The sequence below is a fragment of the Hydra vulgaris genome, chromosome 07 (genome assembly GCF_038396675.1).
Source record: "Hydra vulgaris chromosome 07, alternate assembly HydraT2T_AEP".
NCBI classification, from domain to species: Eukaryota; Metazoa; Cnidaria; class Hydrozoa; order Anthoathecata; family Hydridae; genus Hydra; species Hydra vulgaris.
Window position 1 is genome coordinate 13,951,164 of NC_088926.1, and position 72,089 is coordinate 14,023,252.

The 72,089-nt window shown below is 28.4% G+C and overlaps 2 protein-coding genes across 5 annotated transcripts in view; both read right to left on the reverse strand.

Moving 5' to 3' along the window:
* Positions 1 to 8,610: 8,610 nt before the first annotated feature.
* On the reverse strand, positions 8,611 to 43,234 carry LOC100199250 (immunoglobulin superfamily member 10). Of its 4 annotated transcripts, none has more exons than XM_065801128.1 (5): positions 42,854 to 43,234; positions 41,106 to 41,507; positions 29,293 to 29,559; positions 23,538 to 23,771; positions 8,611 to 9,204 (listed from the first exon to the last, which is right to left on the reverse strand). In XM_065801128.1, the coding sequence occupies exons 1-5, from the start codon at positions 42,909 to 42,911 to the stop codon at positions 9,107 to 9,109; spliced, it is 1,059 nt and encodes a 352-aa protein (XP_065657200.1). In that variant the 5' UTR covers positions 42,912 to 43,234; the 3' UTR covers positions 8,611 to 9,106. The 4 variants fall into 4 exon arrangements, with proteins under 4 accessions (XP_065657200.1, XP_065657201.1, XP_065657199.1 ...); XM_065801129.1 differs by having other exon boundaries at positions 23,523 to 23,771; positions 42,957 to 43,233; XM_065801127.1 differs by having other exon boundaries at positions 23,523 to 23,771; positions 42,854 to 43,232.
* A 15,291-nt stretch (positions 43,235 to 58,525) lies between these two features.
* LOC101241271 (uncharacterized) overlaps positions 58,526 to 72,089 on the reverse strand; it is a 43,758-nt gene continuing 30,194 nt past the window's right edge. The window contains exons 17-23 of the mRNA XM_065801131.1: positions 68,471 to 68,608; positions 68,262 to 68,339; positions 67,290 to 67,403; positions 67,033 to 67,137; positions 65,467 to 65,544; positions 58,978 to 59,076; positions 58,526 to 58,688 (exon numbers count right to left, since the gene is read on the reverse strand). Of these exons, the coding sequence (XP_065657203.1) occupies positions 58,527 to 58,688; positions 58,978 to 59,076; positions 65,467 to 65,544; positions 67,033 to 67,137; positions 67,290 to 67,403; positions 68,262 to 68,339; positions 68,471 to 68,608 (774 nt within the window). The 3' untranslated portion in view covers position 58,526. The remainder of the gene's footprint in view (positions 58,689 to 58,977; positions 59,077 to 65,466; positions 65,545 to 67,032; positions 67,138 to 67,289; positions 67,404 to 68,261; positions 68,340 to 68,470; positions 68,609 to 72,089) is intronic.

The following is a 72,089-nucleotide window of genomic DNA, read 5'->3' on the forward strand; positions in this document are numbered from 1 at the left end:
TTTGGAAAAACAATGGAGAATATTGAAAACAGAGTTGATATTAGATTAGTAACAAACAGAAATGAAGCTATTAAATTGGCATCAAAACCTAACTTTGAAAGTAGAACAATATTTGATGAAAACTTAATAGCAATACATATGAAAAGAACAAAATTAACATATGCTAAACCAATTTACTTAGAAATATGTATATTAGATTTGAGCAAAACACTAATGTGTGAATTTCACTATGATTACCTAAAGAAAAAATATTCTGATCAAGCAAAACTATTGTTCACAGATACGGATTCTTTAGCATACGAAATTAAAACAGAAGACTTTTACGCAGATATTTCTAAATATATTGAAAGCAAATTTGATACAATTAATTATAATAAGAATCGTTCTGCAATTAATAGGGTAGGTTTTAAAGTTGGAGCTAATAATAAAGTATTAAGAATGTTTAAAGATGAGTCGGCAGGAGCACAAATTGAAGAATTTGTAGAACTCAGATCAAAGTTGTATTCTTATAAAGTACACAGAAAAGAAAACAAAAAATGTAAGGGAGTAAAGAAAAATGTTGTTAAAAAATATATAACACATAAAGATTACAAAGATTGTTTATTAAGTAAGAGGAATCATATTAGGAAAATGAATGTAGTAAGATCACATTCACATGAAATTTACCCAGAAGAAATCAATAAAGTAGCATTAAGCGCAGAAGATGATAAAAGAGTTATTTTAGAAGATGGTATACACACATTAGCATATGGGCATTACAAACTAAAAGAAAATAATTTATAGGTCAAAGCGCCCAAAAATATAAATATATATAAATAAAAATGAAAAATAACGACTATCATAAACTTATCAATGTTGAAGGAATAATTTTACCAAATGAACCACTAAAAAATTTTCGATTGATCAAAGCAGCAAAAAAATTAAAAATAAAACATTTTAAAGATGTATTTTTAAGAGATCAATTACCTAAAAATACACAAAGAAAAGAATGTGGAATATTAAATACAGGAGATTCAAGTACGCAGGGATTTCACTGGATTTGCTGGTACAAAGACAGAGATAAAAAACTAAGTTTTGACTCTTATGGACTACCACTACCAGTTGAAGTTGTTAATTATTTAAAAAGTCCTGTTTATAATAATAGTGAAAGAGTTCAATTTGGAAATACCTCATTCTGTGGACACTTGTGTTTATGTGTTTTAAAAAAACTAGACGAAGGATGTGATTTTCAGAATATTATGAATAATCTATGGTAATTTTTTTTATAATTTTTATAAAAATGCCTGTTGATAAATTCGGACGTACAACAATTAATTCAACTACAAGTCGAGTAGTTTCAAATGGCTTAACAGCATCTCAAGCTAATAGTTTGTTTATTAGAAGAGATGGGAAAAATAATGCAACTAGTGATATTGATATGAATACATATAAACTAATAAATGTAGTAGAAAATCCAAATCCAAATGATGCTGCTTCAAAGTATTATGTTGGCACAATAATACCTAATCGTAGCAGTTTAGAAATAGTACCAAATTCATGTTTAACATGCACTTGAACTATGCTCAGGATGTCGTGTCAAGAGGCATCTGACGTGGTATCAACAACATCTATTGGCTCAATAAATTGATCTGAAAAAAGCTGGAACTCTAAAGAGGAAGAACTTGCATGGGAAGGAACAGAGTGGTTGTTTGTTTGATGGGCCCAAAACGACATTAAAGAACCTTTTTGTTTCAAGACCATTGAGGTATACTTTTGGATCAAAGTCTTTACTTGAACCTCCAAATCTTGCTTTTCCTTGATCTCATTCCATATTTTATGGACTTTTTTTGACTATCGGCTTATTCCTCAAACGGATAAGCATTATTGTAAGATTTTATAAGCGAATTTAGAAGACAATTTTTATCCATCTATTAATATACAGACAATAATGATCTTTGACCTTTTGCCACACATGGAAAAATTAATTAAAAAAATATACTTTAAGTAATGATTGCTGCATAACCAATTCCCTTTAGACAAGCATTTGTAATATTCACTTTAGACAATCATTATTAATTGCTTCACAAGCAATTCCCTTCGGATAAATATTTGTAAACTCTATTTAAAAATCATAAATGGTATCAACACTAAGTCCTTGGGGACGAATTTCGCAAAAAGAATTAGCACGAAAACCCATAACGATCAACTAATGATATATATGATACGAGAAACTACCAAGGGTTGAGCAATATATAATTAATTGTAATATATTCAATATATTTATATATACAAAAATAAAATTTAAATAAATATCAACACGAATATCTTTATTATATTACGATAAATAAAAGCATAACATTCCCTTACGTTAACTTCATAAAGACACATGTTTACATAAAATAATTTTATAAAGTGACGTCCATTTCTGATGACCCCTTCCCCCGTGTCCTTTTAACCTGAGCCCCCTCCTATTTGCATGACGTCCTTTTTGAATGGCCCCTATAGTAATTGCAAAAGTAGTCGAGTATATATAATAGTTGCTATTGATACATTTATACTACCTTGTTTAATTTAGTTAAAATGTAAACGAATGATTTCTCATTTGTTTATAATTTAACTTTAACTTACGCAAAAATTCTATAGATTTTTTGCGTTAGTGAAGCGTAGCTTTTGCGCAATTTTAATTTTACGCAAACGCTGCGAAATGTTTGTGAATACCAAATAGTTACAAAAAAATAAATTTGCGTACGGTTTCTGCAAGTTACTCAAGAGTTACAAAAGTTTTGTGAATTCGCACCCAGATGTGCTTGTAACCGACAATAAAAAAAAAACAAGTTTCACTAGATATAAAACAACAAAATTCACTGAAATGATTTTTATTAAAACAAAAAAATAATTATTCTAAGGATAGGCTACATAGTTTTAACCATTAGTAATTGTAATTATTCAACGAAAGGTTCATTAAAACTCGGTAATTAAACAGAACCACTTTATTTTAAAAGCATATGTTAGTTTAGGCTTGGTTAGGTTAAGTCATTGCTTTGCAGTATTGTACAAATTGAAATATAGCCTATAGATTAAACTACTTTGATTAAACTGCTAAAGTTTAATAAGAAGTATTTTTTTATTTTTATTCCTACCCATGGCCTACTGTTATTATACGGCCTGATTTGTTGCATTTTCCAAAAAAAATTAAGAGGCCCGTTTTTTTACGGCGAATGTTTATTTTATTAAAATGGTCGAGGAATACCTGAGATTATCATCATGTAATTACATTATGCTATACAATAATTTTCGCTAACTGATTTCCTGTTTCAGTATATTCCAATAACATATGAAATACTGAAATAGGCTTTCAAATAGCTATGTATCAAAATGCTACTAAAACAAACTTACATATTGCAAAGACTACTTACAACTCTTATTAGGAAATAAAAATAAAGGTTTGTAATTTTATATGTGTTAAGGATTTGAGAAAAAAAATTTTATTAGCACTAGCTATCAGTTCTTTATCTTTTTTTAAACTCTTTTACCTAATCTTTTCTTACAGAATCTGTAGTTTCTTTTTGTAAATTATTATAAAAAATATTAATAACGATTCGAGATATTTAATTCCCCATTCTTGGTGATACTCGCATGTGAAATCAACACTGCTCACAGTGTTATAAAATGGGTTCTAACCTTGACTTTCTGACCCGAGAAAACCCTTTTGTGGAATGATAGCCCACACTATGGGGATCACTTGGATATAAATATTAAAATCAGATTACAACGTCCTGGCAAGTTATTGATGTTTAAATTTTCTGAATTTATTGATTACACACACATTCGAAATGACAGCTTGTTTTGCATTTTTACAGTAAGATATAATTTTAAATTCAAGTAAACAAACATACTGTAGCATAAAGAGCATTATGTTTTATGAAAACATAAAAAAAAGTTGAAAAATTAAAAGATATCAAGAAGATAAGCTTCCTTTATTACCAAACAAATATAATATTTTTTTATTCTTCTGTTTTTCTGTTTAACTTTTCATAAAAATTATTTTTAACAGTGAAAATAAGACAGTTTTTGAATTTCGGGAAAATTTCGGGAAAATAAAAACTTCGGGAAAAGGCATGATTTATTTACTTTATTCACGAGAGCAAAACTGCGCACATCTAATTTTACAAAAAAATGCCGAATACAGCAAAAAACCACCAAGACTGCAGGAAAACTGTCTGTTTTCTTTGTTTCAGTAAATGTCAGAGGGAACTGACACCTTTCCTAAAAGAAAAATGCCAAACAATACTCAATGAGAGGATCGATTTTAGTAATGACAAAGTTCCACTTGGAATTTGTGAAAAGTGTCGTTCTTGTTTAAAAAGAAAGGATTCTGGAGAACACGTCAATCTCCCATCACTTTACAATTTTGAGACTATAAAAATTCAAACTCAAACTATAGACACACAATGTGACTGTTTGATTTGTTCTCTTGGAAAACTGAGAAATGATGGTCAACAGAAAACTCAGCTTTTGCAGAGCTCAGCACAAAATACTCCATCTTCAACTGTCCAAAAACGATGCTCTGACTGTTTCTCAATTATTGGAAGAGGATTACCTCATCATTGCACAAAGGGCACTTTGCGAAATAACCTTGTTGCTGTTGCAACCAAGGATCCTGTTGCATCTGAACGAGTTGCTGCTCTTGTTGTTTCAAAAAAGGATTCTTCTCCACATGACACTGTTCGATTGAGTCAACCGCAAGGTGGAAGAATGCTTCCAATAATGCCAGGTAAAAGTTTAACTTTCATGAAAAGATATTTTAGAAATTTCGAAATTAAACAATATCTGCATTTGTTTTAGGTTCCTCATCAGCTAGAAAACTATTTCCTCCAAACCCATCAATTAGTATAAAAGAGTTTGTTCAAGTTCAGGCAAACACAGGGCTTTCAAACAATGGCATCAAGAGACTAGCTGCTACAATTAATCAGTCAACTTCACAACATATTGTTGAGAAAAACTATGCTGTAAAATTTGATGCAGTTAGTAAGCAGCTTTCTCAATATTTCACGAGTTCATTGATTAAAGATCATGCTGGATGTGGAAGGACTGTCATTCATTGCAAGGACTTCAAAGAGCTTAAAAATGAACTCATTTCTATGAGAAGCACATCAAACAATCATATTGTGAAAGTTGGAATTGACGGTGGGGAAGGATTCCTGAAAGTAAGCCTTGGAATTATTGAATTAAATCGTGAACCTAACACTCCCCTAGCAAAACTCAATTGCACAAACAAGTTTTTCAAGGACACTGGAGTTAAGCGGCAACTTATTATTGCTGTCTCTGAGGACCTGCAAGAAAACTACTCAAATGTGTCTCAAATTTTCGAATTGATCAATATGAGAGACCAAGATTTTGTTTTGTCCTGTGACCTAAAACTGGCAAATATAATTTGTGGTCTCCAAGCACACTCAAGTGCACACCCCTGCACCCGGTGTGAGTCAAGTGCAAAGGACCTTTTAAATCAAGGAAAATTAAGAACTTTCCAATCTCTTGATCAGAATGACTCACTTTTCAATGCAGCAGGATCAAACATCAAAAGAGCTCGTGATGACATGAATGTTGTTCATTCTCCTGTATTTGATCTTGCTGGTGGCACATTAGTTTTGGACTTCATACCGCCAATGGAGTTGCATCTCCTTATTGGTGTTTTCAATCATCTCTTTGCTGCCCTACTAAAGGTTTTCCCTCAAGGAACTCTTTGGACTGATTCACTGCACATTAAACAACAGCCTTATCATGGAGGGCATTTTGCAGGAAATGAGTGCAGGAAGCTGCTAAAAAATATTGATCTTCTGCAATCTATTGTCGAGAAACACTCATGCTATGCTGCAATACCATTAGTTGATGTATTTCGAAAACTCAATGCAGTAGTGTCTGCCTGTTTTGGATGCGTTCTTGATCCAAGTTATGTACAAAATATTGAAGCTTTCAGAGTGGCTTATGTGGCACTGCAAAATGTTTCTGTGACACCCAAGGTTCATGCTGTACTTTTTCATGTGAAAGATTTCATTGACAAACACGGCCAAGCTCTCGGACTTTACTCAGAACAAGCAACAGAGGCAATGCATCACAACTTTCAAGTGCATTGGCAAAGGTACAAACGACCTAACCACCATCCTGAATACAGTATAAAGTTGCAATGCTGCCTTGTGGACTTTAATAGTAAACATTGCTTGTGAAAAGAGCCATTTTAGAATGATTTTTTCTTGTATTAGAATATTTATTTTAAAACATAATTTTCATTTTAGATACACGATAAACTCTCAGAACATGTCTTTTTGTTTCCCTAGTTCATAGTACTATATTCTGTCGGTTTTTGACGGAAAACTCGAAAATTATGGTTAATGTCGGTTAAAACTGAAATTTGGCCTCCAAAAAAAAAAAAAAAAAATCTTGTCGGTAAAATTTGTTTTTTTCATATTCACCCACACGTCTTTGTCGTTCGGTACGGCCCTGTCAATAACTTGCCAGGACGTTGTAATCTGATTTTAATACTTATATCCAAGTGATCCCCATAGTGTGGGCTATCATTCCACAAAAGGGTTTTCTCGGGTCAGAAAGTCAAGGTTAGAACCCATTTTATAACACTGTGTGCTATAATAAATCTTAAAAATTTGTTCTGCAAAACTTTTAAGTGATAAAGAATAACTGCAATGTTTGATTAGAATAGGAGAAATAATATCTAGAATACTAAAAAGATGATAAATAAAATCAGACAAGGATTGACTTGGACATATAAGTCCACCTCTGGATAATATTTTCAGATATTCGTTATTAAGAACATCTTGGTCTGTAGAAACCATTTTTTGACCACAAGATAGACATTTAAATCTTTTTTTTCAATTTTTTTAGCAATGTAGCCTGCTATAGTAACAGCAACTTCTATGCTATCTTCAGAAAGCTGACACTCTAATATCTCTGAAGACAACAATGCAATATCTTGCATAATGTTTTCCAAGTTATTTCTAGCATTTTTTATTAAATGGATTATATCATATAATAGATATGTTTTTAAAACTTCATTATAAGCTGGATGATAAATAAATAGTTTTCCATCTCCAGTATAGGATTTATGTAACTCTGAAAATGCATTAACATTGGTAGAATGATTATCTGTAACAATAGCTCTTACTTTAAAACCTGATTGATGCAATGAAGGTAGTGGTAAAGGTAGTTGTTCTAACAATAACTTATAAGACTGTGCTGAAGTGTGACATAAAACTAGTGCATAACGTTAAGGGATGCAGAATATGGAGGTCTGCCTTGAGGAGAATAGTATCTAATTTCATTTAACTCTGTCAAAATTGAATTCATATCATTGGCTTTATTTCTAATATAGACTGGAAAATTTTCTAACATACTACAGTTTAATTTGCAATTATGACCACTACGAAACCATTCAGATAAAGAAATATGAAAATCTTCAAACTCATCTTTTCTTAAATATCTCAAAGTTGGTTCTTTTCGGGGCAACTTTGGAACCTTAGAGTCGATGATGCACTTATTTCATTAGTTTAAATAGTTGGAACTGGAAGAAGATTTCATTTTAAGGTGCATCTTTTTTAGTAGTTAATAAATTTGTCATCATATGATTCACACAAATAACTGAATATTTTGATGGAACCCATTCTTTTCTATTAACAAAGTATAGCCATCCATCTCATCCAAACATATCCATCGTTCTCGCAAATCAAATTCTTCAGGAAAATGAAATGTTGACTTTTTTGGACTGTTAGAGTAACCAGTTTTACAGTTTGTAACAACACATTTATTAACCATTTTATTACTAAAACAAATCAAAAAAATGTAACACAGTTATTTTTAAATATAAAGTTCACTTACATTTATTATTGGAATTATCTCCACTCAAATAACATCTCATAAAAAAGCAGTTCGACAATATACAGTAATAATAATAGACTGTGTGTGTCTTTTTCATTATTCCACTCTCTAATGGAATATAATAAAACAGGCAATCAGTCAGAATACATTCACATATTATTCAGTTCAGAATACATTACATATTAAATGACTATAAAAGCATAAACCAATGCATGCAAGCAAATATTTATATAGTTACAATATTATAATTCAATATTTTATTCAACACCTTTGTATAATATTCACTGGTAAATATATAGTTATTGTTGTTGTTTTTAAAACCTTTCATACATAATTTAAAATTTACAAATAAGCCGTAAAAAAACTGGCCTCTTAATTTTTTCCGGAAAATGCAACAAATCAGGCCGTATAATTACAGTAGGCCATGTCCTACCTAACGTAACTTCTCTTGCTTAAATTAAGCTGAGCATTTTCTTAAGAAGTTTTGTGAATGCCATAATTTGAGAGTTAAACTTACGCAACATAAATCGCAAGTTTTGTGAATACGAAATTAGTAAGTTTAGCGCAAGTTCCAAACTTACTTTTAAAAAAGTTTTGTGAATCCGCACCCTGTTTTAACTTCCATGGTTTACGGCAGTAAACTATGAGAATAAACTGTATTCGGCATATTTAATTAGACAGAATTATTGAATAAATTTTAAAAAATTTGTCCGTTTAAATCACGCATTAACATTTTTTCAAAGCTTTCAAAAATCTTTATTAATGTAATGGAAAATACATTTTTGATTAATTTTTACAATTAGCAAATATATATTTTTTAAATGTACACATAATCATATTGGATAAATAATATACATAATATACACACACATGTATACGTAATACAATCACACGCGCGCACAATTTTCTGGTTATTGGCTCTAATTATCTTGTCACAAAGCACAGCATTGGTCTTTCTATTTATAGCTTTTTTAGCAACATAGGATTGCTTTTTTAGCAACATATGATTTTACACTTCCACAATTTTGAGACTGTAGATGAACATTTGGACGCAAAAGTTTTAAATTTTTTGATTATACCAATTGAAAAAAACAAAACAAAACACAAAGAGCATAGGTATTTATATTCAAACATTGAACAACAAGATTTAAAAACATTAAATATTTAAAAATATAAATAAACTAATTCTGAATTTTCGGAACCGATCCAACCAATCCACGATAAATAACTAGAATTATTTTCACATTAGCTTAAACGCCATATACAGCAAGCATGCAAAAACCATCGAACTTTGATTCAATTTAAAAGCTCCGTTAATAAGAGTTAATGTTATTGCATCTAAATTGTATATATATACATATATATATATATACATACATATATATATATATACATATATATATATATATACATACATATATATATATATACATATATATATATATATATATATATATATATATATATATATATAAATAGTATGATACCGTATCTGTTTTAATGCTTATAATATTATTACACATACTATTAAAGATGTCATTTAAATTATATATATATATATATATTTATATATATATATATATATACATATATATATATATATATATATATATATATATATATATATATATATATATATATATATATATATATATATATATATATATATAACTTTAGTGTTGACGTCTATAACGTGTATATTGACGTGTATAAGAGTATATTTTCTATTACATTAGTCAAATAATACAATACTCTTAATACAATTAATAATTTATTAGAAATTTTCGCTGGATTATGGTTACCAGCATCGTAAAGTCATACAAAAATTAACTGACGTCAGGAGTTAAGTGGCTTCTTTCTTGTTTACGTAAAAATGTAAAAAACGGTCCAAAAATGTATAATATATATATATATATATATATATATATATATATATATATATATATATATATATATATATATATATATATATATACACACACACAAAATAGTGACCAAAAAACTTTATGCCAACCACAAGCAATCTTTTAAACATAAAAAAATACTCAAAAAAGACTATGCTGTCAAAATATATTTGGCAAGTAAAAGAAAAAAATATTAATTTTAAATTAACTGGTCTATTCTAAAAACTGCGTTTCCTATAATAACTTTTCCAAAAAATGTATACTATGTTAACAAATTTGAAATTATTACTCATTTGGATCAAGAAAATTTACTAAACAAAAAATCTGAATTAAATTCTTAATACAGACATGAAAATAAGTACTTTTAAAATTTTATAAAAACAAATGATCAGACTAAAATTACCCTAATTCTAAAGAACTCTTTTCATGATTAATTTTTTAATTATAATGTAGTTGATGCAACTTCCTGGTTGCAAAATAACTACAGTTATTACATAATTATAACAATTCCCAACTTCTTCTGAAATATTTTTTCTATAATTTAAATTTTTTGAAAAAAATCTTGCACATTCATGAAGAAAATCCGTCATGGAACTACAAAAAAGTCTCAAAAGCTACTAGAATTTATCTACTGTTGGAAAAGTTATAAAAGGATATAAGAAGACTTTAATCCACCAAAAAATCAGTTGTAAATAAGATTTGTTGTTCTTTTGAAAGAAATCCAGACTTGTCTAACAGAGAAAGAGCTAAAATCTACAAAGTTTCAGAAAATAGACAGAAAGTGAAGACTATAATTACAAGTCATTTCAAGCAAATAAACACCCAAATTGTTCTGACAAACAAAATTCCACTGCCAAAACACAAGCACGAAAACTTTACACCCAAGTTTTGACAAAATTGAATGGCTGCATTTTGATGGACAATGAGACTTAAAATATTACTTTTGCCAACTTCCTGATGACAAATATTATACTTCAATTGTTCGTGGCAGTTTAAGCAACAAGTATAAGTACAAACATGTGGAAAAATATGGCGAAAAATATTACTCTTATGGCAAGCAATTCGTTTTTTGCTGTATTCCGGATGACCCAAATATTGTTTGTAAGCACCTGGTTCGGATAGTCTGATGAAATCTGAATGAACTGATTCGAACCTCTTTAAAAATTTTTTCGTAAACTTGGACGAAGCCTGTGCTGAGTAATATCATGCTTTTCAGCCTGGTTGTCAATAAACTCAGGTATGCGCTTGATAACATCAGGAACTTTAGGTGTAATTGAAATTCCCAGGGCATTGTATGCTTGATCAATATAAAGTATACAGCGGTGGCCAAAAATTAAAGACCACTCATTTTTTTAATTGGTTTCTTAATCTTTAAATTATAATTAAGAAGATTCTAATTGACATATTAATTTGTTTTTTTAATATCTTGTTAATTAAAACATACGGATTAAAGTGGTATAATTGTTTTAATCTAATTCTAATTAAATAGCGTTTAACTTATTAAAAAACTGATGAGTACTTATAAATCTTCTTTAAATAAATTGGACAAAATTTAACGACCATTTTTAAATCTTTAATTTGCACTTATTAAAAATAATAATCCATTATTTTTTTTAACTGCCTTAATTGCTTATTACGTTGGCTATAAAATAAAATGTCGAAACCTGAGTTTCGATATCAAATAAACATTTATTTTTTGAATTACAATAAGGATACAAAAATATTGCAAAAATGCGTGCAAAGATCGAAGAAAAAGACAGATACGTGGCTCTTGTATTAAAAGAAGAAGGCTATAGCATCAGACAAATAGCAGAAAAGCTCGGAAGGTCTCACTCTTGCATTATTAACATAATTCAACGATACAAAGAGACCCGGTCAATTAATGATCGTCATAGGACTGGACGCAATTAAATTTCAAATGACAGTGATGTTCGCTCTTTAGTGAGATTAATGAAAGAAAACAGACAAGCATCATCTACAGACTTGTCTACGAAATGGACACTGTCAAATGGTCTGAAAGCAAGCCCAAGAACTGTGCAAAGGGTCCCCCACAATTTAAATTATTTATGGCGTGCTGTTGCAAAAAAACCACGCTTAAATAAAAAACAAAAATTTGCCAGGAAAGAGTGGTGCAAACTACATAAAAATTGGTCAACAGATCAGTGGAGCCGTGTGATCTCTAGTGATGAAATGAACGTTGAGGTAGACAACAGAAAAGGTCGCATAATGTTGCGTAGACTTCCAAGCGAACGGTTCGATGAATCATGCATTTTGAAACAAACAAAACAAGGCAGTGGTTCAATAGGCATTTGGGCCTGTATAAGTGCCTGTGGAGTTAGCGTTTTTCATTTATTCGATGGTAGACTCAACAAAGAAAGGTACATCAAAATTTTGGAAAACTCCCTTATTCCCAGCATTGATTTATGGCAGTTGCAAGATGGATTTATTTTCCAGCAAGATAATGCGGCGTGTCATAAAGCGGATGTTATTAGCGATTGGTTCAATTCTAATAAAATTCAAGTGCTTCCATGGCCTGCCAATAGTCCAGACTTGAATCCAATAGAGAATTTATGGTCGTGGCTTGATCACAAGCTTGGTAAAAAACAACTTTACAATTTGGAAGATTTGAAATCTTCTATCTCTCATTATTTGAAAAATGTGCCTGATGAAGTAATCAAAACTTTAATAAATTCAATGCCAGAACGAGTACAAAAGTGCTTGAAAACAAATGGAGGGACAACACGTTTCTAAAATAATTTTTTTATTGCTTTTTGAAATATTCTTGAAACTGGTCTTAAAATTTTTTCCAATTTGTTTTCCTATTTATATTTTTTACTAGTCAGTTTTTTAATTTTTTAACATTATTTTGTAAAAAAATTATAAATTCTTTAATAATAAATATAAAATACAATAAAAATTCTTTCTAAAAATGTTTTTCTTTTTTTGATACCTTTTTCCTAAATAAAATTACACTATGGTTAAAAATAAATTTTGAAAAAAAAATGAGTGGTCTTTAATTTTTGGCCACCGCTGTAGAATCTCTTTAAGAGGAAATTAGGACATTCCCAAAGCATGTCTGTCTGGCTGGATTTTTCTCCTTCATTTCCAATTTAAGCATTTGCAAGCAATTCTTCTTGCACCCTAACACTGAGATGCCTACATTGATTTCCATTGAATTCCATTGCAGGAATATGTGGATGCAGCTGAGCCTAATCCAAGAAAAGCATTTGCAAGTTTTGTGTCCACAGCTGCAGTAAAAACAATACTTTTAAGACAAATCAACTCTAAAATTTGTTTCATGTTTTCATAAGATTCTTTTACAGACTCAAGAATTACCAAGATCATAAGCTACTCCAATTCTGAGTCACAAAATGCTTTAGAAGATGCACCTTTTGAATAGGAAAACTTGCTTTGTTTGTTCTTTTTGAATATCTAATACATTCATACAAACCTTGAGGAACCTGCCACCTCCTTCAATGCCTACTTTGATCTTGTACTCGTCTGGTGGAAGGTCTTGATGGTCAAGTATATGTGAAACCAATCCGAAAATATCATTACAAATAACTGAGCGCTGAGCTTTTCCCCTTTTCATTTTTGTAAACAAAGGATTTGTCATTAGAATAACTTTGTAAAAATCAAAAAGGACCAGGTAGATCATAATTTTTTCTTTCCTCTTTTCCAATCTTTAGAAGAATCACTCCACATACAGCACAGATAGGTAAACACCCTTCATTGGGACCATAGCCCTCAATGAAGTATTTCTGAATTCTTGGAAATACCAAGCCCCTCCTCGCCGGCACCATATTGACCCTTCTTGAAAGCAAACCAGACATACTCCAGAGCAATTTTCAGCGTGTGATAAAGTCTTGTTAGGCATTGTGACAATGGATTTTTTTTTTAATAACTTACCTCCCGAAGGACAAGAAGGCCACTACAGATGAGGAGGCTACTTGTGGTTATAACCCTCTCTCAACTCTATAACTCCGAAGCACGAACCTTGACGAACAAGACCACTGCGCAGAGAAACAAGTTGAGCGCGGTACTACCAGGGACGTGGTGGGAATCGAACACGGAACATCTCGCTTATGAAGCGAGCGCTCTACCACTACACCACTATCGCATTATTTTAAACACATTTGAATAACAAATATTCATGTGCTACTACATCTGGATTTTCCAAGTTTCTACAAGTTTTAAGTTTTTAATAGTGTCGCTTATCTCTTGATTGGAAGTCTAAAAATTTTTTTACTTTAACTTAAAATTTATAAAACCAATATAATTTATTAATAATTACAAGACAACAATAAGCATACAAATAATGAAAGACAATAATTCTCAGCAAAAATGTAAAACTGAAAACTTTTGTTTTCAAACAAAAGTTTACTTTTTTTAACTAAATTTTGAACTTTTGTTTTAAAATACCGAAAATATGAAATATCAGTTACATTGATATTATGAAATAAAAATAAGTTATATTGAAAATATGAAATAAATATCAGTTACATTGAAACTTGCAAATGCTTTTCTTGGAATGGGCTCAGTTGCATCCACATATCCCTGCCCTTGGTTTGAAACTTCAAAGAAAGAAATTTTGGAAGCCAAGAAATAGCAAGCAGATTAATGACACTAGGGATGATTAGGATTTCTCTTTAATTTTTTGGATTTTGATGGAAAAATTAGGATATAACTTTTTCCGATGTTGCAAACTATTTTTAAAAATAACAGTTGTGCTAAAATTAATAGGCACCATCACCGATAATGTACGATTATCTTTTAGAAATTTTGGAAACATTTTTTAATAAACTAAAAATATTTTTATACTCTTTAATTTCTTAACTTTAAATAAAAATTTAAAAAATATGTAAAAAGTAGTTATTTTAAATATTATTGATTTTCATTTTTTTTGATCTCATGCTTTAGTATAAGAAGTTAGAAACTATTGTAATTAATTTTGCAACTACGATAATTAGACATTCTTTCTAATTAAACAGATAAAACTGGCAATAGAAGTTAGATTAGTGTTTTTTACTAATTTATTTACTACTTTAGGAACTAAAAGAATTACAATACTGCTCAAAAATTTAGCACACATTAGATTTACGTTTCATTTTTCTTCTTTTAATTGAATTTTTAGGTGGTAAACTTTGTATGCCTTTGCTATTTTTTTTTATCTACAGTTAACAAACCTTATAAAAAAAATTGAAAAAAAATTACGTTATTTTAACCATCTATTTTTAACTTGAACAGAGACCGCTAATTAAAGCGGTGTAAAAAAGCCACTCATTAGTTTAGCACACTTGCACTCTTTTTGTCTTTTAACTGCCGCTTTTTACTTTTTGGCGTCAAATTTTTACTAAAAGGTTTAACTATCCTTTTTTACATAATAACTTAACAAAAGTTTCTAAGATATACAAAGTATGTATTACCTCATTCGAAATAAACTTGGTATTTTTTGCTTAAATTTTGTCCATAATTTGATCAATAAGATGGAAAAAAAATCAATTAGTATCACCGATGAAAATAGTATCTATAGAATTGCAAAAAAAAACCCTAAATACTCTGCCAAAGAGATTACACAAGAAGTGAACTTAGCTCTAAAAAATCATATCTCAAGACAAACTGTAAATAGAAGATTGATTGATAGAAAACTTTGTTCCTACATTGCTGCCAGAAAACCACTGCTTAAACCAACTGATCGGTTAAAAAGCTATTTTGAAAATGACTAATTATGAACTAAGAAGAATAATATTTAGTGACGAATCCAACTTTACAGTTATTAACTGAAAGAACAGAGTGATTATCTGAAGACACTATAATAAGATGTTTCATAGTCGCTTCTTTGTGCCATGATTACAAGGTGGTGGAGGTTTGGTAGGCATATGGGGTTGCATCAATTATGACAGCCCAGATCTCTGCTACTTATACGATGGTCGTATGGATCAACATAAATATATTGAAATGTTTAAAAATGATTTAATCCTGACTAGAGACAACTTTTTTAGCAATGAGTCGGAGTGGCAGTTTCAACAAGACATTGCTCCTTGTCACAAGGCAAAAATGATGACTATTTGGTTTCAAGAAAACAACATTAAGGTACTTCAATGGCCAGCTAGATTGCCTGATCTTAATCCAATTGAAAATGTATGGACTGTACTGGACTGCAAACTCACTAAGGCTCCCATAACATCAGCTGAACATCTTAGGGAAAGTTTGAAAGAGTCGTACAACAGCTTATCAACTGATCATTGCCGAAAACTTTTTGATTCGATTAAAAGAAGATGTGAACTGTGCATTAAGAACAAAGGTGGACATATCCATGATTGATCTTGCTATTAAAGCAAACTTAAATCCAGGTGTGCTAAACATATGAGCAGCTTTTTTTAAACTTTTTTTTTATATACTAAATTTGATTAAAGATATTTAGTGATAGACACTTGTTTTTTTGTTTTTTTTTCTCTTAATGTAATTAAAAAAGTCAAATAAATTTGTTTCGTCTTTTAAATTTCTTTTTTGAATTTCTTGTTTTTTACTTTTATTTCATTTTTAAAGAAAAAAAAACGCAACTAAAATCTAATGTGTACTAACTTTTTGAGCAGTATTGTATTTCATTAGTGTTCTTTAGGAACATTAACCACCATTAACCATTCGTGAATAACTAAAACTCAATTTACATATATGTATACATGCATGCATGCATGTATGTATTATGTATGTATGTATGTATGTATGTATGTATGTATGTATGTATGCATGTATGTTTGTACGCATGTATGTATGTGTTCATGTATCTTCCATCAATAGACTTTAATACAGCCTTTAGTCAGGTTTTTTTTATATATGCTAAGCATATTATGCTAAAACATATAAAGCATATAAAGCATATTATGCTTTATAAGAAGAATCAAGATCACCAATAGTTGTAAGGTTTCCTATCAAGTGTACATTTACTTGTACACACAGAAAGCTTTTTTTTTAACCTGCATGTAATCAAAGCCTGTATAATCTATAAGCACATTTAAGATTAAAATAATAGTTTAAATCTTCAAGATTTTCAAGTTTTTACTTTTTACACGCACTTTCATATTTTTCAGGGATATCTTTGACAATGGCTATATTAAAAACTTTATGACCTTTAGTATTTTTTTAATCTATTTTTAGGTATTTTTCCCTTTTTCAAAAACATTCAAAAACAATTTTCAGCCTACTCAGCTTTTAGTATTTACACATGAAATTATTTCTATATATCTTTCTTTAATAATATGCAGGATCAAATCAGTAAGTTTTTTAACACATACTATTGCTTATAATCATATATATATATATATATATATATATATATATATATATATATATATATATATATATATATATATATATATATATATATATATGTATATATATATATATATATATATATATATATATATATATGTATGTATATATATATATATATATATATATATATGTATATATATATATATATATATATATATATATATATATATATATATATATATGTATATATATATATATATATATATATATATATATATATATATATATATATATATATATATATATATATATATATATATGTATATATATATATATATATATATATATATATATATATATATATATATATATATATATATATATATATAAAATTGTTGCATTCGGGAGTAAAAATGATTCCTATGCCAACAAAGTTGCCATAAGAATGATTTTAATTTGAGTTTTGTCCAACATTTCCGTGTTGTCAGAAAGTTAAAACCATTAATTTAATTACAAATTAATTGTTTTGTAAAAATAAACCGCAATAACGCAAATTTAATTGACCAGAATGTTTTTAATAATATAAACAATGTTTTTATTTTTATTTTTATTTTACTGTAAATCATGCAGAGTGTTGCTACATCGACTATCTTATAGCCTGACTTGCAACAAAGTGCTGCTACATTGACTGACAAATAGCCTGACTCACAACGGAGTGCTGCTACATCAATTGACAAATAGCCTGACTCGCAACAGAGTGTTGCTACATCAACTATCTTATAGCCTGACTCGCAAGGGAATGCTGCTACATCGACTGAGGGTTTGGTTGGGGCAGGTAGTCTATCAAGTAATAAAAAAAATATTCCGGTCTTGCATCTTAATTTTTACTTTTTGTCAACAATTTTGTCAAAGAATGTTTTTAAAAACATTCTGGTCAATAAAATTTGCGTTTTTGCAGTTTCTAAAAAAAACAATTAATCTGTAATTAAATTAATGGTTTTTACTTTCTGACAAAACGCAAATGTTGGACAAAAAGTCAAAAGTAATTAAAAGTGACGTATTTGTTGGCATAAGAATCATTTTTTTCCTTCCGTACTTCCAAATCAACAAACTATAGAACTATATATATATATATTAGGGCTGTTCATGTGAACACAGGAAAAAAAAAACTTTCTCAGATTTGAATGCATAGTTGTTTATTTTGTGCCATTTGACATAGTAATTGACTGTGCAAAAAATCTTTCCAATCAGATAATGTTTAGGGGGTGCTCAATGACCATAAAGTTTTACGAAAAACGTCAAAAACGTGTAAAAAGTTCCAAAGTTCCAAAAATTTCTAGAACCTGGTTAGTTAGATTTTTTCCACTGAAATATTGTCTGATTGCGTGCTATATAGATTAATTAAAGTGCAGCAGATTAACTGTCATCAGGGCACCAGACTAAAAAATGTCTGCTAGTGTTTAAAACAACTGTGTTTATATCATTTTGTTAAAATTTGTATTCATAATTTTAATACTATTATTTAACTCAATTTAGAATTTGTTCAAACAGAATAAAAAGGTTTACAAGTATAAATATTATTTTTATTTGGAATTTCAGTTTGACAACAAATGTATTAATATTTTGATAGTACCTAACCTTAGTAACCTATTACAGAAAACTAGCATGGTAGTCTGGTAGTGTATTGTTTGTTATTAAGTGCAGATAATAATAATTTCTAATTTGAAAATATTTATTTAATTTCTTTAGTAATAATTATTATAATATATTGCTGCAGCTGCATAAACCAACAACTGAATGATAAGTTTGTATAATATGGTATTGAGTTTTGATTTTCTCATAATATTTCAGTTATCATTGAAATGGCAGCATCATCTCGTGTTGCTATCTCTACACGACTTCAAACCAAAATCTTTTTAATTGGACAACCAGAGCCAAATCTTCCAGATAAAGTTCTTCCCTTAACATCTGATGTTTTAAAAACATTTTTTTATCATCTTAATTCAACCAAAAAGTCAGTGCCTGAAAGTCTTAAAACAACTGTTGATGAACTGATTATTATTTGGAATAAAGCCCGTATTCCGACAGCATTTCATCCGAATGTAGTCTTAAAGTTGAAAACCTTAGTCCAGGAATTTAAATTAATAAAAAAAAAAAAATCCAGATTGTCAGATTCTCAGAAATCGAGAGAGAAATCATTTACAGACACCATTGGCCTACTTTTTGACATTGCCCACAAGGATGCTGAAACCATGATCAGAATTGAAGAAGATAAAGAATTTTTATTGGATCAGAGATGTCAGAGAAAAATGGTGATGTTTGGAGAGGACAAAGAACTTTCAAAATTAGAAGAAAGAAATGAAGCAAGGAAACAAGCAGAGAGAGAACGAAAGCTAAAAGAAGAGCAAAGACAATCTGGTGCGAGTGCAATAGTTCCTGTTATTGAACCTTTACATGACGAAAGTTATAGTGATGACAACGATAACGATGCTGTTGATAATGACAAAATGGTTGATAGAGATTTTGAGATAGAAATCCCTGTTTATTACAGACAACAAGTCAGTAAAGCAATTTCTCCAGGGTCAGCTGAATCAAGTTTAGCAAGTACTCCAAACGTACGACAATGTATCTTAGATACAATTCTTGACTCGCCTGATGTTTCATCAACATTAGACAGAATTAATCTATCTGACACAAAATTTACTATACTAGCAGCAGCAATTGCAAGGGCTGGTGGACAGAACCTCGATGATGGATCATTGTCACGTTCTACAGTCCGTAGAAAACGAACCTATCATCGATCAAATATTGAAGCCACTGTTCGAACTGAATTCTGCGATTTGGACAAACCACCATTAATCGTCCACTGGGATGGCAAACTGATGATAGATCGTACAAATTGTGCAGCCCCTAAAGCAAATGTTGACCGGCTATCTGTAGGTGTGACAGGTCACAATGTTGACAAAATATTTGGAATAGCAAAACTATCAGCTGGAACTGGAGAAGCCCAAGCAAAAGCAGTTATTCATCTGCTTAATTTCTGGGACATAATTGGTGATGTTATTGGAATGAGTTTTGATACTACAGCCTCTAACACTGGCTCCAAAAATGGTGCATGTGTAGTTCTAGAGAAACATATAGGTAGAAATTTGTTATATTTCGCTTGCAGACACCATGTTCATGAGATCATAGTAGCAGGAGTGTTTGGATCACTATTTGGACCATCATCTGGTCCCAACATACCTCTTTTCCAGAGATTTCAGCAATATTGGCCCAAAGTTAATCAAGGAAATTTTAAACCTCTGGATGACATTCGAATGAAAATACCCCTGGTGCAAGAACTACAAAATGAAGTGATTGCATTCCTCAAAGAAAACCTGCATGTTAAAATGCCAAGGGATGACTACAAAGAAACCATGGATCTCTGTCTGTTAATACTTGGAAAACTGCCTGATCAAGAAGAGAAAAATTATCATTTCAAGATCCCTGGTGCTTATCACATGGCTCGCTGGATGGCCAAGGTTATTTATTGTTTTAAGATTTATTTATTTCGTGAAGAGTTCAAGTTGACCACAAAAGAGGAAAAAAATCTCTGTGAATTTTGCTTATTTGCTAGTCTGGTTTATGTAAAATCTTGGATATCATGCACAAATGCCAGCGATGCTCCAGTTAATGACTTGTTTCTGTTTCAGCAACTTAAGCAGTTTGCAGCTGTGAATAAAACGATTTCCGAAGCAGCAGTCAAGAACTTTCAAAACCATTTGTGGTACCTTTCACCAGAATTGGTTCCACTAGCTTTGTTTTCAAACAAACTTCAAACGGAAGAGAAGCGAAAAATGATTTCCAACATGAAATTTCACGGTGAGAACTGGTCTGAAAGGTTGATCAAATTAAAGAACATTGAAAGTCTAGAGAAGAAATCTCTGGACATGCTGGTGACATCAGTTTCAGCAAGTGCGTTGCGGTCAATGAAGGTTGATATTGATTTTCTGTTCAACAACGATCCAGCTACCTGGAATGATTCCCCAGAATACCAAGAAGGAAAAAATTTAGTATATTCATTGAAAGTAGTAAATGATGCTGCCGAACGATCTGTGGCTTTAATGTCGATGTTTAATGAATCGATTACAAGGAATGAATCTGAAATGCAGAGGTTAATTCAGGTGGTTGAGGATCACAGAAAGCGAGTGCCAGATGCCAGAAAGTGTACTCTGAAGAGTTATAGTCCTCGCTAGCATTAACATTGCACGAACTATAACATTACGATAATTAAATGTTAATTGCTCATATGTTTTTTTGTTTATAATTCGTATTTTAATCAATGACAAAGAGTCAAAAATCCTAGTGTTTTATTTTGGAAAAATTCTGATATAACAAAAACCGCAGAACTTTAGTCGTATTGCAGTATTTTATTTCATTAATTTCTCTGCTAATAAACCAGTCTAAAGTGGATGTGGATTGTAATTTGTATTCAGAATTTAATATTTAGAGATAATTAAAACTGATCAAATCTGAAAAATCTAATTAACCGGGTTTTAGAAATTTGTGGAACTTTGTTACTTTTTCCATGTTTTTCACATTTTTCGTAAAACTTTATGGTCATTGAGCACCCCCTAAACATTATCTGATTGGAAAGATTTTTTGCACAGTTAATTACTATGTCAAATGGCACAAAATAAACAACTATACAATCAAATCTGAAAAAAAAAAATTTTTTGGACAGCCCTAATATATATATATATACTCTTATATATATATATATATATATATATATATATATATATATATATATATATATATATATATATATATATATATTATATATATATATATTATATATATATATATTATATATATATATATTATATATATATATATATATATATTATATTTATATATATATATATTATATATATATATATATATATATATATATATATATATATATATATATATATATTGCTTTATAAGCAATTTTACATCCAATACTCTCCTAATTAAACAGTGAGCAATTAAGTTATCTACAACAGCAGCTTGTTTACACTGATAAAAAACTCCATAGACATGAAGAATGGCTTTTATTCATTCAATCATTCTAAAACATTTCAGAACTTTTTTCCAAACTTTTTTTTAAATATATAAACATTTATGCATATGTATTCATCTAAATGTGCGTTTAAGTATATCGAGGAAATAAGTTAAGAAAAGTGTAAAGTCCCTGCAAACCTCGAAAAGTGTAAAAAGTATATGAAAAAGTATGGAAAGTATGTAAAAGCTTTTTAAGAAGGAATTTGTTTATCTTGTAATCAGGTACTTCTGATAGCAACATTTTCTAACCAACACACAAACCGAATCACAAAAAAAAACTATTTCCAAACATATGTTTTATGTTATACTTTCATTCTGTAAATATTATTATATAGCTAAGAATCCATCCTGACTATTAAACTAAAACATTAAAGTTTTAATGTTTAATAAAATAGACTTATTGTCTTAAACACAACTATATACCATACTTACATTGACTGACAATAGCCAATGGCACAGCAGAGTGTACATACACAGACTGAGAGTTTAGTTAAATATTTTTAATTTTTAATTAAGTTTTAATTTTTTTAAATATAATTATTTTAAATAAATTTAAAATAATTAAGTTTTAATTTTATTCTGGTCTTTATTACGTTTGTAATGAGACGTCTAGCTAAATTTTTAAACATGAAAACTGTTCTATTTTCTGTTATTATGAAAAAAGTTTATGCCAAGGTTTTAAATTAAACAACAAAAATTACAACACTTTCCGTGGATTAATGGTACCTGTTGTCATGGAAATGCTTCTTAAAATAAGCAAAAAAATGTTAATTTTTTTTTGCAATAATAATTCATGTTTTTAGGGAATATAAGTTGTAGCTCACCCAATTATCCCATTACCCAATTATCCATCTAAAATAAAATGTATTTAAAAATAACCAAACACACCTTAGGACAAAAACTAAACTTAAGGACAACAACAATTTGAACATTGCTTTCTCAAAACACAAGAATAGTTATTTTTTAAATAAAGAATGATGTAAGACTTAAACAACTAAATAACTAATCAACTCTACAAAGCTGAGTTTTGGTTAATTGCAAAATCAAACTAAACTATTAACTGTATAAATTTAAAATCAATTAAAATTATTAATAAAAAATGAAATTTAAAATAAGTTAACTGTATAAATTTAAAATAAGTTAAAATTAATAATAAAAAATGAAATTTAAAATAAGCTAACTGTATAAAATTAAAATAAGTTAAAATTAATAATAAAAAATGAAATTTAAAATAAATTAAGTAAGAAACAAATTTTAGTTTTAATCAATTGAAAAATTTGTTCTCATTATTTTAATCAAGAATTGATTAAAATTAATTAAAATGTAATGTTGCCAAATAAAATACATGTGACAATAATGCAAACAAGTAAAAAAATAAATAGTATTTACTTTGATAATGTTTACTTTGATTAGCATTGAAAACAAAAACCTTTTCTCCAACAATGTTGTTAGCTATGCAGGTGAAATTTCCAAAATTTCTTAGGTTTTCAATTTGCAAACGTTTATTAGAGGTAATAAATTCACCCTGAGGATTAAACCATTTATATATGGGTGTTGGAACACCATCAATGTTGCAGTCAACATTTAAAGTAGAAGATAAATTGAAAATTTGACTTTGAAATATACCAGAGTTGATATCTAAAAAATTACAAGTTATTTTGATCTTTTTTTAATTAACACAATTAATAACTGCGCTACTTCTTTAAAAGATTAATTTTTACATTTTTATCATAACTTTTAATTGTATAACAATTGAAGGTTTGGATAAAAATGTATTTGTAAATTAGTCAATCTTTAAAAGGTTATTATTTGAATTTATGCTTTTACTATATATTGCATATTTATATACTATATTATATATTTATATACTATATATTGTATATTTATATACTATATTATATATTTATATACTATATATTGTATATTTATATATTATATTATATATTTATATACTATATATTGTATATTTATATACTATATTATATATTTATATACTATATATTGTATATTTATATACTATATTATATATTGTGTATTTATTTTTACTTTTAGTTATATATAACAAATAAAACTAATTTTCAAATATGCAACAATTAAAAGTTAGGATAAAAATGTTTTTGCAAATTAGCCAACCTTTTAAAAGAGTGACCCAGTTATTATTTGATTTTATGATTTTACTATATATTGTATATTTATATACCGTATGATATATTTATATACTATATATCGTATATTTATTTTTAGTTTTGGTTATTTATAATAAATAACTTATAATTTAAGTATAAATTTAGATCAATCAAACTCCTTAGATTATTTATAAATTGCTAAAACTGAATATCTAAAGGAATGAGGTGGACCATCTTTCTAAAGGAATGAGATGGACCATCTTTTTTTTTGACAATTTTTATTGTAAAATAAAAATTGCCAAATCAAAAAACTTTTATTATAAAAATGAAGTTTAAAACTTGGGAAGATGACAGAGTTTTTTTTTGTTTTTTTCATATTTATTTCACTTCCAATAAGACTGCAAGCAGCCATTATTGAAGTTGGAAGTTACTGGAAGAAAAAAAATGAAATTTATAGAGCAAGATAACAATTAACAGATGACTTAAAAGATTGCAAATTATATGAATCAGGAAAACAAGATGTTATAACAAGTTATAGTTGATGGCTAAATAATTTAAAAAGAAATTTTTGTCTATATAGCCTAAAACATTTTGTCATTTCTAAATTCTCTCTAGCCTATCAAAATTTTTTTGTTCAACTCAAATTGATAAAAAGCGTAAACTTACACATTTTGATGTTAAAAAAATAATCACAACTCAGAACAGACATTTTTAAGGGACATCCTTAAGAAAGGGACACCCTTAAGAAAAAGTCATCCTTAAGAAAGAGACACCCCTAAAAAAAGGGTCATCCTTAAGGGCATACTTCTCACACAATAACGCCTATGAGATTGATATATTTATATATTATTATATATTTTATTATATATTTTTTATATTGAGATATATATTTACTTTTTAAACAAATTCATAATTAAAAAAAAGGTTAAAAGCAAAAGTTTAAGTTGAGAACTAACAGATATTGTTCAAGAAAACAGTTGACAAGACAACAAGAAAACAGTCGACAACTTAAAAAACTGTAACTTGTATGAGTCAGGAAAATATAAAGAAAAAAACTTTTAGAGTTTGATGCTCATCTGAATATCCAAAAGTTTTAACATTGATTATGTTCAGATATTTGTAAAATGGTCTCATATAGATATTAAAGAGTTTTGGACCAAGGACTGTACCTTGCAAAGCCCCATACTTTTCATTTTAGTTAGCGCATGAGTTACAAATTTTAACTTATTAGGTACGGTTAACTAAAAATAATTTAAACCAACTCTGAGTTAAATCAATTATACCTACTTAACATTATCATAAAATTGAATCATAAGTGAGTTTAAGTAAAAGTGTTTCTCGTTGTTAAAAGACGTTTTTTTATCCATACACAATATATTATTTTGCACCCATATACAAGATATTCTATATAAAGATTGTTAGTTTTCATGTAGGAATCAAGATGATTTGAAACTTTCTATTAGCTTATTATGATTTGAAACTTTCTATTAGCTTAGTCCGTTTGTTATATAGTCTTACTCTTTCTATTAGCTTACTCTTTCTATTGGCTGTTTTCCCTATTATCAGCTATTATCCCTTATTTCTATTAGCTGTTATCCCTATTTTCAAAAATTCTGGAGAGCAATATGATTTGTCTAACCATTAGTCTTCTTCCTATCATAAGCAAGGTCTTCAAATCTTTAATTAACAAACACTTTATCGCTCATCTTGAATCTAATAACTTACTTTCTGGCCATCAATATGGATTTCGAGCTTCTTGTTCTACAGCTGATTTGCTAACAGTAATACCTGATAGGTTTTATCGTATAATAAATAGAGGTGGAGAGGTAAAGGCTATCGCTCTTGATATTTCTAAAGCTTTTGATAAAGTTTGGCATGCTGGTCTTCTCCATAAGCTTTCTTCTTACGTTGTAAGAATCAGGTAACATCTTTAAGATTATTGAATCCTTCCTTTCCAATCGTAGTATAAAAGTTGTCCTCGATGGACAGCACTCTCCTTCTTATTCTGTAACTTCAGCGGTTCCTCAAGGTTCTATCCTTGGCCCTATACTCTTTTTAATTTACATTAATGATCTTCCAGATATTCCCATATCTAAGGTGGCATTGTTCGCTGATGATACTACCATTTATTCTTGTCTTGATAAGAAGCTAATACTCTCTGATCGCATGGAGGGGGCATTTGAGTTCAAAAAGGATCCTACTTCTGCTACAGCATGGGGCTTACAGTGGCTGGTGAACTTTAATTCAGATAAACCACAATTTTTTTCAGCCAATTGTTACCGCAATAATTTAGATCTTCCTATATTTATGAATGGTGATGTACTCGACAAGTCATCTACCCTTCATCTTCTAGGATTAACTCTTATCTCCAATCTTTCCTGGAAACCATATATCGAATCCATTGCAAAATTAGCATCTGCTAAGTTTGCATCTCTTTGTTGTGCTCGCCACTTTCTTACTCTGGATTCTATTATTTATCTTTATGAAGCTCAAATCCGTCCTTGTATGGAATACTGTTGCCATATCTGAGGCAGATCTTCCAATGATGCCCTTTCTCTTTTAGATAAGGTGCTAAAACGCAGTGTAAACATAGTTGGACCTGCTTTTGAGGCCAACCTCCAACCATTATCACATTGTCATAATGTTGCTTTTCTTTCTTTTTTCTACAAATATTATAATGAGCACCTCTCTAAAGAGCTAGAGTCTCTTGTGCCATTTACTAAAATTCAATACTAGAATTCATCTACTAATTTCTTAAAAACTGCCATTATGGTCTGATTTGTTTTTCTATGTTTGGGATATTTAAAGATTAGTTCTGATTTTTTTTTTAATTAATCATTTTGCTGATTTTTTTAGTAAAACAATTATTTAAATTGTTAGCTAGATCTTGGTCTGATTCAGCTGATGGTAGTGCAAATTCTGTCTATTAACTTATTTACCATTGAGAAGAGATTTTTACTTAAAGTGTTTTTATTTAAAATGTTAGAGGCGTATGTCCTTTTTTTAATAATATTCTTGTTTTTTTCCTAAGACGTATTCTTTTTTGTCACCTACATTTTTTTTTTTATAAAACAATTTTTCTGCTTTTTCTTTCTCATTTTCGCCTTGGTTGCATATATTCTCCATCAAAGAAAGAAGCTGTTTTAATTATTTTATTTTTCAAAGGAGCATCTTTCTGTACAATTTCTTTCATTATTTGATTTGTCAGAATTCATGTCTAGTATATACTCCATTTAATGTAGCATATACTAGACAGAAATTCTGTAACAACTACATCTAGAAGTTCATTAATAACACTTCATAGTGAACATAATACAAGATTTATGTAAGTTCTATCATCCTTCTGAGCTTAGCGTTTAAATGATTGATTTCAAACTAGTTTCCAGAATCTTTTGTTCTCTTTCAAGTGAAAAACATTTAATATCAAATGCACAGTGAAAATGATCACACTTTGTCCATCTAAACATAGTTAACATATTTTTTATCTATTGAAGACCAATATTATTGGTTTGGTAGCTTTTATTTTAAAATGATCTTTAAAGTTGTTTACTAAATTTTTGTTTACCTTACTAAATTTTTGTTTACCTTACTAAATTTTTGTTTACCTTACTAAATTTTTGTTTACCTTACTAAATTCTTGTTTACCTTACTAAATTTTTGTTTACCTTACTAAATTCTTGTTTACCTTACTAAATTTTTGTTTACCTTACTAAATTTTTGTTTACCTTACTAAATTTTTGTTTACCTTACTAAATTTTTGTTTACCTTACTAAATTTTTGTTTACCTTACTAAATTCTTGTTTACCTTACTAAACTTGGATAAAACTGTTCTGTGAGTACAATGATGTATCCAGGCTGATTTTGACACCAACATACTAGTTTAGGCGCTCAAATTCACACTAAACTTAACTTAAAATAATTTTAACAGCAAGTTTGTCATAAAACAAGTCAAAATAAAACAATTCTTTATTACTTTTTATCATTATACCACCTAACTAGAAAATTGTTTATTGTTAATATGTTAAATTTATTTAATATTCTTAAATGTACTTTATAAGTCAATCAAAATGTTTGATTGGAATTCACGTGGAATACAATTAGATTAAAATTTAAAACAAACATCGTGACCGGATTAAAATATATAACGCTAAAGAACTTTATATCTTTTTATTTGCTGTAATAAAAACATTAACTTATTTTAATATGTTTGATGTATGATTCTCTTCCACATACATTTATCATAGCTATAACTTACATTGAAAATACAAAACTTTATAGGCTATTATTTTAATTAGTTTTTTGAAACTTAATAACATAATAATCGCGCGTGAACAACAGTTTGAGAAAAATGTCATTAACTTTGAATTGATGACTTTGTTATGCTATACTGATTTTAAAAGTTAATATAATAGTTATATACATACTTATGTAAAATGGTTTGCCCAAAGACTTTTGGTAGAAGCCACAACAAAAATTCTCTCACTTACAAATTTTTGCAAAAACTTAACAATGAAAAATCTGGTCAAAAGTTAATTTTCAAAGCATATATATAACAAACCGCAAATTCATAAAGATAAATCAGCAGTAGATTCCTAGAATAAGAACAAACGAAAGCAAAATTGTTATCAGAAGTGAACCAATATTTCCATTTTCTATTTATTCTGCAAAAGATCAAGGATGGTTAGGTATTCTTGCTTATTAACACAATGGATTATCTCCAAGCAGTGATCTATTATATGTTATACTACCTAAAACTTATTAATTTAAATAAATAAATTAAAAAAATTTTATTTATTTATATTTTATAGTGAAATATTTGACCAACAGATATTTTGCTATACTTAGTGGTCAGATCTTTTTAAAAATAACTATATATTTATATTAAAATATATATGATAACAATATTTTACTTAGTTATATAATATTATACAATATCATAATTTATATAAAAATAATATAGTTTATGTTTTTATATTTTTATTACTTTTAGTTAAACGCTAGAGATCTGCTAATACAATTTTAAATTTTCTTACAAATGACTAAGAATGATACATTTTTGTGTTCAACTCCGCCAATGTTCAGTGCACGACAAACATAATTTCCATTCTGATCACTCTGAATATTGTTGAACTTTAAAACTGCTGAACCAGACCCAGTGGAAATAACTGTTTCATTTAAAAGCCACAAAACTGAAGGTATAGGTTTTCCGTTGGCACGACAAATAAACTCATAGCTTAAACCAATCGACAGGTAAATAGTCGCTGATGTAAAGAAAGTTGTTTCATAGACTTTTGGAGGAACTAAAAAGAAAAAAAGAGCTTTAAAAAAATTTTTTAACGAAAAAATTGATAACCCAGGGTTACAACCATTATTTCTTAGTTACAAAATTCCTTAATTTTCTTTGATTTTTCAAATAAAACCTCTAGCAATAAAACCTCTAGCAATAAAACCTTTAGCAATAAAACTTTCCTATTAACCTCAAGACAAGCTCTTTTTATTCCTTTAAAAAATACAGATTGTTTACTCCCTATCTATAAAGACAATCTGAAAAATGCCATGAGAATCAATTAATTGATTTAAAATGAAAATAAATAATCAAATACTTTCTACAATCTCATACCATTTTTAAACACAGCTGAAGATAGCAAGTAAATATAAAAACTGAGCATAATCCAATGACAAGAATACTAAATGATGTAAATACTCTTATAGACTACATAGTTGTCCCCTACATAATTGATGAAACAATGACAAATTTTTAAAGACCTGATACACCCACTGCCCAACTTTTTATGTTATGTTATGCCCAACTATTTAACTTTTTTACTGCTTTTTACAGATTACCGAAAACTCACACAAGGGGTATACCGTTACGAACTATTGTTTTAGCATTTAATGGCCCAATGGATCATTTATCTAAATTTATCACACTACAACCTGTGGCAGAATCTCTCCCCTTATATATCAAAGATACTATTCATTTTCTTCATACGCTTCAATCCCACCAATTTATCTCTTCTTACACTTTTTTTGTAAAAGCAAATGTAACATCACTCTATACCAATCACATAAAGAAGAAATTGAAGCAACCATATTTTATATGAAAAAAATTCCAATTCATTAGAGATCACCATTATGTCCACCTTTAGCCTATATTAGTATAATTTTAGAAACCATTCTTTCTTCTAGCATTTTTCAAGAATGAGGGATAAACAAAAACATCAACATAATTAGAAGACACTAATAAAATCTAATTGAATAATATTGTATAATGGTTAAAAAAGCAAAAAATTTATTAAAGCATAATCAAATTTTTCAATTAGAAAGAAACAATTGCTTGTTTTTGAATTCCTATGCAACATAGCCAAAGTCTTGTTTTTTCTGACTTAATTTAAAAAAATTAAATTCTTCAAACCAAAACATATACTAATTAAAAAGAAAATTAGGATTCAAAAAATATTTTCATGTTATGATAATATTAAAATATATTAAATACAAATTAAATATTTATCTTATCTAATTTTTTTTTCAAAACAAAAAAAGAAAACCTAATATTAATAAAAAAGCTATATTTCATTATTACAGCATTAACTAAGATAAAACTTCAGGGGTAAGTGTTTTTCCATTTTCAACCTTGTATTTTGTGAAACAAATGTTTGATATTACAGGATCACTTCTAATCAACAGGTATTGGTAATAAATAGTTTTTGAGTATAAGAGCTGTAGTTTCATAGCAATACTGGCCAAAACTTTCAGAGTTCAACTCATAACAGGAGCATACTGATATTAAGATTGCCCTCAATCTAATAATTACATCTACTGTCACTGCCGTTATATCAGCAAAAGTTTCAACATTTTCAAATGCCCTTCTGGCAGTGTTTCCATCGTTAGTGTTGCCAAACCCTGTTTAGGCATATCAACTATAAGACTTAGCTCCTCTCTTTTAACCTCAGTTGAATGCTTTTCTACTTTTTACTGATGCTTTTTCAGCAGGGGATTTGGCAAAGTATTTTTTAATGTCTAACTTATATCCTAAATGTAAAATATATTCAAAATTTCTGAGCCAGCAATGCAGAGTAATCATCAAACATGGTAAAGTCTAGTTTAAACTAATGCGATAGTTGTATCCAGTTTGCCTTCCTCTACTTCTAACTTTACTTCAAACTTGACTAGTTTATTCATTTCTACTTTTAAAAGTTCATACTCATTTCTTATTAATTCTATCGTGTTTTTTTTTATATTAGAGATGTAGGGGTCTACAGTATTGTGTACTGGAGGGCTTCTTATTTAACTATACATTTTTGTTCATGATGGTTAATTTAAGTGGAAGAATAGCTGTCTGGACTTTGCTCATTAACTTGGGCCTCACCAATATTTGTATCAGTATATTATTGTTTATAGACACTTTGACTGGAGGCACTATCAAAACCACCTTTAAAGTGAAGTAGACCTTTAAACCTCTCCCCAATTTCTGCAAACATTCTTATAGAGTCTTGGCATTCCGTAAAAGTTAATACCCTTGTCAGAGTATGATTAAACATACCCTGTAGAGGAGTTGAAGCAGATGTTTCTGTCACAATTAAACTCTCAGGATAACATTTACGTCTCTCATTCTTAAATTTGTAAAGTGAAGGATAAATACCTGCATCATGTATTATCAATGAATTTCTAATAATTTGATACTGTTCATCTGAAAGGTCACACTGAACTTTTAAGCTCAAGGCATCTTCAGTTTTCATTTTTATCAGAAACTTAATCTCCGTGAACTTTTTCAGAGTTAAAATCACGGAGATTAGCACTTTTCATGAGAACAACAAAGTTTTTTTTGTTACGACCTCTAGTGGCTAATCCCAACGCTTCAGCAGGATGTTCAGCCAATTTGGCAACTTTAAAGAAGATAATATTTAATATTTAAGCTTGTAAACTATTTTTTAAATTAGGTTGAATTTAATTTATTTATTATTACCTTAGATCTTCTGCTTCTATCACCTAAATCTTTCCAGTTCTTTCACTTTCTACTTGGACCTGCTGCAAAGTTTTTTTTGTCAACAGTTACATCTTTGTTCAACCAAGTTCGCTTGTGTTCTAAAAAGTCTAAAGAAGGTTGTTCGTTCGCTCATGTTCTTCTAGTCTAGAGAAGGTTTTTGAATGTTTCTGTAACTTTGATCAGAATTTACATTTAAATATTATTAGAGTTTTCTTTAGATTTATCATTTCAGGTTTGTCAATACTTTCATAGTATAGGCCCTCCAGTTTACAAAACTCACAAAGATGAGCTTCAAATAAATTATCATGATTAATTCCTAACTCTTGAATTATAGGAACTAAATGTATTCTTTCATGTTGAATGTAATTGAATCGCTACTTTATACGCAAGTTTTAATTAAAAACTGGAAAAAAAATACAAAAAAATTATTATTTTTTATTTTAATTGGGGCAAGTTGGGGCAAATGATTTTTATTTTTTCTGCTTTAATATATACCTATTAATGGGAAAATATTAAAACTACAGTATTGTGCAAATTAATTCGGACAGTGGCAAAATTGGAATAATTTTCACAATAAGCCCAACTTTTAGCTATGATACTAAAGATTCTCTTGTTTTTTCAGATAAATAAGTGTTTTACTGAAGTCTAGTGGTGTCTGGCAACTCGTTGCTGTCGGGAAGACATTCTAGCAAACGCATCAGTGGCTTCAGTGCTACTCCAGGCTTTGTGCAGAAAGGTTGTGACGGAGGTTGTGACAGATTATTCACCTCGTATTCACAATGGACATCACTCCCAAGAAACGTGCAAGCATTATAGCTCTTAAAGAACATGCTGGTTTGAGCATTAGACAGATTTCTAAGAAAATGAAGGTGGCCAAGTCAACCGTTGGTGACATCTTGAAAAGAAAAAAAGACACTGGTGAATCTTCAACACTGCAACAAGGAAGATGTGGAAGAAAATGCAAGACAACACCTCGCGATGATACAGTTATCATCAGAGAAAGTATAAAGAATCCTAAGAAAACAAGTGCAGACCTTCAGAGAGATTTGTCCACATCAGGCGTAAATATTTCTTCTTCAACTGTCCAACGAAGGCTCCTTGAAGTTGGCAGATTTGCCAGAAAACCTCTAAAGAAACAGTTATTGACATCGGTTATGAAGAGAAAACGTCTTCAATGGGCACGTAGGTATTCTCAATGGACAGCAGACGACTGGAAAATAGTAGTATTCTCTGACGAATCGCATTTTGAAGTCCATAGCTACAGGTCAAAGTTTGTGAGACAAAGCAAAGGTGAACCGCTTCAGTCAGGACATATTCAACAAGCACCCAAACATCCGCCTAAGAAGATGTTTTGGGGTAGTTTTAGTTCTAAAAGCCTTGGACGACTCATTAACGTAGAGGGAATGATGAATAGTGATAAATACAAGACTATTTTGGAGACTCATTTGCTTCCTAGTATGACAAGGGACTTTCCTGATGAAGATGGCATTTTTCAGCAGGATCACGCACTATGCCATACTTCACGTAAAATGCGCACATTCTTTGAAGAAAGTGGACTGGAGATTTTAGACTGGCCTGGAAATTCTCCAGACATCAATCCCATTGAAAACTTATGGGCTTTAATCAAACAAAGACTCCTGAAAAAAGATTGTTCGACAATGGCAAAGCTAATTAGTGCTGTAATTAAGACCTGGTATTATGATGAGCAAGTGACTAAAATGTGTTCAACTTTGGTGGAATCCATGCCAAATCGTGTTCAAATGCTTGTAAAAGCAAAAGGAGGTCATATCTCCTATAAATTATACCATATTTTGTACCATTGGCATGTTATTTTTGAATAAAACTTCAATGTGGCAAATAATTGTGTTATTTCAACCACTGTTCGAACTAATTTGCACAATACTGTACCATGGAATCTAGTGGAATCATGTAATCTTTTAGTTTTTGAACTAAACTCATAACTAAACTAATTTTAAAAAATCAATTTATGACACATTTTTGAGATCTCAGTAAAAAATTAAAATTTATTATTAAAAATGTTGTTAATAGTTACCAAACATCTTAAACATATGACTTCAAATTAAATTTTGAACTGTTTTTACCCATATCAATCTTAAAAGAGCGACACTAAAGCGAGACTTTTTTGAACGAGTTTTATATATAAAATAAAATAAGTTTCGGAAAAAGGCGTATAAATTGGTAAAATCATAAAAATTATTCAAAAAAAAATTATTTAGTGTCTTTTAGTGGAATTTAGTTACATTATAGTTTTATTAATTATTTTCTAGCAATAGTTTTTTATGGGGTGCTTTTTGCCGTTTTTTATAGATTTTGACTCACTGTGCGTTGGTTTGACAACATGGCATTGGTTTGACAAGGTTCTAACCGATATTTTCCCAAAATTGAGATTATGACTTTATTGGACTATTTGTATCATGACAAACAAAATAAACTAAAATTACCCATTGCTAATAATGACTAAAGTCATGCATATTTACTACTCTCTCGAATGGGTCAGTTAATGAATGTATAATTTTGAATATAGTTGGTGAACAAAATAATACAGGGCTTGTGATGAAGCGAGCGCGATCGCGCTCCGCTCGTAAAACGCGCCCGTAAACGGTATTTTCAAACGTTCTAGGCGCAATAAACAACGCTCATTCAGCTTATAACGAGCGTATAAAATAACATTCAGCTTATAACGAGCGTATAAGAATAGAAAATTAGAAAACCATTGTAAGAAAATTAAAACTGCGGAGTATTTTTAATCTTGTGAAAATATCAAGTAAAATTTATTTGATTTATTATTGTTTTTTATCATAAACGATGTGTTGTTTCCACACATCGTTTATGATAAAAATAAATATCAATAATAGAGTAATTTTTAAAATTAGTTTTTGTTCATAGTATAGATTTTTTATTAACTATTATTTATTTTAACTCAAATTTAAAATGATTCTGTTGTTTAGAATGTTCGCAATTAAGGACATTCGAAAAGACTAAGTAATGATGTCAATATTTATTAAATGGAAAGTTATTATTCTTATTTATTATTATTTCAAATTATTCTTGTGTTATATTTTTAAGATAAAAAAACGTAATTTAAAAAAGAAATTTTAGAAAAAAATTAAATAATTAATTTGAATAAAAAATATCAAGAAATTATTTTTTTATAACATAAATAGTTAATAATAAAATCACGATCTGACAATATACAAGAAGTTTGGAAGTATAAAAATCTCTTTCGTTGAAGTAGTTTCATAAGTGTGATACTAATTCAAACATTTTTTGACAAAAAATTATGTAACAAATAAAAAAAGATATAAAAAAGAAAAAGCTTTTTATGAGTATCGCCTTTAGCAATTTTCATAATCGCGCTCACCGACGTTATCTTGAGCGCACATAATTACGCCCGATGAAAACATATTCTAATTTTACGAGCGCGATATAACACGATTGACGATTTTCTTCATCACAAGCGCTGTAATATAATTTTAATTTAGTACATCATATACATCAGCAATATTAGAAAAATTAAACAATTTGTAATAAAATGTTTATTAGCAATGTTAAAAAGTAGGCTGTATTATAAATAAAAAAAAGTTTTTTAAAATAATTTAAAAAGACTTTTAAAAGTGACAACATATTATGTATAATATGTAGTTGCTGTAGTAACTAAACAACAATACCGAGCATTATGGACTGAACCAATGGTGGACAATGCTGGCAAGCATTTTTCTAGTGTCTTTTGCAAGATATTAGATGTCATGGCATAGGAAAAGCGACATGAGCAACTTAGTTACTTGATCTGACTGCTGTCTCCCTCAAAATTGGAACAGTATAACATCAAATAGTGGGTTACACTTTTAAAGAGAGATTCCTAACATTACCTTAAACATCATAAAATACTTCCTTCCTAGTCATTTATTTGTCCAGAAAGTAGATCATACGCATAATTAAATTGAAAAGCTCACAAGGATAGCAGATTTTTATAAACTACTTGAACTGATAAGGACCTTCAAACAAGTTAAAAAATCACTATCATTATTAATATGGTATTCAAATAAATGCACAAGACATCAAGGACTATTGTTTAACAGCAAAGCTGTTTAACTACAAATAAGTTCCTTTTTCTAAAATAGCTGTGTTAAAACTATATATCCATGATTGAAATGAACATATAACTTGTGCTAATGTCAAATTTAATGAAAAACCTAACAGAAAAAATGCCAACACTAGCCTATCAACTTCTAGAGTTTTGAATGTTAAACCAAACATTTAAACTTGAACAACTTAAGACTGTATTTTCTTTTGTGCTTCTCCAGGACTAAAATTACTAACCAGTGGTTCTTCACTTATAAAATGAAAGGATGTGATGAAAAGCTTTTAGGCTTTTAAGCCATAATGCAATGGTTTTTAAGTATAACAGTCGAATCTTGTTAGACAATATAGTAATTACCATTTATCATATTATTTTTTTAGTTACAAAATTTAAAAGCAGTTAACTACTTCAACCAAAAAATTTTTAAAGTAGGTAAAATGTTTCAAACTACTGTTATAACAGCAGTTAGAAGCTTGTCATAGTGTTATGACTATAACACTATGACAAGGTTCTGACTGCATTTTGAGGGTATTTTTTTTTTATAATAAAGAATGAAACATTTTTTAGTTACAAATAATGATACTAAAGGCAAATGCTTATGTTATCATGGGTGAAAAATATTATCAGTTGATACTAATAAATTTTGATGGTAGGAACAACAATTTTTGACATCCATTTACTCAAAACTACTTGCAGATAAGTTAGAACCTTTTAAAACCAACACAACGAACTGCCCTCCATAAAAGCTCTAAATGCGTCAGAAAGATTTATTTATTGCCATCATTTCATTCATCATTATTGAGTCAATCTCTCTAATAAAATCAGGATGAAAAAGACTACTTGCTTTAGAACAATCTTTGAGAACTTATTAACTCTAAATTTTAAAAAGGTTTTACAAAGCAATTGTGAAAAGGACTTTAAATTTGTGAAAAGGATTTTAAATTTAAAAAATAGTTTTTTTATTTTAAATTTTCTAGGCAACTGCCTAGGGGCACCAACAAAAAAGGGAAGCCCCTAAACTTATATCAAATAATCATAACTATTTATAAATTTATTTGAATTTTTTAAAATGGATTCCATGATTTATTTTTAAATGATGCATACAGAATATATATGAGAATATAGGTTGTAGACCCTTTAAATGTATTTGTAGACCCTTTAATTGTATTTGGCTTAAGGAATAACTTGGCTTAACTCATTCTGTGATTTCCATGAAAGGTAATGGACCTGCATCTTAAGTTCCTTTTTTTGGCGATAAGCTACATTTTCTAGATGGTTTTTTTAATATTTTGTTGTGATTTGAAACCATTTACAGAGCTCCAAGAAAATTGCAGCTCACTTGTACTCCTAAAGCAGGAGTTTGACCTGTTAGAATAATAATACAAGAAAGATAAAAAAAATGCTAGATAATACAATAGAAAAAATTGCCAAATAAAAAATATAGTTGACCTCTAAATACCACTTTTGTTTTAATGAGAGAAACAATGTTGCATCTAAAATACAGAACAATATTTCGCGCCAAAATGCTACTTCAGGCCCTTAAGTTTGTTTGATTGCTTAAACAATCTCACTATTATCCGTTATAGTTATGAACAAAGTCTTCCAGGTGATGTAATAGCTTTAGTGAACGGGGCTGTTATAATGTGCTTTAATTTGATCGCGAATTTTCCTCCAGTTGTTTTTGATTACACCATTTCAGCGGAGAAGACATCCATCTCCAGCTAATCCATGACCAACAAATATAACAGCTGCAATAAACGCTACCAAATTGTATATACTTCACCCGCATAAACTAGACCATCTCTCCAAAAATTAATTTCTCAGGCTTTAAGTGACGGTAAGCTTTCAGTTGAAGAGTTTAACTCACTCAAAAAAAAATTTCAAACATTTTTAAGGTTAGTTGATCAAGAGATCCAAAAAACAGAAGTCAATGAAATCGACAACCACTGTGAAACACTTCAAAACATCGAAAGATATCTATGAGAAGAACTTGAAGATAGAGAGCAACAAAAACATAGAACTTAACTTATTATTGTGCTTCAGTAATTTTTACTTTCACAAGTAAGAAGAAAATCAATGATATTTTTCTCTTTAGAGTTCGTTGAGGTATTTGACACATTATCGCTTACTTCGCCTCCACCTAAATATTACATACAAACTATCTATTATTATATGAATAAACCTTTTTTGAAGAAACAGTGGTGCATAAATTCAGATTGATTATTGATAGATACCTGATTCATTAACAATAGATTTATGATTGTTAAATAAACTTTCCTTTGAAGGGAGCTGTGGAAATTCCTCATTACTGTTTCTCTTATTATAATTGACAACCCTAATTTTACAAATTATACATTGATTATATACCCTGTCTTAATATGTCATCATTTTTTCTCTCATTAGTCATGCTTGCTCTTCAATATTTATTTTTTAAGTTGAAATAATGCTAAAATCAATATCTATACCAGATAAACATTATATTTATAAATCTAATGGCAAGTTTAAGGTAAAATCACATGTTTCTGCATCAGTATATTTTTCAAAATTTTGTAAGTATATATAAATTTTATGAGTAAATAATCAATATAATCAAACAATAATAATACACTTTTTAAAATATAATTTTAAAATTGTGTAAAAATTATCTAAAAAATGTTATTAAAATTTTTTTTAACCCTATTAAGAGACATTGTTGCCATATGAAAACAAATATAATAAGCTATTTATTTGTTGTGATTCGGCAGCTTTAATTTTATTTTATTATTATTATTTTTTTATTTGTGGATATTAAGGTGCTCCCATAAGTTCTTGAGGTCTTATCACAGAGCACCCCTGAAGAGCATTTAACTAGGAAGTTCACGCCTCCTTCCTTACTAATGTTGCTTATTGGGCCGGTGTTGAACCTATAACCTATAGGTCTGAGCTAAAACTCTAACCAGTGCACTAATTTTTGTCATATGACAATTTATTTTTAACATAGTAATAAGATAAATATACCACTTATCTGTCAGAAAAATATTGATTTGTTTAAGAACAAAAATAAAAAAAGTTAAATATAACAACAGAGTAGACATTTTAAAACTGAAAAATAAGCTTTCTATTTTATAATCTTTCTATTTTATAAAAGTTTTCTATTTTATAATCTCCTTTAATAATTCTACTTTAATAATTAATTAATGTGAAAACGTTGTTATTATTTTATTGAATTCAAAAAATATTGTTTTCTGGCATTTCAAAATGACAATAAAATTTTATGTAAAAATCACGGAACATAAAAAATTTTGAAGACCAATGGTTGGTTCTAACACTTTGTTTTTCATGGCATTATCTAGTGCATTTGAGAAGTTCATCTTTTTACACAGCTTTAAAATTTTGTATAATCGAGGATATTTTAATAGTTTTAATCTATTAAAACATCCTTTAATAAATAAAAAAAAACAGCAGCTGACGAAAAAGAAAATTAGCAAAAGAAAAACAAATTAAACTCGACAAAATTATTAAAAAAACGGCTAAATTAGATAGTTTTATAAATAAAGAAACAAATAACATTAATTTCAGAACAAGTTAGTAGATGTGTTTTTATTGTGGAATTAACTAAAGAAACAATCATCGACGTTTCATCACCTGATATTAAAACACTTAACGATTTAAACAAAATAAAAACAGTGACAACAATAGTAATGAACAAAACACTGAAACATCTGCTAGTTGCTCTTTAATGGTTAATAGAACGTGATCCTGCTAAATGGCAACAGTGTGATAAATCTACTATTACATAATTATGTAAAAAAAAATGCATTAGTCAAAAAATCCTTACAGCTTTCTCCTTAACAAAAAAGGTTTATGTGGCAAAGTAGTTACACATTGACAGTTTGAAGCAGTTCTGAAGTAACGACTTTTAGGTGGCTCTAAGTCAAATTTGAATAAACTATTAAATTCAGAAACTCTAAAGGAAAAAAATTATTGAGTTCAAGTGCTCAAACGGGTTGTTTGCATTATAAGATAACCAAACATTGCCTTTAAGAGGAATAACCCAAGTAATTGGAAGTTTAAAATATAAGAATATCTTTCAAAGAACTAAATTGACATGAATTTAGTTCTTTGAAAGTTTAAAAAATAAATTTAAAACTTAAGAATTGAAATAGTGATTTTTTTTTGTTATAGTTTTTAAGTAAATAAAAATAAAAATTGTGTATTTAATTTTAATAGATAAAATGGTCATAATATTAATGAATTGGTGAAGTTTTAATAGTTAATTATATTTTTCAATCATTTATAATTAAATATAACTTTAAATAATATTTTAAAAATAGAACTTTAATTAACTAATTATCATTTTTTATTTGACAAAAAATTTTAAATCTTTTTAATTGCTTTTAACTAAAAAAATTGTATTTTTTTATTACTAACTTGAAACTGTATTATTTAAAAAGATTAAAATAAAAAATTTGTAATTTTCTTACTACTTTTCAGTTTTAGTCGATTTTATTTTTAAATATATTTTTGTATTGAATAAATATATTTTACAACTTGTATTTTTGGAAAACCTTCTGGATTTCCAAATAGACTTAAATAAATATCTGGGACTCCAGATTTATCCAGAAAGAGATAATCACTGAATAATTTTTATTCAACTATTTAAATATTTACTTTCCTTACTTTTATAAAGTATATTTTTTTCGAATGGCTACTAACGTATAAAATCATAAAAGAATAAATATTAAAAAAGTATATTTTAAAAAATAACTTAATATAACCTGCTTTAAGTAAAACAATGTTGGCATAAGGCTGTTCAAAACTTGAATAAACTGCAGTGCATCTGTATTCTTTATCATAGTCAGTTTCTGATATATTTTTTAATGTAAATATAACTATTAACCTATTTAGATTGTGTTGTAAATCAACATTAATTCTTCCATTATAATGTATCACATCTGAATCCTTTTTAGTGTATGTTGTTACTAATGGTAAATCATTTCCCATATCAACTGAGAGTAAAAAACTAATAAGGTTTGTATTAGAAACAGGACGAGTATCAATTTCAATGGCTTTTGGACTTACTTGTTCATAGTTAATAGAATAAACAAAATTAATGTCTTCATAAATACTAGAATACATTTCTGCATTTTCCACTGATACATTAGAAGCACCATGTATCACTAAAAGAAAAAAATTATATGTTCCTATATAAAACAATACAGCATTATAATTCTTAATTTTTTTTTGCTATATTTCTCAATACATTGTTACTACTGGTTGCATTAAATATTTTTCAAATAAATTCTCTGACATTTATTATTTTTATTTTTATTCTTTTAGTGCACAATAATTATTCTGATTGTTATAGAATTTTTTAGCGTGTGATCTTACTACCTCCAAGCTAGATCACCTCAAAGACACAAGCAATGGCATAGCTAGGGGGTGTGGTCTGCACCGGGTAACACCATCATGATGTGATACAAAATTAATAAAAAGCAAATATGCCAGAATTTTTTTTTAGAAATTTCTAGATATAGAGGACTTTTTTAAGTTTTAACCTTCACCTGTTAGCTTTGAGGGGTGACATTAAAAGTGCTCTGGGGACACAAAACTCAGCAATGCCACTAGACATAAGATTCAAGAACAAGAACAAGACAAAGCAAAAATTAATTTTAAATTTGAAGCTTGAAATAGACAAAAAAATAAAGGATTGTAAAGGCTAAAAGAACTAAGATTCTTATGCTATACCTAAAACAAGTACCAATAACTAACCTTAATTATAAGCTCTTGAAAAAGCACATAAAAGATCATTTTCCAGCTGAATAAAGAGTAAATATATAACAACAATGGGTTTAACAAACTTACACTAATCATTATAATCATAAAAACAAAAATCTATTTTAAAACACTATTGTTCAAGAAAAGTCAAGAAAAAGAGAGAAAAGTTTATAAAACAATTTTAGGATTAAAACAGAAACACAAATAACAAATAAAATTTTATAACTACTATTATTATTAGTGATGTACGAATGATGTATTGTGGCCGGGTATCGATACAGATGTTGATAGACAATAAAAAGCTGATAGCAATATCAATACTAAATGGATAAAAAAAAAAGATAATGAAATTCCTGATTTTTCACATATAAAAAAATAGTTGAGAGCAAGTTATAAAACCTAACTAGAATTAAAGAAGTGCAACATGTGGTGGATTCATTGTAAACAAAATACTAAATTTAATGTCATTTATCAAAAAATTTACCCAAAAAGCAAAAACTTATTTTTAATTTCAGCAAAAAAAGTATTTATAAACTACTATTTATGTAAATAAAACAGGACACAAATTTCAACATAAACTTTATAGCACTAAAAATCGATTTTGTTTGAAAGACGGAAGCTAAACTACAACAAACAATTTTCAAGGAAGAATTATGAAAACTTTAGAATTTTAAAAATTTAAACTTTTAAATCTTATACCATCAAATAAAACTTAAGATTCTAAAATAAAAAGATATATCAAGCTAACCATTATATAGGCAACATACAAGCAAAACCCACGAGAATATTTTAATTGATAAAAACATTGTTATTTTAGTCTTAGTTAATTCATGCAATTATTATAAACTTGCTTTATTTGGCTGTCTTGTTACCAATATGAAAACATTTTTAACTGATTTTATAACTTAAACCACGATAGGTACACGATAAAAAATCTTGCACATTCACACATGTATCGAATTCGGCGTCGTACAACTACATGTCTTTTTATTAAATAATTTCCAAATATTGTAAGAGAAACATGTTCTAATGCAATACATGAAATTTCCTTTGAAACAAATTAAATTTAGATTAAGATTCATAAATGAATAAATTTTTAACGTGAACGTCAAGTGTAAAGAATAGTTCAATTGAATTTTCCGTAACCGCAGGAATATAATTTTTCCCGTTAGCGTAAAAGATAAAACGATATATAAAAGAGTTTGGATCAGTTTTTTTTTTTTTTTTTTTTATGAGGTATTCTTTTTTTTCTCAAAACTTAAATATTAGTCCACCTCAAAAGTTTTCCATTACCTTTTTTTTGTTTTTATTATTTAAAGAAAGCTATAATTTTTTTTTAACTCAACCGAATACGGTAAAATACTCAATATTTATTAAGAAATATTTAATATTTATTTAGTTTTCAAATAAATCTGGCATTTTCCTTTTTTTGTAAAAATTGTTGGACTCGAAATTTCAAAATCTATAGAGTTTAAAATCTCGAACTTTCACCCTTATAACTTTTTTATGAACAAACTTTCAATTTTGTTCATTAAAATCCTAAAATAGAAAAGTTCAAAATAACTTAAATGAAAAAAACTTCAAGTTTAAATTTAATTCAGCATTTTTTAACACATTCAAAAATTCGATTCTTAAAGTGAAATTTCAAGCGTTATAAGGCTAAAAATTATTAACGCGTATTACGAGTTTTTTCCGTAAATGACAACAGTATTTTCGAAGTGGAGGTGTAAAATGAATAAAATACTTGGCAATTTTTTCTTAAAAATTTTTCTCAACATAAACTGTTCAAATTTTTTTTTCATTTTAATGTAATTATCTTAATTATTATTTGATTTATTTGCATTTAAATAAAAATAAAAAAGTGTTTACAAGTAATCTTAAAACTATACCTATGTGACATAGAGAAAAATTAGAGCCGTTACCACAATTTTGATATTATTGAGGAGCTAGTGGCTCTTTTAAAGGAGGGAGGGGGCAACATAAAGTTTTGATTTTCATATATGTTTATTTAATGATCATCAAACTTTACACCTATAAAACAAATAAAAAATATAGGGAAGTTGGGGTACAGCGGGTCGAGGGGCACAGTGAATAAGAGACATTTTCTCAAAGATTAGAATTTTTTTTATCTTGATAATGTAATCATTTTATGTGCTCATATTTAGTCATATTTTATTTATAAAAATAATATTAACACATTATTTTTGACTACCGGTTTTTGGTAGGTAATTTTTGTTTTTAGCTAAAAAATTTATGTTTGTTATGGAGATCATGGTTGAAATAATTTCAAAAGTTGAAGTTTTTCATTCGGATTATTGATAATTATTCGGATTATGATAATTATGTTTCTTTTTAGTAGTTTAACTTTTCTTTTAACAACACTCATGTCCCAAGAAATTAGACTTAATGTCCCAAGAAATTAGACTTAAAATTAAATTTGTTATGGTGGGGCACAGTGAATTGGGGTACAGTGAATATGGGGCATAGTGAATAGGTTGATTCACTATGACCCATTAATGATCTTAAAGATTAAATTTATGCATTTTTAATAAACAAGCTACATAAAAATGAATTTATTAGTTTTAAGTCATGAATAATAATATTTGAATAACTTTTAATTTTTAATATTTTTATAAGTTTTGTTATCAATAAAATTCTTTTTTTTTTCTTCTCAATTTTTAAACTTTACAACTTCGGTAAGTAAAGCTCTTTTAGAATGATCCAAACTAGGGCTTCTCATTTCCCGCAATTTTCAAATCCCGGGATTCCGGGATAAAAAATTTTGTATTCCCGGGATCCCGGGATCCCGGCAATTTTTTATAAGCACAAATTAAAAGAAAAAATTATCTTATAAATATAAAAATAACACAAAAATCAGTTTTAATTCAAGATCATAAACAAAAAATACAAAATAATTATGAAAATAAAATAAACAAAATAAAAACAAACTTCATGAAAGTTATTATTATTAATTATTTTAAAAAAAGTTTTTTAAAAAGCACAAATAATTAATAGAGTTATCACTTAATGATGACCGCATTTTTGTGACAAATAGACCAGCAGCAGAAAAAGCTCTTTCAGATTCAACCGAAGTCGATGGGATGGTCATCAAAGCATTAAATAATTTGTCCAAATTACTGGTGCGCTTTCCGGTAATTTCAAAAATATTCATTTCTTTTATGATGTTTTTAACATCATAGGAAATGTATTCTGCACTCTCGATTCGCGTTACATTCAATTTCCTTGTGAACATTTTTTAAATGACGAAGAAGTCCACTTGTAGAGAATTCTTTACACATTATTGTTGCTTTGCATTTATTGCAAATAGCTGATTCTGTTTTTTTTTCGCGTGTAAAATATTTCCAAGCTTTTGATCCACTTTCACTTGCCATGACAGGGTTATCTAATTTGATATTTTACATTATAGCAATGAAAAATGAATTAAATACTGCATTATAAAAAATTTGTTATAAAAAATTTAACAACTTACAATTTGCTTTCTGATCCTGAAACTTCGATTAAATCAATAAATCAAGGCCAATAAATCAATTAATTCTATCTAGCTAATATATAAACCTAAACGAAAATTTATTGCCATCTATATTATTTTTTTTAATTAGGCGAAAATTCCGGAAAATTTGGGTCGAAATCCCGGGATTGCGGGATGCAATTTTACTACCGGGATCCCGGGAAAACGGGATCCCGGGATCCCGTTTGAGAAGCCCTAATCCAAACTCTTGAAAAACAAGATGAGATCTTTGATAGTGAACTTTTGATAGTGAATGTCGTAACCAAATGATGTTGCAATGCTTGAGAGAAAGGCAATTTGTGTTTTAGCTAAAGATTGGTTAATGTCTTAGGGGTCAACCATGAAGAATGTCACGCTAAGTTCAACTAAAATTAGTTAGTAGGAGAATGTTGACTCACGTGCGCAGAGATTTTTATAGTAACGTAGTGCCTTATGTTCAATGAAAATCTCCGCGGAAGGGAGCCAATAAACTTCTACTTCTGGTTAGCATTTAAATTCCGAGTAACGTCCTTTATGGACGACCCCTTGTCAGTAAAAATGACAAACTGATTGGAGATGATTTTCCCAACTTTCCCTTTTATTGACTTGAAAAGAACTTCTTGAAAATCAATATATATCTTATAATCAGGTTAATCAAACCTCTGTTTTATAAAACTGATAAAAGCTTCAAAATACAATTACAAAAATACAATTTGAGATTCTTTTCGTAAATCATGAAGATGTTTTTGTGGGTTAAGAGTTGTTTTCAAATTATCCTTTTCCTTTTTCTCAAGAGTTTAGGGGCAGCGACATCAAGCTGGGTTTTCCATTTCTCACGTTGTCAAAACAGTTTGTAAATTTTGCATCGTCACCAAAAGCTTTAATTTAAATAGGATAGATTAGGGTAATATGAGCACCTTGGTAATATGAGCATACTTAAAGATTTCTTAGATGTAAGCAGTTAAGTTAAAGTTGTTTGGTATTTTTTGAATCAACTTTATGTGGCGATCACAGATATCAGTACAGTTAGCATAAATTTATATGCAGTAATTAGTGGCTATCATCTAAATAAAACGCTGTTAAACTTTTTGCGTTGTTAAAATAATATCATCACGCATGAACAAATCTGTGGCGCGAAATTTTGGTGTTAAAATAATGAAACTAATTTTTTCATAAAGAAAAATATGTTAGCTAAAAATCCAATCCACTTTTGTTTGAAAAACAATGCATAGAAACATTTAGTTTTGACTATATTAAAAGATGCCATTTTCGTGTAATATGAGCATGCTCAAATTACCCAGTGTTTTTTATTAAAATTACATAGTTTAAAGTCTTAAAATTGTAGTGGTTATATTTGCTTTTTAAATAAAAACAAAAAATAGCAAAAAAATTAATATTTTGATAATACTAAATAATTTTTCTGTAATGTAAATTCAAAAGTTTTGAATTTTTATTGTTCAAACCTAGTGGGCACGGTACGTTTTTAAAACGTTTTAAAACGTTTTTTAGACGTTTTTATAAGGTTTAAACCTAATAAAAACGTCCAAAGAACGTTTTAAAAACGTACTGTGCCCACTGGGAAGGTTTAAGTTTAATAAAGTTGAAAAAAATAACTAACTCATGGCGATTTTTTTGATTGATTTTCTCCCACTTGCTATGGTTTATGAGATTTTCGGATACGGATATAACGAAATCAGTTTATTTTATTTTTACGCGCCAAGTAAATAAATTTTCTCAGAATAACGTATTGAAAAATTCAAAATAGTTTCTGAACCATCTTTTTACCGATAAAGTAACCTACTATAAAACTCGTGGATAGACTCGATCCATGATGCATCTTATGATCTAAAAATTTACACATGGGTTTATAATGTGTATATCTAGGAATCCAGTTTACAACATATACCTTCTGATAACTAATGTCGTAAATATATATGTGTTTCATTAAAAAACTGTGATTTTTATGTCTATTTTGCTTAAAACTACTATTTAGCTGTAATTTAAACATATAGTTGTAAACTGGAATTTGAGATCCAAATGTAATTTATTTTTATAAGTAATAACGTTGATAGTTAAGGAAACCGTCATTTAGTCTATCCAGCTGATTTTTTCTAGTTTTTGTACTAGTTTTTTAAATAAATTGAATTTCAATATTTATATAACTTTTAAAGAGCTGATTTTATAAAAAAACGCATGATATATATTTACACTTTATTAAAAATTAAAAAAAAAATACATAAATTTATATTTATAGCCCTAATTCAATACTAAAGATGGTAATTTTTTGCAACTTTTCATAAAAATTAAAAAATTGCGGACGTTTTGGACCAAATTTCGTATTTCTTTAAAAAAAGCTTTGTGAATTTATAAGGCAAAAAAATTGCGGAGCTAATTTTTTTAATTTTTTTTTTTGCTGAAAACAAAGTAGATACAATACTATGTAGATTTGCTGAAAACATAGTAGATACAATACTATGTAGATTTGCTGAAAACATAGTAGATACAATACTATGTAGATTTGCTGAAAACATAGTAGATACAATACTATGTAGATTTGCTGAAAACATAGTAGATACAATACTATGTAGATTTGCTGAAAACATAGTAGATACAATACTATGTAGATTTACTGAAAACATAGTAGATACAATAGTATGCTGAAAACATAGTAGATACAATACTATGTAGATTTGCTGAAAACATAGTAGATACAATACTATGTAGATTTGCTGAAAACATAGTAGATACAATACTATGTAGATTTGCTGAAAACATAGTAGATACAATACTATGTAGATTTGCTGAAAACATAGTAGATACAATACTATGTAGATTTGAAGAAAACATAGTAGCATTTTTTCAACAAAAAAACATAGTAGCATTTTTTCAACAAAAAGTGGTTTAAAACTTAATCTATGATAAGTTTTGTTAATAATGAATCATTATGTTCCAAAAATTGGCTCTTATTGTCAGGTTGGTATTTTTTTTTAATTAATGTTATTTTTTCGAGCTAATTTAAAGTGCTCATATTACCAAATGGTCTTGGTACTATGAGCACTTTTCCTACTTTTTTAAAACCTCTGTGTTTTTGAAAAAAAATTTCGAGCGCCCAAATATCTATGATCATAAGTAGGGATCTCTAAAAATTGTTTATTCGCAATAATTTTAGGTCCAGCATAATTATTTTTGAAATTATTCCAATTTTCGCTCAAGGTGCTCATTTTACCCTAATCTACCATATGACTGTGTATAAATTACTAAACCATTATGTAAAAATTTTCTCATTTAAATGTTTTCCCATAGAATTTTTAGATTATTTTTTACAAAAACAGAGAAAACAGAGAAAACAGAGTCTAAATAAAAAATTGTTACGATTAGAATGAAACATGTTATATTAGCTATCAAAGAAGGAAATATTAAATAAATAAATTAGATAGAATGTAGCGTTTTCAATAAATGATAAAGTGACGGGGCCCTCTTTCCTTAAAAATTTATGTTACATTTTATTTAATTATTATGCATGTTTTATTTAACGATAAAATATGCATATTTGCTTTTCATATCTAATTGATAAAACACGATTAAGTATATAAATGGAGATTATTTTACAAATGCATGAAATAGCTTAGAATCTCTGCTCAAAATAATAATAAAGATGAAAGAATATTAAAATTATGTTTGGGGAAAGCATACTTAATATAAAAAACTACCTCACTAATGACTATGAAAGAATTATTTAATTTATAACAGTTATACTATCTTCTGACGTAATCATTCTTAGAATGCTAATAAGTATTAAAAAAAAGTTTAAGAATATCTTTTTATATTTATTCAACAACCTTATATATGAATTTTTCTTGTCCCAAATTTTTCTTGTTTTTTTATTCTCAAACTCCGCAACTATCTAATTCTAATGTTTGTGCTTTTTCGTTCTCTATTGCCAGAATTGCATGATTTTTGAGACGTTCCTGAGACATGTTGTTTCTTAAATATGTTTTAATTAACTTTAATTTGCTGAAGGATCTTTCTGCACTAGCAACTGTCACGTGTCATCAATAGCAGTATTGATGTATGAAAAATTGCACTTCATAAAACTGTATTTGATAAACAGTATGTTTGCTAAATCTTTTATTCTAGTTGTTTCTGTAATACCATTTTTTTGAAATTTTTTTAAAAATTGTCTGGGTAATTCTGTTGTAATAAATTAAATCATCTTCCAACAGTTTTGTTTATTGAGGTTGCATAAAATTAAAAAGATTTGAAATTTTTTCCATTTTAGTAAATACATCTTATAATATTCATATAAATAATTTCCACTTAACTCATCAAAATGTCTTTTATATTTGGATTGCCTCTTAAACCTAAAAGTTGGTTTTATTGGCCACTTACTGCTAATAGAAATGGTCTCTAATTTAAGTAAATCGTAATTTTCCCTAAAATCTTTTAACTTGAGTATCAGATTACTTAATAACGTGACCGCTTCGTTTAGATTTAAAGACTCCTTTTTTTAAAAAAAAATTTTTGAAGCAGATTTTAAATTCGTTAATATGTTATACAGAATTACGCAAACAAAAACAAATTAAAAGTTTGATATTTTGTCACTTAATTTTAAAGCTTTAGGGTGGAATGCAAGCAGCGAACTTGAGTCAAGTTCGACTTAAACTTTACATTGTAAACAATAGCGGCATTGGTTACAATGTAAAGTTCAAGTCGAACTTGACTCAAGTTCGCCTCTTGCATTCCACTCTTAGTTTATTTTTCTCCTTTAAAACATTTTAAAGGAATTTCTGTTAAAGTATCTAAAAATTAATTCTTGAGGACTATTTTCCCATTTGGTCCTAAAATAGATGTCTTTTGAACGTTCAAAGACATTTTTCAGGACCAAATGCCAGCTGGGTAGTTGGGTTTCACTCATAATAAAAAATTTTAAAAATGTGAAAAATATGAGTAAGATTTGTATATCTTCGCAGGGCGGGGGAGGGGCTCTGGAGTCCCTTTCCGACCATGTGGGGTTGTGCTTCACTCTAGTTACGCCACTGTATCCAAACTAAAAAATTTTTAAATATACATTAACTTAACATTTAAAAAATACTCTAAATAATGTCTTTTACATAAATCTCAGTAGATTTATGTAAACATACATTTTTAAAAACTTTGCTATATAGCTATATAATATATATATATATATATATATATATATATATATATATATATATATATATATATATATATATATATATGTATATACATGTATATATATATACATGTATACATATATATATATATACATATATATATATATACATATATATATATACGTATATATATATATACATATATATATATATATATATATATATATATATATAAATATATATATATATATATAAATATATATATATATATATATATATATATATATATATATATATATATATATATATATATATATATATATACACACTCGCGGAAAGTGTGGAGTTTTCCTCGACACCGGTGTGTAGCTATCACTCCTATACACTAGTATGGAGTTATTTTGCACATTTTTATGCAAATTAACTTTTTCTATCTCGACTTCGACGGGTTATGATGCTCTTTATAAAGAACATCATAACCCGCTTCGCAGATCATAAGTAAGTGATTATAAGAAGAACGAAGGATAATAGAGTGAAGTCTAGTTAGAAAAAGTTAATTTGCACAAAAGTGTGCAAAATAACTTCAAGTGTGGAGAAAAACTCCACACTTTCCGCAAGTGTGGAGGAAAACTCCACACTTTCCGCAAGTGTGGAGGAAAACTCCACACTTTCCGCAAGTGTGGAGGAAAACTCCACACTTTCCGCAAGTGTGTATATATATATATATATATATATATATATATATATATATATATATATATATATATATATATATATATATATATATATATATATATATATATACAGCGGTGGCCAAAAACTAAAGACCACTCTTTTTTTTTTTTCAAAATTTAATTTTAACCTTAGTATAATTTTATTTTGGAAAAAGGTATCAAAAAAAGAAAAACATTTTTAGAAAGAGCTTTTATTGTATTTTATATTTATTATAAAAGAATTTATATTTTTTTACAAAATAATGTTAAAAAATTAAAAAACTGACTAGTAAAAAATATAAATGGGAAAAAAAATTGGACAAAATTTTGAGACCGATTTTAAAAATATTTCAAAAAGCAATAAAAAAATAATTCAGAAATGTGTTGTTCCTCCATTTGTTTTCAAGCACTCTTGTACTCGTTCTGGCATTGAATTTATTAAAGTTTTGATTACTTCATCAGGCACATTTTTCAAATGATGAGAGATCAACTTTACAATTTGGAAGATTTTAAATCTTCCAAATTGTAAAGTTGTTCTTTACCAAGCTTGTAATCACGCCACGACCATAAATTCTCTATTGGATTCAAGTCTGGACTATTGGCAGGCCATGGAAGCACTTGAATTTTATTAGAATTGAACCAATTGCTAACAACATGCGCTTTATGACACGCCGCATTATCTTGCTGGAAAATAAATCCATCTTGCTACTGCCATAAATCAATGTTAGGAATAAACGAGTTTTCCAAAATTTCGATGTAACTTTCTTTGTTGAGTCTACCATCGAATAAATGAAAAACGCTAACTCCACAGGCACTTATACAGGCCCAAATGCCTATTGAACCACTGCCTTGTTTTGTTTGTTTCAAAATGCATGATTCATCAAACCGTTCGCTCGGAAGTCTACGCAACATTACGCAACCTTTTCTGCTGTCTACCTCAACGTTCATTTCATCACTAGAGATCACACGGCTCCACTGATCTGTTGACCAATTTTTATGTAGTTTGCACCACTCTTTCCTGGCAAATTTTTTTATTTTATTTATGCGTGGTTTTTTTGCAGCAGCACGCCATAAATAATTTAAATTGTGGAGGACCCTTTGCACAGTTCTAGGGCTTGCTTTCAGACCATTTGACAGTGTCCATTTTGTAGACAAGTCTGTAGATGATGCTTGTCTGTTTTCTTTCATTAATCTCACTAAAGAGCGAACATCACTGTCATTTGAAATTTAATTGCGTCCAGTCCTATGTCGATCATTAATTGACCGGGTCTCTTTGTATCGTTGAATTATGTTAATAATGCAAGAGTGAGACCTTCCGAGCTTTTCTGCTATTTGTCTGATGCTATAGCCTTCTTCTTTTAATACAAGAGCCGCGTATCTGTCTTTTTCTTCGATCTTTGCACGCATTTTTGCAATATTTTTATATCCTTATTGCAATTCAAAAAATAAATGTTTTTTGATATCGAAACTCAGGTTTCGACATTTTATTTTATAGCCAACGTAATAAGCAATTAAGACAGTTAAAAAAAATAATGGATTATTATTTTGAATAAGTGCAAATTAAAGATTTGAAAGTGGTCGTTAAATTTTGTCCAATTTATTTAAAGAAGATTTATAGGTACTCATCAGTTTTTTAAGAAGTTAAACGCTATTTAATTAGAAATAGATTTAAAAAATTATACCACTTTAATCCGTATGTTTTAATCAACAAGATATTAAAAAAAAAAATTTAATATGTCAATTAGAATCTTCTTAATTTTAATTTAAAGATTAAGAAACCAACTAAAAAATGAGTGGTCCTTAATTTTTGGCCACCGCTGTATATTAGAGCTGTACTGCATTTCGGCTCCGGCCGAAATCTGGCTAATTTTACAAATCCGGCTCAAATTTGGCTCCGACAAAAAGATAGCAAAATTTTAGCCGGATTTTTGAATTTTGGTTAGATGTTTATTTTTTTTTTCCCCGTGTTTACATGTATACCTAATATTTTATTTATACAAATCAATGTTCTTTGTAATTTTATTTAATTTATTTATTTATTAATAATTAAATTTTATTATTAAATTATTAATTATTAAACTATTTATTAAACTATTAATTATTAAATTAGATTATTAACTATTATATTAAATTATTAAAAATTAATTTTTTTCTTTAAATAATAAATTCAAATATAAAAAATACAAAAATTCTTTTGAAAAATTAAAAAAACAAATTAAAAAAAACTATGACTCCAATCTGCTCGAAAATGTTAGAAAAAAATGGGATATAATAAAAGAAATAACTAGAAAAAAAAAACTGAACATAAACACTATTTTTCCAAAGCGTTTGCAAACAAAAATAAACACAGATGTTTTTGACAGAGACAAATTTGCTTTAATGAATTCTTTATAAACGTTGTTTAATGAATTCTTTATAAACGTTGGTAAAAATTTAGCCAAAAAAATAATTCCGGAAAGCAAAACGTGTGTCTTTTTAAAAAAAAGACACTCAGTTATGAATGAGTTTGAAATATCCGCGGATGAACTTCGAGCAGCTTTAAATTTACTAAAAACCAACAAAAGTCCAGGTATCAACGAAATCAATACAATTAGGGCTGTAAATCCTGGCTCGTGTTCTTGAACGGCTCGGTGATCGGCTTGACAAGAGCTTGTTCATGTTCGGCTCGAATGGTAAACGAGTCGGGCTAGAACAAAAAATTAGGCTCGTTTATTAAACGAGCCGAGCTTGAACATCATAGACTCGTTCATACAGGCTCGATTAAACCTCGATTACACTAAATAATTGATTAACATAAACAATTTAATTACGTGAGGCTGCTATTGACTATTGTCATTTGTCAACAGGCCCAATATGTTTTAGACCTTTTTTAATGGATTTAAGAGTGTACAAATTATGCAAAACAACATTTTTTTATAAACGAGCTTTAAACTAACAGGTTACAATAATTATTTCGAGTTTTAAACCAGTCGAGCTCGAGCAACATATAAAACGAGCCGAGTCCAAACAATACTAATCCTTAACGAGCCGAGCTCGAACAAAGAGTCTCATGTTCGAAACGAGCTCAAGCCGAGCCTGAACTCTCTTAATATGTAAACGAGCCAAGCCGAGCCCTGGCAAGCTTGGCTCGTTCGGCTCAATTCACAGACCTAAATACAATTGTTTTGAAATCAGTATTTGATAGTATTGAATCGCCACTTTTAACAATATTCAATTTATCCTTAAAAACTGGTGTTTTTCCTGATCAATTAAAAATAGCAAGAGTAGTCCCTATTTATAAGAATGGCGACGACTCTTTAGCATCCAACTATGGGCCTATATCAATTCTTTCTTGCTTTTCAAAACTTCTCGAACGTATTATGTATAATAGGTTATATAACTATCTTGAAATAAATAATATTCTCTATAGCAAACAGTTTGGTTTTTGCAAGAGCCATTAAACATATCATGCAATAATTGAATTAGTCAATAAAATTTTGAATGGTTTTGAAAATAATGAATATACTCTAGCCTTGTTTATTGATTTCACCAAAGCATTCGACGCAGTTGACCACGAGATCCTCCTACACAAGCTAAAGATATATATAGTAACAAACAACAATCTAAAATGGTTCAGATGTTAACTAAATAACAGGAAACAAGGAGTGTCGTACAACCCAGCATGTACACGGTTACAAACAATTAGTTATGGTGTACCCCAAGATTCAATTCTTGGACCTTTACTATTTTTACTCTATGTGAAGGATATCTACTTAACTTCAAACATTTTTAATTTTACTCTTTTTGCTGATGATACGAATATTTTCTTCACTCACTCAAATATAAAAACAATATTTTCTATAGTTAATCATGAGTTCCAAAACTTAAATGAGTGATTCAAAGCTAATAAACTTTTCTTAAACAAAATATGTTTTATTTCACAAACCATCTAACTCTGTTAATTTACCACTTCAACTTCCCCAGCTTATGATCAACAACATTAGTATAGAAAGAGACAGTCAATGAAAATCCTGGGAATAATTTTTCAAAAAAATCTTAGTTGGAAGAATCATATTTTGCACATCGAAAATAAAATCTCTAAGTCAATCGGCATCATGCATAAAATAAAACACCTCCTAAATAACACTTGCTTAAAAAATATATATTGTTCGTTCATTCATAGTTATATCAACTATTACAATATCGTTTGGGCAAGCACATACTCTTCAGTACTTAAAAAAATATACGTTAAACAAAATCAAGCGTGTCAAATAGTATGCAATGCTAACAGATATACCCACGCCAAACCATTGTCCAGGAAAATTAGAGCTCTAAATATTTATGAACTGAACCTCCTCCAAAATTTTTTATTTATGTTTCAATCGCAAAACAACTTGCTACCAAAATACTTTGAAAATCAATTTTCCACCTTTGATCACAAATACCCAACGAAGTACTCTTTTCAAAACTTTAAAATTCCGAAGACTTTACTTAAAAGAACTGACTTCTGTATCTTATCTCGAGGACCGCGGTAATGGAATTTTTTTTTTTTTTTAACTTTTATTTCGCTGATTCGCTGGTTTCGCTGAATTCGATCCTTAAAAAGGAAATAAGAAGCACGAAGTCATCAAATCTCTTTAAAGCAGCAGTCAAACAGCACCTATTTAACTTAAGTGACGTCAACATATTCTCCTATTTTTAAAGATCAAATTAATAATAACTAAAACGAATTTATCCCTTTTGAATGACCACAAACGATGATTATATCACAATACAAATAGTTTTTTTTTTCTTTTCTATACTCATCTATCAGATCGTTACGTACAAGGCTTTGTTTTTGGTTTATTTCTACTTATGAACTTTTAATGTCACGTTAATCTAACGTGAAATTTATTACAAAGTTACAAATAAAAGGGGCCTGATAATAAGACTGCAGTTTTCTACTTGCTCTTGTCATTATTTTAATTTTTTTTAATCTTATATATAAATGTATACATATGAATATACCTGTCATTATAAATGTATTAAAGTTAATTGTATGTTGTATGTACAATAAATAGTGACGAAATAAAATGCAAAAAAAAAAAAAAAAAAAAATTCTATATTCTATGAACTCCATGTTTGTAATGGTATCTATATAGTGAAGACACACGATAGAGTCTGAAATGAAGACACAAATGTAGTTAAACGTACATTCAATAAAGTTAAAGTGCAGAGGGCATCGATGCAAGATGGAAGTCAATCTGGGCATGGTGAGCAGCAGATTGAAAAAATTGAAAAAATTCCAGCAAAACAAGCCCGGCTGGATAATTCTTCTACATATTATTATCTAATCATCATTACTCTAATCATCATTACTCTGACAATATATTGATGAAACTATCCAGTCTACGTCCGCTGGTGGCACAACACATAAATAACAATTACCAACAGGCATTAACACTCAGCTTAGTCAGTCTTTGTCAGAACCAGAAATAAATAGACACGCTAATCCACTACAGTAGTGGAGTGACAATATGTAACGATTGAAAGCTGTGGCGACAGTAGCTCACATTTATTTGGATGCCCCACCGACAAGTTCACCATCAGAACATTTATTCAGTGTTGCTGGGGAGGTTCTCAATGATCATCGTAGTTTACTCAAGTCACATAATGCAACTCGCTTAATATTTCTAAAGTACAATTCGAAACTGATTAAAGACAATTTAGAAAAATAACTGAAACTGAAGTTTACTTTCAAATTGAAAGTTTCAATTGTTTATCAATTATTTTGTTATGTAATGATATGTTAAAATGTGAAACTGTGTCCTTCTATTTTAATAACAACAATGCAGTTTAACAGAAAACAGTTGTCACTTGGTATTGAGAATGGTTAACCACTGTCAATATCAAGTAGGATTGTACAGGATTTCAGTTCCTGTAATTTTTTTCCGAAGTTTTTCGCCTAATTTGGAAAAATTAAATCCGGTGCAGCCCAAATATATATATAGATATATAAATATATATATATATATATATATATATATATATATATATATATATATATATATATACATATATATACATATATATATATATATATATATATATATATATATATATTAGGGCTGTACCGGATTTAATTTTAATATATTTAATATATATATATATATATATATATATATATAAATATATATATATATGTATATGTTTTGCTATATATTTACAATATTGTAAAACTTAGCTGTTTTAAATACGCAATAACTTTCAGATGTTAAATGTAACAGATAATCAATATTGTTATCAACCTGTCTAACACTTAGCTTTTACCTATATTTTACAATAAAGTTTTATAATTTTTTTTATTTGTTATATTTTAGACCAAATGAAGAGGAGGAACCATCTTTAAATTCAATTAACTTTGAGGAACCGCGTAATTTACAAATACAAACGTTGGAGGTGTTCGAAGAGTAAATGTAATACTTAGTATAATTTTAAAGATTCAAACAAAAACAAGGTAATTGTTGCCCGGCATCATGCACAATACAATACAAACTGCAGTAGAAGCTAGAGGTTGTTAATATATTAAAACTTTAATTTATACACTCAGGACTGAAAACCTTGAATTTTTTTCAGAGTGAAACATATTTTGTCTCATTTAAGTACGCGTTGGTTTTAATTGCAACATGCAGTAGAATGAATACTATCATATACTTCAAAATCATTTTTTATTTCAGAGGAAAAAGTTCCAAAAACCATTTTAGCTTTTTTTTTAACGATTCTTATGTGAAGCCTACCCATTTAAAGTCAAATAGATATATTTGAAAAAGGAATTAAAAGTATCGAAAAAAACAAGACATGTTGCGTTGAATTTTATTTTACAGACAAGACATTGAGTGGACAAGGATAACCGTATTTTACACGACCAATTATTATAGCCAGTCTTCGAAGAAGTTCCCTCTTTTAATTATTCATAATCGGTTATAATTCAGTATCGGTTTTGTCTTTTTGAAATATGGTCACCCTTACTCTTTTAATTACCTTGCAAGTAGGAGAAATAAAAAGTTTTTTTCTCAAACACTTTTAATAACAGAAACGAAACAATATTTACAGCGTATTTGAAATTCTATTTACAATAGTAGATGAAAGTAAATTAACCATTTTCTCAATTTCAACCTGGTAATTAGAAGGAAGCGAGATCGTGCTTGAATGATTTCTTAGAACCTCGATATTGAAGGAAATATTATCCAGACATTCTCGAATTGATTGCTGAAATATTATGAAAACTATTTTATTAAAACTTGTGTGTGTGTGTGTATATATATATATATATATATATATATATATATATATATATATATATATATATATATATATATATATATATAAATAATAATTTATATATAATTATAATATCTTTTAATTATAATAAATTATATATTTATTATAATTAAAAGATAAATAAATTTATCTTTTAATTATAATAACATTTTAAAATCAAATACTTTTATTGTAACCAAATATAATCAATAAATTTGATTGCAAAACTATATTAAACCTCAACATTAGAATCAATTTCTTGGTTTTTATTCCCATGGTTGTCTTGCAAGATTTCATAACTATTTTGCTGTAATACTGACCAATGAGTTTTTGATTTCTAAACAAAATTCATAAATAGTTTTAAATCTGAAGATAGCAAAAAACGTATAAAGTTAGTAAATTATAAAACACCATAATTCATTAAAAAGTCCCTAAAAAATTGATAAACTTTTAACAAAAGTTATAAATTTACTTTTAACAAAAGTTATAAATTTACTTTTAACAAAAGTTATAAATTTACTTTTAACAAAAGTTATAAATTTACTTTTAACAAAAGTTATAAATTTACTTTTAACAAAAGTTATAAATTTACTTTTAACAAAAGTTATAAATTTACTTTTAACAAAAGTTATAAATTTACTTTTAACAAAAGTTATAAATTTACTTTTAACAAAAGTTATAAATTTACTTTTAACAAAAGTTATAAATTTACTTTTAACAAAAGTTATAAATTTACTTTTAACAAAAGTTATAAATTTACTTTTAACAAAAGTTATAAATTTACTTTTAACAAAAGTTATAAATTTACTTTTAACAAAAGTTATAAATTTACTTTTAACAAAAGTTATAAATTTACTTTTAACAAAAGTTATAAATTTACTTTTAACAAAAGTTATAAATTTACTTTTAACAAAAGTTATAAATTTACTTTTAACAAAAGTTATAAATTTACTTTTAACAAAAGTTATAAATTTACTTTTAACAAAAGTTATAAATTTACTTTTAACAAAAGTTATAAATTTACTTTTAACAAAAGTTATAAATTTACTTTTAACAAAAGTTATAAATTTACTTTTAACAAAAGTTATAAATTTACTTTTAACAAAAGTTATAAATTTACTTTTAACAAAAGTTATAAATTTACTTTTAACAAAAGTTATAAATTTACTTAAATTAAAGTTATAAATTTACTTTTAGAAACGACTAATAAAAATCAATTATTTGAATGAGTTCATGCAAAAAAAAAAAAAAGTGGCGTTCAGTCAGAAAATTTACAAAAACAAGATAAGTAGCGTTTAGTACTCAGCTGACCCTTGGAAAAGAAAGTTGATGAAAGTTGCTAGTTTAATTGTTGAGATTATAAAAGAAATATTACTCCAAAGAAATCAACGAGAACCGACTGCAGGATAAAATGTTTTAACTTTAAACGAAGCTACTGAATTAGTCTTATAACGCATACCAAAAAAGTCTCTAAATTTTATAGTATTATGCAATTTTATGTATTAGTATAATTACACACTTAAAAAATGGAAACCTAATCTTAATTAAAAATTAGGCCTAATCTTATGCTAGGGCTATAGCCCGGTAATATATTTGTTAAGTAGACTGCACCTTTTCACTACAAATTTAGGCATATAGTTCACTATTTTTATAATGTAATGTGTAATAACTTATGTCAGTATTATTGATATATGTCTAATAACAATACAATGTTAGCATTTAATTAACTTTTTTTCCTCTGCAAGAGAAAAAACTGTTTTGGAAACATTCATGAAGAGAAAGATGAAAAATATTTGTGTAACTAACAAGCACAAAGAACTCAGACAACTGTTGAGAACAGAATAAAAATGTTGGAGATAAAAAACTGTCTGTCTTGATTACTGTTGACTTACTAAACTGAACATGTTTCAAAAGATTGAGCGTTTTTGTTTAGTTAAAAGCCACTCGGATCTCCCTTATGACAGAGATTTCAAAACCATAAAAAAAAGTTAAACAATCACGACAGATTGTTCTCTGTTGACCAGATTTCAACCTTATTGAGCAGTCATGACATGGTAAAGCAGTTTAACATTAAATTTTAAATATTAAAGTGTTTTAAGTTTAATGTTAAAAAGCTAGAATTAAATCTTGAACTTTAAAAATTAGTGGTCTGTTTTTTTTTAATTTTTTTTTGTACTATTCTCAACTAGACTTATATTCATCGAAAAATTTTAAGTTTTAGAGTACTATCTCTCAGCGTTTAAATTATGACCATATAAATTTTAAACCCCCTCAATTTGAGATGGTACAAAAAATTTTTTAACAACAACAAAAAACAGACCACTAATTTTTAAAGTTCAAGATTTAATTCTAGTTTTTTAACATTAAACTTTAAATTTAAAATTTGGTGAATATAAGTCTAGTTGAGTATAGTACAATAAATATTTTATCAGCTTGTTGCCCCTCACGTTTGGTGTGTGTGTGAGGGTGGTGGTGGATATGAAGTTTAAAGGTATTTTTGTTCCCATCCTCCAATTATTGCAATTTTTTGTAGTGCATCATTATTTGACAGAAGTATAAACATATATACAGTATCAGACAAAACGAGTGCAACCAAATAATGCTAATTTAGTTTCTTTATATAAAAGTGATGCATTTTTTCAATTTAGAGAAATAACTATGCAACTGTTTAGAGACAAAGTTCGTCAAGTTTTATTCATCACAAAGTTCATTATTTGTACACGAAAATTAATAAATTAATCAAAAGTATTTAAAAAAGTTGATTTCCTTCTGGACAAAACAAGTGCAACTCGACAAAATGTTGACCAAGCTGTATTTCGCTATCAATATTTCGTGGCGAATCCTTTGTTGTCGATCACAGCCTTGCATCTTCGAGGCATAGATTCGATCAGGTGATCAATGAAACTTTGTGGAATCGCAACCCAGGCCTTTTGGATTTGTTCAAACAGTTGATCCTTATTAAGAACACTTTCACGATTAATTCTGTGGTTGAGGATCTCCCACAGGTTCTCGATAGGGTTGAGATTCGGAGATTGAGACGGCCAATCCATCACCGATAGGTGGTTGTCTTGAAACCACTGCTTGACTACTTTTGCAGTGTGTTTTGGATCGTTGTCTTGCTGAAAAACCATTTTATTGGCATATTCCATTCAGCATGAGGTAACATAACATCTTTCAGGATATTTTGATTCATGAAACGGTCCATTATTCCATCGTTTCGATGTATTGGACCTAGACCGTTAGCAGAAAAACATCCCCAGACCATTACATTGCCTCCACCATGCTTCACGAAACACTTGTTGTGTTTCACTTTTTGTATTGATGTTCTTCAATAAAACACTTTGATAAAACTCACTTCGATAAACTGTCTTGATAATACTGACTGATTGACATCCATATACTGATTGAATTACATGTCGATTTACATGTCTCTTATATAGTAAAATGAACCTGTGTGAACCTGTTCTGGAAGATTCTAGATGCTTCTTTTCGATGCTTCTGGAAACTTCTGGATACTTCCTTTAATTATTAAAAAACTTCCGTGACGTTGACACAGACCAGACTTAAGAAAATGAAACAAACCAAAAAAGTTGCACTTGTTTTGTCCGCTGCAAAATGGCACTTGTCAACAAAATTCTGCCTCTGTGCTGTCATCTGTCAGCTAATTGCTCATGTCATGGCATGCTATGACTCCAGACTCCTGAACTGTTTGCTGTCGTAGTATAGTTCATTTCGTTTTTAAGACATGTAAAATTAGGAACACTTTTTAGCATTGTTCGATGTTGGTTGCAAATGTTTTGTCCAATACTGTATGTTTGGAGTTTGCTCCATGTCTGGAAGTTAGCTCAAACACCAAAAAATGATGGATCCGTCACTGAAAACAAGGTAAAAAGAACAAACAAAAAATCATTTTTCTATCATTACCTACAATTGCTGCACATAACAGGACTTTCAGAATATGTTATTGTTCATCCTTTCATTTATTCAGGTGTAACAAGAAAACTCTTAATAGACAAAAATTGTGTTTCTCAGAACAAAAAACCTATTCTCAAGATAAAGTTTCAATAAAAAAAGCAAAAAGAAATGTCATTATGACGCTTTATGTATACATTCCAACGAAGTTTGAAAAATTACATGGTGATATTTACACATGTCCTACAACTTATTTACAATTTAATATGAAATACCTTAACCAGGTAAGATTGTTGCTAAACAAACAAAACAAGTAATAATCAGTCACGGCTAACGCACGTGAATACGGTGGGTGAGGTAATATCTCCAAGTTAAACTCCAATAATTTTTGCTGAGTTGATTTGCTGAGTTGAGCAAAAAAACAAACAACATTTTTCGGTTGTTTGGACAATCAGTTGAGCGTTTTTGCTAAAGCTTTTCTAGTTAAGCACAATAGATCTCTGCAGTAACAGCTGCATTAGTAGGAAGCAACTCCCAATATGCAACACTATGTGCGCCATACCACACTAAATGTATTACTTTTTTGGAGATAAAGTTCAGGTTTTAAAGCCCATACTCTTAGGTGCTTAATACACGTTTTTTCAACCCACCCCAAGCTTATTAATACCCTCCATTTATCAATTTTTATTTGTTATCAACAAAAAAACAACATCTCAAAACTAAAAAAAAATAAATCAGAATATATCTATGTATATATCTATCTATCTATATATTTATATTTATCCATCTTTCTCTCTCTCATATTAGAGTAGTAGACTCAAGATGAGATATTAGAGTAGTAGACTCAAGATGAGATATTATAGTAATAGACTCAAGATGAGATATTAGATAAGTAGACTCAAGGTGAGATATTAGAAGTACATTAATTAAAGATTCAAAAACTTTGCTAGTATTAGTCAGAAGGCTGATTGGGAGATAAACATAGAGGTCAAATGAATCTTCAAAGTTTTTGAAAATTCAAACCACAGATGCCATTTTCCAATATCAATTTACAAATAAGGAGAGCTTTAGAGAACACTTTTAAAAGACTGTGACAGTAGTGTTGTTTGGACCACTACATACTGTAAAAGAGTTTAAATGGAAAATAACTTTAGCAACAGAAGCAGGAGTGATTTGGATGTCTAACAATAATTTAACCTGCTTCTTTGAGATGGCAGGAAGATTGGTCATTAAGTTCAGGATATAAGTTGAGGAAAAGTTTTAAACAACTCTGCTACATCCTTGGGAGGTAATAAGATTAGATTCATGATAATGAGAAATGGTTGATCTACCTTTAATGAAGATTAAATATTAATATTTAACTTTATTTAATATTTTAAATTTATTTTAATTTTATATAAATTTTAATTTTATTTAATATTTTAATTTTTTTAAATTTTACTTTAAATAAATTTAAATTTTATTTAACATCTTAGGATTTAATATTGATATTTAATAATATAAAAAGATTTAATACAAGATTGTTAAAGATTTTTTAAAAGTTTCTAGAACCTAATTTCTGATAAAATAAGATTTGAGAATGGCAAGTTGAAAATGGGACAAAGTTTAGCAGACAAAAATATTTTGTATCAAATTATTTATGTTAATGTCAACTACCTATTTTGTAGCAAATTTCATGCTGATCATTTATCTGTATTTGCTTAAGAAATCATTTTCAAAAATGAAACCAAAATGTAGCAGCGAAAATGAGACACGAAGAAAACGTGTGTATGAGTTGTATCTAGCAAATACATCAGAGAGAAAACCATTCACTGTTAAGCACTATGTAGCTGAGAAAGTGCCGAGAAGTACCATTAACTGGATTATTGACCAAGCTAAAAATGAATCTTGCCACCAAAGAGCCAAGAATAGTGGCAAAAAACCAGTAATCATGATCAAAACCAACTTAAAGCGACTAGTAGCAATGTTTGGCCATAAGGACACCATTTTGCAATGCCAAGCAGCTTTTGAGAGCATGGCATTTCAAAGCTTTTCTTCCTCCCAAGCGGCATGGCAATCAACTAGCAAGTCTACTTGAACAAGTATATTCAAAAGAAATTAATGTTGTTCATTGCAGAGCACTATTCAGATAATGCCTATATATTTTGACATGATCTAGCATTGGCACAATACTCGAAATCTGTCATTTCCTACAAAAAGGTGAATTTGGTTCGAAAAGAACACAATACCCAAATGTCCCAGAAATGCGCCCAATCGAAAATTTAGAGGAGCATTCTGAAAGATAAGGTCTATGCAAAAAATTGGCAGGCAAAAAGTTTAGATCATCTGCACAAAAAGATCGAGAAATGCATCAAATAAGTTGACATGGTCAGTGTACAATGTCTTACGCAACAGTTTCCAGCTCTTGATGATTCTGTTCAACAACAAGGCTTAATTGAAGATCAATAAAACTTTTTACAATAAAGAATGAGATGCTCCAATTGAGCATCTTTTTAGTTTTTTAAAAAATGAGGGAGTAACATCTACTTAAACTTGGTCCAATGTATGTATGTATGTATGTATGTATGTATGTATGTATGTATGTATGTATGTATGTATGTATGTATGTATGTATGTATGTATGTATGTATAAAATAGAATTTCTAATACATTTACATACAAATCATTAAAATTGTATAAAATTTTTATTAAATTAATTTTTTTGAAGTTTAATATCAAAATATCAATAAAAATAAGGAAAAAAGAATTTAAATAAAACTCTTTTTATTAATTAACATCATTTTTACAAATCAATTTTCTAAAAAATAAGAAGTACCTTTTGCAAAAAATTTGTAAAATCAGTTTTCTTAGTCAGTGGCAAAAATGTAGACAATTTATGTGAATAAATGGTAACCTAAATATTATTAAAAAAAAATGAACCTAAATATTATAAAAAGTTAAAAAAAACACATTTAGACATGAATAGGACATAATAGAGGGTCACAATAGACACAATAGATTTGAAGAAATGTTTATCAAAGAACTTTTATACTGACATTTTAGTTTCTTTGCGGACATGACCACAAATTTTGCGAACATGGCTACAAATTTTGTGGACACGACTACAAATTTTTAAAAATATTTAGTTACACCTTAAAAAGTCTAATCACTTTAATATTATCAATAATACCCTAAAAACACAGAAATTAGGTTTTTAGAATGTTAACTCCTTTTTTATAATAAAGATTCTAATTAGTTAAAACTTTGCAAAAAAGTTAAAATTCTTAACAAATCAGAATAAAAAAATTTTACAAAAATTACCAGAGGTAATTTGTCATGGCTCTAATGAACTTTTGCACTGACAAATTACAAAGGTAATTTGCCAATGTAAAGTGTCAGCAATATTAGCAGTCAATTGGGTGAGCAATATCACATCCAAATTCCTGTACTGTTCAAATTGCGAGGAAAAATCTTCAGATAGACATTTACCAAGTTTACAGTGCAGCAGAAACTATTGCATCTGATGAGAATAAAATTTTTTTTGCAGTATTTGAAGATAGAGAACCGAATAATTTTAAAAACAAAAGACAGTGACTTTACTGTTACAAAAAGTGTTCGTTCAAATGAAATCAAGGATTTCTGTTCTAACCCTGTTTTTGCAATAGAAATTAAAATATTTCAATTTTCTTTAAAACAAACTCACAAGGCAGCCTTTTTATCAAAGTTTTATTTATCAAGAACTTAAATCACTGACAGGCTACTTGATGATTAAATAACCATTACCTAAAGTTAATGCTATTATCATGCACCTGAGTTTATTGACAACCAATTTATTACCTGAGTTTATTGACAACCAGGCTGAAAATAATGAGATTACTTGGCAAAAAACATGCTCCAACAGTTGAAAACTAGTGATAGAGCAAATTTTTTGTGAGCAACATTAAAAAAAAAAACATTTGTGAACAACATTGTTATACCCTGATGGTAATATCATGTCTGTGTGAACAGAAAACATTTTTTTTTTTCATAAAGCGCAACATTTATATATTTTTTATTTTTATATTTTAATTCCCCAAGGCCATGGAGGCCACTACAGTTGAGGAGGCTACTTTAGTGGTTACAACCCTTTCTCAACTCTATAAATCTGAAACACAAACCTTGATAAACAAGGCAGCTGCGCAAAGAAACAAGTTGATATACAATAGCGTCTAAAAGTAATTGGACCAACACTTTTTTGGTAATATTTTTTCATCAAGTTAACATTCTAAAATGAAATTTTGCATAGGCATGTCAAACTAAAATTTCATTTAAAAATGTTAATTTAATGAGAAAATATAACAAAAAAGGTGTTTGTCTAATTACTTTTGGACACTACTGTATATATTAAGCCTATATATTAAACCTCAGCATAATCACGTAGAGCAGACATGGCAAAAAATGTAACCATCCAATCCTTTAGATCTAACAGGTAATTAAACAAAGATGCAACAATGGAAAGACATTCAATCTAAACAAAAAATATAATATAAAATTTTAATTTTAAATATATTTATATATATTTGTATATATATGTTATATATACATACCTAGATAGATACATGCATACATACACACACGTGCATATATAAAATATATAAAAATATACACAATAATAATAACCTGATTGGTTTCATGAAACTGTGTGTTTTTAAGGTCAGAAAGAAAGTATGTTACTTGTAAATGAAATAACTGATCATCACAGTGCAATAATATATCTTTAACAGTTGATAAGACCTTAAATTCAAAGAGATTACATGTTAAATAGATTTGCTATTTAATTTACTTTTTACTGGGGGTGCACCGATACCTACTTTTGGTCGATGTCAATTGGTACAGGTTGATACCAATGCATTGGCCGATGCATTAGCATCAGCTCTAAATATAAATTTGTGCTCTTTACTTTTTTACTAATATGTAAATTAGAATTATTTTCAAATATAATGTTAACAGTCAATTTTAATGCTTGCTTATTTTTTTAAACTTTATATTATATTTACTTATTTTAAATCAAAAATGAGCAACTAAAAGTCTAATAGACTTTTGATAAAAATTTTGATAAAAATAAACGTTCGAAGCAATTTGTAAACTTTGCAAAATAAAAATATCAAGAAGAAGAACATCTAACAGAAACTTCTTTTTTACACTTAACATTACAGTTACATTTCTTGATTTTAAAATTATCTCTTTGTATAGTTTGGATTCATAAGTCATATAATTGATTTCCTAAATTATAAAAAAACACTAAATGCAGGTAGCTCCTGATAAAAAACAATACAAAAAATATCTAAAGGTTTAGTTGTGGCAGATATTTCTATATAAAAACTTAGGTTTATACATGCTTTTTCGTTTATGGAATAATTATTTAATATTTATGTATATTAATTATGTATATTAATCATTAATAATTATTTTGCATACAACATAGAAACACAAAAATAAAAAAAACTTTTTTTTCAAAACAATTGGCATCGGCGAATGGTTACCAAGACTGATGCCGATGCATTGGCTAAATAGTAAATGCATCGGCAAGCCGATGCATCAGTGCACCCCTACTTGTTACATATATTTGCTTGTATTACAAAGTGTACATGCCAGTAACATTTGCTCTGGTTGAAAAAGATGGAAAACACATGATGCAAGACATAACATTGCTATCACTACACTTTCACTCTAAAGAAAAAAATTTAAACAAAAAAAACTTTTTTAAAAATTTATTACTTATTTTCTTTAAATATTTTTTTAAAAAATATATAAATATTTCAAAACATAATCAACTTTAAAAACTGATTAAATAATATTACCATTTCAATATCCTCATCTAAATCATTAAAACAACTCCAAAACTGTACAACTTCTTTTACGATTGTAATTTGGTTATTTGTACTCAAAAATTTCAGAAAATATTTTGAAATATTACACAATACTCGAATAGCACCAATCTAAAAAAAATATATTATATGGCATTATTTATAATATTATTGATATTATTTATAAAAACTAAAACTTTTGTTATGGACATCATCAATAATATCAAGAAGAACAATATTAAAAACACATCAATAATATCAAGAACAGTTTAAATTATTTAAATTTAGCTGAATTAGTCAATTGCAAGCTTACTGAAAAAATATATTCATGCTTCATCTCTTTAATAGTTGATCTAAGTATATTTACAAAAATCAAATGTTTTTTCGAATTTTAACGACATAAACTTTAGAAAGATAAATTCAATTTTTAAAAATACATTTTAAATTGAATTTGTTAATATTCTTTGGTCTGTACAATAAAATAAAACATAACTCTGTAATATAGTTTGTTTTTTTCAAACATAAAAAATTAACCATATTTACTAAAGAACTTTTTTTTTTTGATAGCAAAACTATTGCTCTGCAACTAACATGTCAATAACAAGTTCACTTTCTGTTACTTTTTTTATTAATTTATTTTTTGCTTTATATTTTGTGAAGTAGGAGCCAATCCGAGATTCAGTTATTTTGAACTTACCAACAAAACCTTCATTTACAGTTAGAAACATTTTAATGAAAAATGTTGGTGTCTATGCAGCTGTTAATGAACCAATGCTGGACAGTCAAAGCTCACAAGATTAAGGTGGTGTATGGAAATAATTATGGAAAAAAAATGGGAAGAATAGAATTTTGAAAGTAACTTTAAAGCAATAAATGAAAAAAGCAAAGTTTTTATTAAAAGATTTAAATCTGAAAAGAATAGTAATCACTTTGCTGTACTAAGATTGCGAGGTGAGGGTGGCCACACAGCCCACAGCATTGAAGCATGGATGCGATTGCGAAGTGAGGGTGGGAGTATTGGAATTTAATTTTAACAAAGTAGGCGAGTGTAACATTTATCCAGCCCAAATCAACCAACCTTTATAGAGACACTAGAGAGCTGCATGGTTCAATGGGTAGACATGCTGATTGATCAAAATAATTTGTGGCTGTTTCAACAACATATGGCCACACAGCTCACAGAGTTAAAGCAGGGATTAAAACAGATTAGATTTGTTGCCCTGGCTAGCTTGACCACCAGATTTAATCAATTCAATCTATTTAGACTTGAATAGACAAAGAATAAGTCAAGGTCTGAATAAGATCCATAAATAGCCAGAAGCAAGAACTAGATACCATTTGAAGAAAAGTTCTGACTAAAATATGCAACAATCTTGTTTAAGGACCGGTGAAAACAACTTTTTAAGACCTGAGTTTAACTGAAAGACAAATTTAGGCCATATGTGTAAACAAATTTAATTGAAAGTGAAATTCTGACTTTTATATCAAATTTTAACTTATCATGCATTAATATTATTATTGACTTATCTAGCATTATTATTATTATTGACTCTATGAATCAATGCTCTCAAGGCCGAGGGATTTATTTTAGTCAAGGAAACTCCTCTTTCAATTTTTTAATTTTTTGATTTTTTTTTTTATGGTGGTTACAACCCTCTCTTAACTCTTCAACTCCAAAACACAAACCTCGACAAACAAGAACGCTGTGCGGAGAATCAGGTTGATATGCATGAAACATGTTATATAATTTATAATTATTATTCTTTCTTAATTGAAAAAATTAATAACTCAAATTTAACTGAAAGTTAAATGAAATTTAGCAATTTCGAATTCGGCAAATTAAAGCCCAATTCAACTACATGTCACAAAAGAGGTCTGTAGCTTGCAAAAAAGCATGTGTGGGGTATTTTAGATAAATATAAAAAAAGTAAACTTTAAATCTAAAAAGCCATGCCCCCAAATTTAGGGTAATCATATATAAAATATGAGCCTCAAAAAGCATTATCAGAACAAATTTTAACCCTTTTTCCACAAACCATTAATATAGAAAAATGGTGATCCAAAAAAAGGGGTTTTTAGGGGTCGTTTTAGGGATCTTTAGGGAGAGACAATTTCTTTATTTCTACTCTCTCTCTCTCTCTCTCTCTCTCTCTCTCTCTCTCTCTCTCTCTTTATATATATATATATATAGGCCTATACTTATGTTTAAAAAAAGTATGGTTTTGGTATTGAAAGTCACAAAATTTAATTTTGCAAGAAAAAATGAACAGTGGTTGGTTGTCACCCCTCAACTGGCATATTCCAACATATTTCACCTGCTATGTTTATTTTGTTATATCATATTATGAACTTATTTTTTCATTAGGACCATATTTTATATTTATCCTGTCATTAAAACCATATTAAAGAAACAAAATGTGCAACAGTATGTAAAATATAAATGCCAAAACCCAATTTTATGACAGAGAAAAAACATTTAATAATCAAATAAAAATCTTTTGAAGTATGATAGAGTATGTCAATAATTTGGTGGAGAGCCAGTTTTTAATGTATCGCTTCTTAAGCCCAATCATGTAAAAATCAGTTAAGAAAAGACATCAACCGGCAGTGATATAAAATAGGTTCTAACTTTAACTTTCTGACCCGAGAAAACCCTTTGGTGGAATGATAGCCCTTACTATGGGGATCACTTAGATATAAGTATCAAAATCAGATTACAATGTCCTGGCAAGTTATTTACATTTGAATTTTCATCCCAGTTAAAACAAAACATATTTTAAATGTTTAATATATGTATTAATACGTATTAAAATGTATTATAGATGTATTAAACACGTTTTGTGTTGAATTAAATATTTTATTAATTGCACAAACATGCAAAATGAGAGCTATTTTCCTTTTTTATAGTATTAAAAAACTCCAATTTACACCAATATAAACAAGGAAAACAAAATAATATATTCTTGAGGTTATACAAGTAACTAACATAAAATATATTGATTGCACAAACATGCAAAATGACAGCCTATTTTGCATTTCTACAGCCCAAAATTAGTTTGTAAAACTGTTTAAATTGATATGAAATGTATTTAATTATGACATAAATTATTTTTGAATAATTTTCTACTTTTGAATCCTGGAAAAAAGCACGTTGTACTTTACTGAGAGCTAAACTGAGCACTTCTAATTTTACCGAAAATACTGCTAAGAATCAGGAAAACTATTTGTAGTCTTTGTTTTAGTAAATATCAACAAGTGCTAACATCAAATCTAAAAGAAAGATGTCAGATTATACTGAAAGAGAAAATTGACTTTAATGATGACAAAGTTTCACTTGGAATTTGTGAAAAATGTTGCTCTTGTTTAAAAAGGAAGGAAAGTGGAAAGGACATCACACTCCCATAATTGTATAAGTTTGAGACTATAAAACTTCGACCAGAAACTCGAGACTTTCACTGTGACTGCTTGATCTGTTCAATTGAAAAACTGAGATACAATGGTCATATGAAAAATGAATTTGCACAAAGTTCAGCAGCTAGAACACCTTCTTTAACAGTAGAAAAAAGATGCTCAGACTGCTTTTCAATTATTGGCAGAGGATTGCCTAACAACT

Bases quoted from the DNA above. Each gene is read 5' to 3' on its own strand.
- LOC100199250 (XM_065801127.1), bottom strand. From the start codon at position 42,911: ATGTTTTTATCAATTAAAATATTCTCGTGGGTTTTGCTTGTATGTTGC. The intron at 23,772-29,292 runs GTAAGAAAATTT...GTAATTTTTTAG, and splicing joins TGTATCATTCTTAGTCATTT to ATATCAACTCTGGTATATTT. The intron at 9,205-23,522 runs GTAAATACTATT...TATACAATTTAG, and splicing joins TCAAAGTAAACATTATCAAA to ATGCAATAACATTAACTCTT.